This window comes from Pongo pygmaeus, chromosome 14 (genome assembly GCF_028885625.2).
Source record: "Pongo pygmaeus isolate AG05252 chromosome 14, NHGRI_mPonPyg2-v2.0_pri, whole genome shotgun sequence".
In the NCBI taxonomy this organism is placed as follows: Eukaryota; Metazoa; Chordata; class Mammalia; order Primates; family Hominidae; genus Pongo; species Pongo pygmaeus.
In genome coordinates this window covers 42,304,587-42,376,675 of record NC_072387.2, presented here as the reverse complement: position 1 = coordinate 42,376,675, position 72,089 = coordinate 42,304,587, and the positions used below count along the sequence as shown (strand labels likewise).

The following is a 72,089-nucleotide window of genomic DNA, read 5'->3' as shown; positions in this document are numbered from 1 at the left end:
CTTACTCTGTAGTCCAGGCTGGAGTGTGGTGGCACAATCTCGGCTCACTAAAACCTCTGCCTCCCAGTTCAAGTGATTCTCTTGCCTCAGCCTCCTGAGTAGCTGGGATGACAGACATGCACCACTACTCCCAGCTAATTTTTTGTATTTTTATTAGAAACAGGGCTTCACCACGGGTTGGCCAGGCTGGTCTCAAACTCCTTACCTCAACTGATTTGCCAGCCTCGGCCTCCTTTGGGATTACAGCCATGAGCCACTGAGCCTGGCCTACTCTAATACTCTTTATGGCATCCTTTCTCACTTAAAAAAAAAAAAATCACTGCAATTGTCCTACAAGGCTCTATATCAGTGATGGCCTGGAGAAGGGTTACACTAGCTCACAAGAGCTGTTATATTTTCCATTGCTAGCTTGAAATTGGCCATGCTGAGAGTGTTTACACCAGAAAAATTGCAAACACTACAGATCAGGACCTTTTATTATTGATTTTTTTCCCTAGAGAGCCAGCTGCTAAACATTTACCAGAATACCAGTACCCTACATGATCTATCCCACCTCACCTCCATGTTAGCTCAATGTTCTCACCTCATCTTTTGCCACTTTCCCATTTGCCCAACCTACTCCACTGGCATATTCCTTCCTGCTTCAGGTCTTGCATATACTGTTTAGTCTGCCTGGACTATGTAAATTACTGTGTAACAGTCTATGTAAAACAACAAACCAAAATTCTCCACCTCCACAGCACACATGACATAGAATATTTTATCAGTTTATCTGTCTCTCTGTCTATCTATCTATCTATCTATCTATCTTCCTGCATTCATCTCTTTGTGATAGGATGTAAACTCCACAAAGGAAACTGATGTCAATTTTGTCCTGCTGTATCTCCAGTACCTTAAAAAAGCCATGGCAAACAGCAGGTGCTCAATAAATATTTTTCTGAACAAATGAATGGATAGAAGTTGCCCTTAGTGGTCTAAATCTAAATATTTACATTTCTATCTCTTTTTAATAGAAATGACTTGCCATGTTGAGTATGAAGAATTATCCATTTTTAAATGCACAAATAGCTATATTTTGAATGAACCCATGCTTTTGGTTTAAATCTCTTATGCTCATCTGAGTACGCCTAACCATGAGTCCATCTAGTCTGCCTGTTATGGTTCATTTGATGACAAATACAGGGAGAGATGAAAGCAACATCCATCTACGAGGGATAAAGGCCAGAGTTTGACAAATGACTGTCAAAATGGAGAGAGGGGTCAACTTAAACACTAAAAGTTTACACCCGGTATCTAGAAGAAAAGTAGTACCCTGACACAAGCAATAAGCTAAGAGAAGTAGCTGGTTTAACAGATGCTGGTGAATTTGTTTTAGATAAACCAAAATTAAAATGGCTGATGGTTGTATTAGGAAAAGCACCTCATGTCTGGACATGGGAATCATCAACACATGTACTCTTTTTGAACTCAAAAGTGAGTTGTCTCATGAACAGAAGTAGAAAGGGGGAAGGAGCATAGGAAAAGACAGATATTAAGCTGGTCATTGAATAAAGAAAATTAGGTAGAACCCCAGATAATCCCCACTGCTATAGAACATGGAAAAGAATCAGAAAAGATGACATCAAGAAAGGAACAATGGGAAAGGTCTACTTTGGGCTGGAAGAGATCAAAAGCTCAGTGTGGAACATGTTCAGTTTGAGATGTCTCTGAAGTATCTGTGAACGAACGTCAGATAGGTGTTTAGATGTATAAGTGTGAAATTCAGATAAAGTTTGAGCTCATATAAATGGAGTTAACAGCTAATAGATGGTATATGAAGCCTTGGGCATGTATCAGGTCACCCAGGGAGAGAATCTTATGAGCAGCAGAGAGTCGAGAATAAAGCTATATTCCACATTTGATGGCTTGGTAAGAAAAAGCCTGTAAAGTGAGCAGCCAAAGACATAGGCGAAAAAATGCAAGAGAATATTTGTCTCAGGGAACCCATGGAAAAAGGAGATTCAAGAAAGGGCAACACATATTGCTGAGGTCAATTAAAAGTTCACTGGATACAGAGCAAGAATTCACTGGATGGAGATACACACATACACACATCCCTATCTTTTAGACTAAATTGTATTTTTGAAGTTATAAGAGGGAAAACCAGATTAAAATGGATTGCAAACTAAGAAAATGTAGGCACTATGAACAGAAAACACTTCAAAAATGTGTAAAGAGTAGAAAGAGAGGGTGCAAGATGACGATGTAAGGTATATGAATGATTTTTCTTTTAAAAAAGAGATACTTGACCATATTTATAAAACAATGAGATAGAATTTCTGCTTCTGGTATGGCTGACAATCTTACAGTAGATAACAACGATAAGCTTTGAACAAACTTATAAAAAGCAACTGCTGGAGGAGGAGGTGAAGCAAGATGGCCAGATAGAACCTTCTAGAGATTATCCCCCTCCCCCACCGCAGGAACACCAAATTACTACCCACACAAGAAAGCACCTTCGTAAGAACAAGAAATCAGATGAGTGATCACAGTACCTGATTTTAACATTGTATTAAAGAAAAAGGCACTGTAGAAGGTAGGAAAGACAGTATTGAATTGCCTACACACCCCTCTCTCATCCAACATCAGCTGCAGCATGGTACAGAGATAATCTGCATAGGCTAGGCATGGTGGCTCACGCCTGTAATCCCAGGGAGGCCGAGGCAGGTGGATCACCTGAGGTCAGGAGTTCAAGAGAAGCCTGGCCAACATGGTGAAACCCCGTCTCTACTAAAAATACACAAATTAGCCGGGCGTGGTGGCGGGTGTCTGTAATCCCAGCTACTCGGGAGAGGGAGGCAGGAGAATCGCTTGAACCTGGGAGGCAGAGGCTGCAGTGAGCCAAGATCGTGCTACTGCACTTCAGCGCCTGGGCAACAGGGTGAGACTCCATCAAAAAAAAAAAAGAGAGAGAGAATCTGTGTGCATTGGACAGTGCTTCCCTGTCACAGTGGAGAGCAACACATGGCAGAACCCACAGAGGGAGCATTTAGACCAGCCCTAGCCACAGGGGAATTGTCTATCCCAGTGGGCAGAAATTGAGTTCCAGCTAGCACCATCATCATGGGCTAAAGCACTCTGGAGTCCTAAATAAACTTGAATAGCAGTCTAGGCCACAAGACTGCAATTCCTGGGCAAGCTCTGGTGCTGTACTATGCTTGAGTCAGCCAACTTGGGATACACAAGACCCAGTGAGACACCAGCCAGGGCAGCCAAGGGAGTGCTTGCATCACCCCTCCTCCAATTCCAGGCGGTACAAATTGCAGCTGCAGGAGAGATTCCTTCCCTCCGCTTGAGGAGAGGGGAGGGAAGAGTAAAGAGGACTTTGTCTTGCAACTTGGAGACCTGCTCAGCCACAGTAGGATAGCACACTTGATAGAGTCCTGAGGGCCTCATTCCAGGACCTAGCTCCTGGATGACCTTTGTAGACACACCCTGGCCAGAAGGGAATCCGCTGCCTTGAAGGGAAGAACCCAGCTCTGGCAGAATTCATAATCTGCTGACTAAAGAGTCCTTGGGCCTTGAAAAACATCAGTTGTACCCAGGCAGTATTTGCTGTATGTCTTGGGTGAGACTCAGAGATGTTCTGGCTTCAGTTCTGACATAGCACAGTCCCAGTGGTAGTGGCCATAGGCATGCTTGTATCACCTCTCCCCTAGCTCCAGGCAACTCAGCATGGAGAGACAGAAACTCCATTTGTTTGGAGAAAAGGGAAGAGAACAAGAGTCTCTGCTTAGTAATCTAGGGAATTCTCTTGTATCTTACCCAAGACCACCAAGGCAGTATCTCAATGAGCCTGCAAGAGTCACAGCATTAGTGGGGTGCCCCCTAATGCATATAGGGCGACAGTAACCAGACTTAGATCACAACACTCAATTCTCTCTGAATACTTGGAATGCCTTCCCAAGAAGGACAGGTATAAACAAGCCCACACTACAATAAATACCTAACTCTTCAATGTCCATACATCTATGAACATCCACAAGCAGCAGGGTCATCCAGGAAACATGACCTCACCAAACAAACTACATAAGGTATCAGTGACCAATCCAGAAGTGAAAGAGATATGTGACCTTTCAGACAGAGAATTCCAAATAGCTGTTTTGAGGAAGAGCAATGAAATTCAAGATAACATAGAGAAGCAAGTCAGAGTCCTATTAGATAAATGTAACAAAGACATTGAAAAATTTTTAAAAATCAAGCAGAAATTCTGCAGCTGAAAAATTAAATTGGCCTATTAATAAATGCATCAGAGCCCTGTAATAACAGAATTGATCAAAAAGAAGAATTAATGAGCTTGAAGACAGGCTATTTGAAAATATACAGTCAGAGGAGACAAAAGAAAAAAGAATAAAAAAGAATGAAGCATGCCTACAAGATCTAGAAAATATCTTCAAGAGGGCATATCTAAGAGTTACTGGCCTTAAAGAAAAGGTAGAGAGATATAGAGGTAGAAAGCGTATTCAAATGGATAGTAACAGAACTTCCCAAGCCTAGAGAAAGATGTCAATATTCAAGTTCAAGAAAATTATAGAACACCAAGATTTAACCCAAATAAGACTATCTCAAGGCATCTAATAATCAAACTCCCAAAGGTCATGGATAAAGGATCCTAAAAGCAGCAACAGAAAAGAAACAAACAACATATAACGGGGCTCCAGTATGTCTGGCAGCAGATTTCGCTATGGAAATCTTACAGGCAGGAGACAGTGGCATGGCATATTTAAAGTGCTGAAGGAAAATATATCTTATCCTAGACTTATATCCTGTGAAAATATACTTCAAACATTTAAGGAGAAATATAGACTTTCCCAGATAAACAAAAGCTGAGGAATTTCATCAACACTAAGCCTATCATACAAGTAATGCCAAAGGGATTTCTTTGCTCTGAAAGAAAAGAATGTTAATGAGAAACAAGAAATCATCTGAAGGTACAAGACTCACTGGCAATAGTAAGTACACAGACAAACACAGAATATTATAACACTGTAATTGTGGTGTGTAAACTATCCATATCTTGAATAGAAAGACTAAAAGATGAACCTATCAAAAATTACAAAAACTTTTCAGAACATAGACAGTATAATAAGATATAAACAGAAATAACCAAAAGTTAAAAAGCAGAAGGGATGAAGTTAAATTGTAGAATTTTTATTAGTTTTCTCTGTTAGTTTTTGAAATTAGTGTTAAATTGTCATCAGTTTAAAATAATGAGTTATATTATTTGCAAACCTGATAGTAATCTCAAATAAAAAATCCTACAACAGATACACAAACAAGAAAAAGCAAGATATTGAAACACACCAGTGAGAAAATCACGTAAGCAGGCAAGCAAGGAGGGAAGGCCACAAAACAACCAGAAAACAAATAATAAAATGGTAGTAGAAAAAACAACTGTTGGAGAGAGAAGAACAGCAGAAACTGGAAGAGAGTCAACAATTGGAAGGTGGGCAGAGCACTAGAGTTTTTCATTTTTAGGGCATTTAGCCTGAGGGCAGGCCACAGTCATCACTAACATGGGCAGCTAAAACTCTTATGAAAACTTTACTGTCTCATTGGATTAAAGAACCAGAAGACTAGGGGGCAGTCACTGCTGCTAGATAATGATAGAGGCAATCCTTTAAAAGAGAGAACAAGAGAGCCTGAACCCTAATTCTGCAAATACATTCTTCTGTAATCTCTAAAGCCCAGATCATTCATAACCACTGGATACTATTCACAATTACTCAACAAAGAAGTAGAAGAACATGATTAATTATCAAAAGAAAGAGACAATCAACATAGAACAACCCCAACAAGATAGGAAGCTTAACAAGGAAGATGGGCAGCTTCTCTACTGTATTAGGAGAATATAGGTTGCATATAAATGTAGATATAGTCAACAGGATGCATACAAATGAGGATATGGTAACATAGGATGCATATGGATTTGGTTTTGGTAGCTAACAAGAAGGTAAAGTTATTTGCTCCAAATTAAGTTTTGAAAAAGGCATTGTGGAGACTTGATCAGAGAAACATATGTTGGTTGGGCAGTGTTGACAGCCCATTTCTTGGTTGGTGGCTGTGAATTTATTAGAGTGGCACCCATAATCAGCTGGATCCAGTTTCTCATCTGCAAAACAAGATCATAATGTCTAGTTCAAAGAGTGTTAGGAGAATTAAATGAGAGAATGCCTGTGAAGAATCTAGCATAGTGCCTCACATAAAAGTACTTAATGTTATTCTAGAGAAACTGTGTCAAGTTCTTTCCATGCCCACAGCTAGTAATTATTTTGCACAGCTGCTCTTCAGAAAGTTGCTAAGTTTCTGGTGCTGCTATATTAAAGAGAAGGTAACTTCAGTGGGCAATCAGCTAATTAAACAACTGCAAAAGGCGCATAAGCTACTAAGCCACAAAGGTACCATATAGTGTTTGTAAATTGGCATTAGGCTGCAATTTAGATAGGAGCTGAGGTTTGTGGAGACCACTATTTTTGCAAAGCTACAGAGAAGAAAGTAATTTACTGTAAGTCTTGTACACTATAATCAAACTGATAGAGAACATCTTGTGATAATGCTCCAAATTTCCATAGAAATTGTAAACAGGAAAAAAACAACAGGAGCAAATAGCTAGAGAAATCTGTTCATCAATTTGAAAAATATGAGACAACTATGTTTTACTTGGGAACAAGGTACAAAGAAAATTGCTGCCAAGAGTTGAGGTTTTTTTTGTTTTTTTGTTTTACTTTTTAAGGAATGTGTTTTGTGATTGAGTGCTATAATTTGGAAATAACATTTAATGTACTATTACTCAATTCTGATAAATCTCAGAGTGTAAAACAGCACTTAAAACCACAAGTTTCTGTTGTGATGTATACTGCACAACTACAAATCCCATGAACAAAATTTTAATTTATATAAAACATAAAATCGTAGATTTTTAAGGAATGGTATAAAACAGTAATTCACACATGGAAACCAGGGCCTTAGGTTAGAATCCTAGCTTCAAGATTTAAACTGCCACTAACTGTTAATGGGCTTGCCCTCCCACTGTACAACTAGAAAACTGGACAAAATATATAAAGCAACCAATAAGGTCAACTATACCATCACGCTGGCCTTCTGCCTGGAAGAAAGTGGCTGCGGGGTGGGAGAGAAAAACCTTCCTTCCCACCCTACATTTGGCTGCAGGGCAGAAAGGGAAAACCCAGGTAGAGAACTGTGATAACAGTGAGTCGAGGAAAAGGAGCAGAATTCAGAGAGGCTGAGGTGGCTGCCTATGTTGGGCAGAGATCTGGAAAGAAGGGAGTTACACAGAAAAGCACTCCTACGTAAGAGTTGCCTTGTTATCTTTGGTTGATTACTAACGCACAAGTACCAGATACACTCTGGATCCACTGGACAAAGAAAGAGGGTTCACATCTTAGGTGGGATGGAGTAGGATGGTGGAAGATTAGATTGTATTACATTACTCAGAATGGCATGCAATTTAAAACTTACCAATTATTTCTGGATTTTTTTTTTTTTTTCCTGAGACAGGCTCTTGCTCTGTGGCCCAAGCTGGGGTGCAGTGCACGATCATAGCCCATTGCAGCTTCAACTTCCTAGATTCAAGTAATCCTCCCACCTCAGCCCCGCTAGCAGCTGGGCCCACAAGCACATACCACTACACCCAGCTAATTTTCTATTTTGTTTATCATTTGCAGAGACAGGGTCTCAATATGTTGCCCAGATCATCTCGGGCTCCTGGGCTAAGCAACTCTCCCGCCTCAGCCTCCCAAAGTGCTGGAATTACAGGCATGGTCACCACACCTGGCCACATAATATTTTCAAATTGCAGTTGACCATGGGTAACTAAAACCATGGAGAAAATAAAAACTGCAAGCTGAATAATTTCCAGAGCTCCCACAAGGCTGGAAGATATTTGAGTTCTGGTGACCCAGAATGGTTATAACCCAATGATCTCCAGGACATGCAGTAGAGACCCCAGAAATATCATGCCCCTATTTTAAAGCTAAATTAGGACTCAAGACTACTCCAGGCCTACTCCAATAAAGTTTACAAACAAGCATGAAAAAGAACAAGCTGATAATCAAATACAGTTGACCCTTCAACAACCCAAGAGTTAAGGGCATAGACCCCTATGCAGTCAAAAACCCCTGTATAACTTTTGACTCCCCCAAAATGTAATTACCAATAGTCTGTTGTTGACTGAAAGCCTTACCAATAACGTAAAGTCAACTCATTTTGTATATGTCTTATATTACTGTATTATTACATAAGCTACAGAAAATATTGAGTGATATGGAAGAGAAATTACACCTACAGTACTGTACTGATACTTCAAAATGAATACACTGTCTGAAATGGAGGGCAACCACAGCTTTAGACCTCAATCTGTAAAGGTACTTTAAAGCAATTTAACTTTTTCTTACGTCATGACTTTTCTCTTGAGAGCACTTCCAGCAGCACCAGTAACCTCTGTATCGGTCTCATGGTGTTATTCAAGGCTTATGTTATTGCACTTACACATGGTGAAAGATACTTCAGAATGGCAAGAGATCACTTTTATTGCAATAAGCAATTTACTGGAGAGACTAACTGCTCGCTCAGAGATATTAGTACTACATGGCATTTTAAATGAATACAACACTTAAGCTCACTGCAATACCAACAGGAGGTGGCTACAGAAGTATTATGGCAGCATAGTATGTACTGTAATTTTATGCAGTTATGATTTAATACTGCACTCCCCAACCTTTTTAGCACCAGGGACCAGTTTTGTGGAAGACAATTTATCTGTGGACCCCAGAAGGCTGGAGGAAGGGGTGGAGGGGGATGAAACTGTTCCATCTCAGATCATCAGGCATTAGAGTCTCATAAGGAGTACACAACCTAGATCCCTCACATGTACAGTTCACAACAGAGTTCCCACTCCTATGAGAATCTAATGCTGCTGCTGATCTGACAGGAGGTGGAGCTCAGGTGGTAATAGTCTCTGGTGCTCACTGGTCGCTCACCTCCTGCTGTGTGGCCCCAGTTCCTAACAGGCCACAGGGGGCTGAGGACCCCTGAATTTTACATTTGTTTACATTTCTCTTGGCTGTGAATGGCACCATGTATGGTCTGAGTTTGTGACAGTTTTGATAAATTTTAACTTTTTATAATAGATTTGTATATATTTTATCACAGTAAATGATGAAACAGACTAGTAGCTACACATATTTTAGGCATTTATGATGTACCTTTTTAAAATTTTAAAAAATATTCCTAGGTTATACATTTTTCTAAGAGTATTTTCAAATTAAGTCTCAAAAAAATTTTCTGTTTATTGAAAAAAAACTACGTATAAATGTATACACACAGTTCAGACTTCCGTAGTTCAAGGATCAACTGTAATTGTCTGCCAAGACAAAGTCCAACAGTTAAAAAAAAAAAAACACACAAAAAAAGAATTCAGACACTTGATAATGTAACATGACAATGTAATCATGAAAGAGCCAGAATCCAATCCAAATTAATGCACATACAAAAAGGCAAGCAATCTGACCCACAACCAGGAAAAATATCAGTCAACAGAAACAGATCCAGAAATGACAGATCTAAGCAGACAGACTTCAAAAGAGCTATTATAAATATGTTCAAAAGATTTAAAGAGAAACATAAAAACAATGAGAAATATAAAAAAGCAGCAAATGAAACTGCCAGAGCTGAAAACTTGAAGGAAACTATTCAAACTGTAGGACAGTGAGAAAAAAGCTAGGAAAAAGAGAGACTCTGTGACTTATGCAACACTACCAAATAGAGATGTAATTAGTCTTAGAGGAGGGGGCGGAAAAATATTCAAAATCAGTTTTTCAAAATTTAATAAAATACATAAGCCCATAAATCAAGGACTGCAACAAACCCAAAGTAGTGTAAAGCAAGACAAACACACACACAAATCGCACCAAGACGCATCTTACTCAAACTGTTGGAAAACTAGTCATAAAGAGAAGTTGGAAATCTTAAAAGCAGCCATAGTAGCAAAATAAAATTAAAAATATGATGACTACATATCTCTCTTCAGAAACAATACGACCCAGAAGACAAAATACAGATGGGGAAGAAAAACTGTCAAACTACAGTATTTCATCATATTTTGTATTTTGAAACCATCTGTATTTTGTCCATTGAAAATGCTTTCCAAAAGGAATGCAAAACAAAGACATTTTTAAGCGAAAAAACTCTTAAGATAATTCACCAGCAGACCTGCTTCACAAGAAATGATAAACTTTTTCGGGCTTTAAAATAAATGATGCCAGATTGAAATTTGAATCTACAAAAGCAATGAAGAAATCAATCAGTGGATGGCTACTTCTACTAATGGAAACAGGAAAACATTGGGTGATTTCCCACTACAGTTAAGTAAAGAAGTGAACAAAATTGTCAAAAAAACAACCAACTCAGTATACTGAAGCTTGATTAAAGTCACACAACAAATTGAAGAATGTCTATTATTTCAAAACTGATCAGCTGCAGGTAAAAATGACAGCAACATTATGACCCTCTATGCCTGGTGATACAACCATATACCTGTCACTTGGCCAGTAAAAAATGTAGCTTTATAAGTTTAGGGCTGGATGCAGCCAGAGCAGTGGACTTGATTCAAGGTCGGGGCAAGGAAAACTCATCGCTTTGCTGGATAAAAATGGCAGACTTGGTTCAAAAAGGATGGGGAAAACCCATACAATAGCTTTGCTAGCCCTAAGTTGCAGGCCTAGTTCATGGCCATTGACAGACAAATCAGAAATTAAACTGAGAGATCCTAGGAGTGGAAGAACCATAGAGGGGTTAAGCTAAGCTCACACATATACCTGACAGACGGCTAAACTAGAAAATAAAAATCAAGGGGTACTGAGGACTAGTTGCAACCTTGAATGCATTCTTCATTCCATATGTAGTTCAGTTGCCTTGTAGTCTCATGATGTCTAAGTATAAACTCTGTTCACATCATTGGTTGGTCACTAAACTACACAGACAGAAGGATAAAGCCAGGCTAAAATAAAAGTGACTGAGCAGAAACATCAGTGACTGCACAATGCGGTGGAGACAAATTACACAGCTGATATCTAAGCAATCCATGAAATAAAAAAAAGAAAAACCATCAGGAGGGAAAAACGTCAGAAAAACAAACGAGAATCCTAAGTTGCTAAAATATCTTATCTAAAACGTCAAGTTTTCAGCCAAAAATTACCAGACAGGGAAAAAAGGGAAAAGTGTAACAGTACACAGGAGAAAAAGCAGCCAAAAGAAACTGACTCTGAGTGGAGCCAGATGTTTAACAAATACTTCAAAGCAACTAATACAACTCATAATAATCTGATTCAAGAAACTCAACAAAGCCCAAGTAGGAGAAATACAAAGAAAACTACCTGTAGACATATCATACACTACTAAAAGCCAAAGAAAAAAGAAATACTGAAAACTGCAAAAGAAAATTGGCTCATTATGTAAAAGGAAACAACCTCAAGACTACTGGCTAACTTGTCATCAGAAACAACAGAAACCTGAAGGCAGCAGAATGACACATTCAAAGTGGTGGGGGTTTAAAACACCCAAATCAACCAAGAATCCTATAAATGGTAAACTACATTCCAGAGAAACAAAAACTGAGAAAATTGTTAGCAGACGTACGCTATAAGAAATACTCCTAGCATGCAAACACTAATCAAAAGAAAGCTGGAGTGTCTACATCAATATTTTAAAAAGTAGATTTTCACAGCAAGGATATTACTAGAAATAAAAAAGGGCATTTCATACACATGATCTTAGCCAAAAGACAGAGAAGCAACTGGGCACTTCATAATAATAAAGGAGTCAATATATCAAGATATTATTCAAGTACCTAAGAACGATCTTCAAAATGCTTGAAGTCCAAAAGAACTGAATTAGACAGATGCATAATTATGGAGAGAGATTTCAATATTTCTCTCAGTAAAAGACTAAAAACTAAGAAAGACAGAGGAGGTGTAAAAATATATTTGGAAAATCCCTAAGGACTTGGAAATTGAACAACACAATAATCCATTGGGTTAAAAAAAAAAATCACGAGTGAAATCAGAAAAGTTTGAACTAAGTAGAAATGAAAACCTAAAATATCAACATTTGTAGGAGAATGTTAAAAAGCTTAATCAGTACTCAGGGTGAAATTTATAACTTTAAATTATATTAGAAAAGAATAGTCTAAAGTTAATTATCTAAATTTCCAAGTTCATAACTTAGAAAAATAAGTAGAGGGAAAAAGTAGAAGATAAAAAAGGTAATAAAATATAAATGGACAACAACATAGAAAGTCAATAAAACCAATACTATAGGAACAACAGGAATTCTCTTATATTGCTGGTAGAAGTGTAAAGTAATACAACTTTAGGAAAGTTTAGCAACTTTTTAAAAGTTAATGTTTACAATATTGTATGCCCAGTCATTGCACTCTTATGTAGTTACTCAAGACAAATAAAAACCTGTCCACAAAAAGACTTACACGTAAGTATTCACAGCAACTTTATTCATAATAACCAAACCTGGAAACAAACCAAAGATCCATCAACAAGTGAATAGGCTTTAAAAGTATATACAAAAATACTGAACAATAAACATTAACTAGAGAAACATTCAACAATATGGATGAATCTCAATAATGAGAGAGAATGAAGTATTACACAAGAATGCTTACAATATGTGATTCCACTAAATTCTTGAACTGGCAAAACTCATCTATAATGACAAGATCAGTGATCATCTGGGCCAGGGTAGGGATGAACTGACTGCAAAGGGATATGGAGGGAACTTTTTGGGGTGACAGCATCTATACCTTGATTGGGATCATAGTTTCACTGGTCAGAAATCAAACTGTACCCTTAAAATGGGTATATTTTATTTTATAAATTATACTTCATAGTAAAGGAATTGTTCTGAGTCTGTCACACGAATTTGTCAAGTAAACCCTTTGGTCCATGAACTGAAATATTTAATTAAAAAGGGCAGACCTAATGACAACACACAAAACCTGTTCAAAGAGTAATTACTACAGTAACATACCTTTCTCCAGAACTTCATTCTGAATTTTCTTCAAGAGTCTCAAGTACTTAAATTGGTGAAAACATGCATTATTTCTTAGTACCAACCTAATACTAATCTGAACCACTGAAATAAAAGTTGGAAATCTGCAGCCTCAACAGAAATGGTATCTGCAATTTTGTCCATACCAAGAATTATGCTTCAGAATGAATTCTTACATTTCCTATAAAAATACAATTATTCATTGAGAGAAACTAGAATTAAAAACAATGATGTGTCAAACAATCATGTTACCTGTGGCAGAAAATGGTCATCTGGATAAATGAAAATAATCTTTGCTTTCTAATGTGTAAATCTCCTTTAGCAGGTGAGAGATTAGATGGAAGAGAATAGGAGGATCAACAATGAATACTTGAATAACAAATGTTTAAAGTAAATTAAGATCATTTTCTTACACTCTAAAGTCTCTAAGTTATGTACAAAACTACATACTTCAACAGTATAGGAGCAATTATTTAACTTAGAGGATGATTAATAGTTCACAGAGAAGTTATTACCAAAAAAACACAAATATGACATGATTAAGTTCAGTTAATTTACCCACAGCTCTTTTAATATAAGCTGTATGTAAATACTGATACTGAGAAATCTTTGCAAGAATAACTGATAGAAGTCAGAACATCATGCCTTCCAATCCATCCTCCATGAACTTCTTATAAAGTGCCATGAATTTGGCCACAAACGCTTCCAAGTGATAAATGGCTTTGCTACCCAGCTGTAGACGATGTTCATAATAAGCTGCCATTTGAGCCACCTCCCCTTTCAGTTGTCCATCACAATTATGTAACAGTTCTGAGAGAAGGCCCTAAACAAAAATAATCAGTAATTTAAAAATCATTAATAGAAACAGCTAAGCATGCCTTATTTCTCCCATTCACAAAAAGACTAAAGTTAAACATACTCTCTTTATATATGTGAGATCTTTAATTTTTTATGTGAATCAACGACCTTCATCCAAAAGCAAAAACTTTGGGTACTTTTTCCGTGACGTAAAAATGTGGTGGGTATCAACCACATTCTAAATTCCAAATATTTAACTGCACAAAGTGCAAGGATATAAGTGTAAGGATGCTTTCTACAGCACTATTTATAATAATAATAATAATTTGTAGACAACCTAAAGTTCCACCAATGGAGGTCATGTTTGGAAAAACTATGATACAGTCACACAACAGAAAACCATTCATCCATTAACAGAACAAAGTAAATCTATACATATGGTCATGATACAACATCCATACTAAAGTGTAGAAAACTGAGAAGTTTTGTGAAACCACATATATACACGTACTTGTTTCTACGTGAATAGAAAAGAGGTCTGTTAAAAGTGGTTACTTTTGTGAAAACGGAAGGGTGGACCTTCACTTTTTTCTTTGTAGCCCCACCCTCCATTATCATCCCTGCACCTTGGTATTTCCTTTACAGCACTTACAACACTCTGAAATTCTCTTACTTCTTTATTTGTTCTCCTTTTCACACCACTAGAATATAACTTCACTTTAGGCAGGCCCTCCCTTCTTTTCTTCAGCATTCCTCTAACAGCGCGTGGCACACAATAAAGGTTCAGTAAATATGTGCAATTAATGAGCTGGAGAGAAAGAGGTGATATCTAGATACTGCAGAAAGCCCTATGATCACACACCCAGCATCCAAATTTTATAGCTGTAAAAAGTTCAAGATCTGAAATTGGGTTACCTTCATTATTATCTCAGGAGGAATACAATGAGTTAGAAGCTCATACAGCCTTCCACGAACTTCAAGGAGCCTACATAAAACAAAATAATTGATATTTTGCGAAAAAAATAAGGGGTAATTTTTCCAAATTCCCACTGTATGGTTTTACTTTATGAATTAACAAACAATCCAATACAGAATTAACAACTTTATGAACTAACTTTATGAATTAACAAACAATCCAGTAAGAAATAGTAACTGTTTCTTAAATAGTTTCTCATACTTAGGATAAACATATGGAGGCTTCTCCTAACTTCAGTTCATTTTTGAAACAGAACATTTTCAGAACTCTTTTAAAATGAGACATGGCACATGTATACATATGTAACTAACCTGCACATGGTGCACATGTACCCTAAAACTTAAAGTATAATAATAACAATAATAAATAAATAAATATGAGACGTCTATATTCAGGGTCCCTAATTATATCAAAACACCATGAAAATACCAGATAGAAATTGAGACCTCATGAATAGCGAGGGTTGAGCTTATTCACACCATGGAATTTAACAAACTTTAATGACATGTCAAGTAATATGTTTTTCTTTTCTCCAGATAGATACCTGAAACATCCAGGAAACAGTCATGAAAAGATTAAAAAGTCAATTACACAGGTGACAAAAGATAATATACGCATGAAATATAATGCCACTGCCTAGATTGCACAGTAAAAAAGCAATGTGGCAGGGATACAGAGCTGTCCCTGTCATAAAAGGGGCGGCACAAAGGTTTACAGGTAAGCACGCAACCAGGCTAAGTGAATAGGAACATTCAAACCTCTGAGTCCTTCATTCTAGGCCCTTCTCATATTCTAGGGAGGGAAAGGGGAAGAGGAGGGAAATGTACATATGACGTTTTAAAACAGAAAAAAAAAGAGAGAGAGAGAGAAAGTTCCAAATACACATTCTCAAAGGGAAAAACTTCTGAATTTTTACAGTACAGATATATATAGATATATATAGATAGATAGATATATATATATAAACAGTACAGATGTTCCATACTTCAGATAAATCCAGGTAGTGATTTATAAGAATTCTTAAAAAGCAGAAGTCAATCCTAAGACGTCCAGAATATGAAGCCCTGGCACATTAAATGTTAAAAAACGTGGGGGGGGGGGGGAAAGAACTAGCATTTCTGGGGCATCTGCTATGTGTAAGAATTGAAACAAATAATTTAACTCAGTACTTACACTAGCTCATTTATTTCAGATGAAAAAACTAAGGCCCAGATGGTTTAAGTAACTGACAGAACTGACCACAGCAAAGCATGACTTAACACAGACCTAACTTTCTTACTCCAAAGTCCACACCCTTTCCAATGTCTGTGAAAGTATTTACCACCTTAATTCTGTACTAGGTTCACTGCAATACACTATTAATTCCCCACAACAATGATGCTCTTTTAATGAAACAAACCTGAAGTTCAAACCTGAAGACAGGTCAGGCTTCCATCAAGACTCGTGTATTTGAGCCAGCATTTGAATTCAGGCCTGACTCAAAAGCCTGTGATTTCTCTGGCACCCCAAGAATAAAACTTGATTATTAAAGCATGAATAATAAAAATAATTTCATATGGTATGAAATTATTTTAATATATGTATATAGCTTACTTCTGAAAAGTTGATTCAGGATGTAGTTACCTATACAATTTAAGTAACTATACTGCGTGTACTGCATACATGTTAACATGCATCTTGTGTTAGTCTTGAGTTAACTTCTAATATTACTGTTTTACAAAATTAACATATTCTACATTTACCATGTCTGTGTCATTATTTCCTAATAGCTTACAAGTGATTAAGAGTACAAACTCTTCTGTCAGAGAAACATGGCTATCCTAGAACTGTCTCTATTATAACAATGGAATGTACCTGAACAAGTTACTTAATCTCCATAAACGTCAGGGTTGTTTTTTTTTAATCTAAAAAGTTAATATTTTTCTCTCATAGGTGTGTTATATCAATTAAATAACATGGTGTAAGAGCTGACATAATCATTCATGAAATATTAGCTGCTATTCAAATTAGAAAATTATGACTGTTCTAAGACAGATCAAATGAAAAATCGAGACCACAAATATTCCAGCAAGACAAAGGAGCCAGAAATCAGAAGTAATCATTTGGAATTGTGTAACCCAGTGATCAGAAAGATACCAGACTTCCAGGATTTCTGGCCAGCCCCAAGGCTTTCTGGAATTGAGCAAAATTTCTTTTTATGTAGCACAATGGAATCAATTCCTACAATTGTTAGTTTAAACAGGAAACAGGAGCACCGCTTCCTGCACAAGTTCATTTATAAGCCGTCAAAATGTGTTAGGAAAACCAGAAGACATTTGTAACAGCAGCTAGAAGAATTAAGCAAAGGAATAATCAAGTAGTTTTAAAAATGCATGTGATAATTATCAAACATTACAACATCAAGTACCTAAATCCCTTAAAAGTAGGTAAGTTATATTACTATCAATTTTTCTTCTTTAATATCAGAACAAAAACAAGAAAGTCATCTTCAGTGTAGAAATATTTTATGAAAGTAAAAGGCAGCTAAGACATGCTTTATTTGAATTTTATCTCTTTAAAGGGTGAGGTCTCTTTATTGATAATCAACATTTTACAAAATAAAATGAACATATTTTTCCTAAAGATGAAGTTTCTTTTCTAATGAGACTACTTATAACATTTGGTACTTCTTGGAGAAAACTATCGATTTCTTCAACTAAGATAATTGAATTCTGAGAATTCAAAGCAAACCTTAAATGAAATACTAAGTACCCACTATGTATGATTCACTATCCACCTCCACCAATCTATATGGTAACCAGGGAATACATGTTACAATACCTTTGAAGAATTTCTTAAAAAATCAGAATTCATCAGATGTATTATCAAAAGGAGAAACATGGCATATTCCTCTATTATTTTCATTAGACCAAGGAAGAGTAAGCTCTATTGGCTGCAGTCTATTCAGTCTATAGACTGAACTCAGTCTATTCTGAACCCTAAAATGATCAACTACCCTCTGTAAGGTCCAAAGATCATTTCTCAGTTCAGAAAGCCAACAAGGATATGAGACTGTGCTTTAGCCAAGTCTGAGGAACCTTCTTCATACTCTCCAAAGTTAGTGGGCCTTAACATTGTCATTTTTTATTTGCAGGAAAGCAAACTGTGTTTCTCAATCAAAGCTGCCATAAGTCAAACAACTAGCAGCTGAGGTATTTTCAGAACGGTCAACCTACTAATAATAGACCTACAGAAGTAATGGAAACAATTTTGCAGCAAATGTGTCAAAAAATACTTCCTGAGTAAAAATGGTATATACACAATGCTATCCTTAGTAGAACGCATGGTCATCTATAAGCACAGGGATTTTTAGTTTTCAAACCATTAATAACTCTTGTTGCTCTTCACAACAAAGGCAAAAGTACCCTTCATGAGGCAATAATAATATCTTCAATATACAAATGAAGATAAAACTCTAAAATGAAGTTACCTGATCAAGAACACTTAGCTAGGAGTTCAGGACAAGAACTAGAAGTCTGACTTATAGTCTGGTGTCTTTCTAGCACATGATGCATCATCAATTACAAAGTTTTACATTGTCCTTTACTAGAAAGCTACGCACATTATCTCTAGCTTTGTGTTGTATGTTAATATTAAGTAATCTGAGATCCTAAAAGGAAAATTAAAATATAAATTCCACTTTTACATGATCACACGTAAGCCATGATATTACAGCTTAATAAAAGCCATAATATCACACACCAACTATTCTGAACCACTACATTTCTGAAGTTAAATGCTACATTTTCCTTAAAAGATTAATCATAGATTCAGGATTTAATTATAATTCAAAATGACATGGTATTAGCATAAAATAGTTAATATGTCTCCTATGATATCCTGATAATGAAACATTTACTGTCATCATTTTATACTGGTACCTTTGTGGAGTTTGCTGACTGACAATAGCATTTGCAGTCTCCCTCAGATACACCTCCCAATCTGTCTCAGGGATTTCTTGATCTGCAGTAAAAGGATATCTACATGACAAAAAGAGAACACAAGAAGTTAAACAGAAGTGTGCTTATGTCCTAAAACAGGAGTCCCCAACCACTGGTCCGTGCAGTTAGGAACCGGGCTGCACAGCAGGAGGTGAGCAGCGGATAGGCCAGCATTATGGCCTGAGTTCCGCCTCCTGTCGGACCAGTGATGGTATTAGCTTCTGATAGGAGCGTGAACCGTATTGTGAACTGCTTATGCAAGGGATCTAGGATGCACGCTCCATATGAAAATCTAATGCTTAATAATCTGAGGTGGAACAATTTCATCCTGAAACCATCCCCCACCCCTGCCCAGTCCATGGAAAAATTGTCTTCCACAAAACTGGTCCCTGGTGCCAAAAAGGTTGAGGGCCAAAGTCCTAGAATGTAACTACCCCTTCCACTCACTGTTGCACTCTGCAGGCTTCACACATAAGCAGGGCTTTTCTGAGATTTCTACAAGACTTCTCTGCAAGTCTATGAGCCAGTTGTGAAGGAAGATTCAGACCTTCCTTCTTGCACACAGTAGATAACACATGGCAAATCTACAAATAAAATTAACAAAAATGGGCAATCCATTAAAAAGCAGATTAAGATTCATTTCTGTTGATATCTTCCTAGACCCTTATAACTGTATTACTCTCAAAATTCTTATAAGTGAAACTTATACTAAAAGTAACTTACCACTCTACATCTAACACAATGTTGCATATTATCCCTACTTTGCATGAAATCTCCCAAAATCTATTAAAAGCAGGAAAGATATTTAATGTGAGGAATCATAATTTTTGCTGATGGCTGTTAAGAATGATAGAGAAAAAATATATCTATGTATACGTATTCATATTAATGTTATTTCATACTAACTTTAATTCCCTTCCTAGGGACTAGGTATTCCCACATCATCTCTTTGTAAAATCTATTTCCTCAATATTCCAGCCTCCTCTTATAGCCAACTAAATCAGCTTGAGAAAGAAGACAGTAAATAACTAGCCCTTACCTAGTTTAGTAGAATTCGTAATACCTACTTGTTCACGGTAAAGATGGTTTAAAGGGAAAAACACTTTCTATATATTGGCATCTGGTATTTACAACTATACGCTTTGGTTTGTTCATATATTAATGCTTTGCATCCAGGTCTGTAGATGTTCTTGAATTACTGATACAATTCCCTTCTTTTACAACAAGCATACAGTATTCAGAGAATCTGAACTGATTTATTTTTCAGAAAAGTGTAACTCGACCTACATCTTCAATGCTGGGAGCAGGCACACGAACCGCCAAGCACCTACTACGAATAGGCGGGATCACTTTAGATGTAGAATTGCAGCACAAGATCAATCTGCAGGTAGACATATATTTTTCCATGGTTCTTCGCAAGGCATGCTGAGCATCTTTGGTGAGTTTGTCAACTTCTGTCAATAATACCACTGAGTCAAAGAGAAACAAAACAAACTTTAACTTGAGTTCACTCAAACTTTAACTTGTCTCTGTCTTCCTTCTCATTATCCAGGGTGAAATCCTAAATAATAAGCCTGATATACTACTCTTCCCATTGGCAGATAAAGTTATAAGTACGGTAAAATTACTTTATTTTTTATTTTAAAATGCTACAATCATACTCCAGTTTCTCTTCAGATCATATAAATCTTTCGCCTTTTACTAAAGACTTCTATAGAGAGGAACAGCTCTGAGTTTTTAATATTGTGAGACCTTGCGTTGGCAGGGCTAGTAAAAAAAAAAGAATCTATAATCAAACAAGACCAAGAAACACTAGGCTAAATGAAGTTAAAGGTCACTTTGTAGTAGAAATCATTGCAAACTTTATTATTTATATGCGCCAAAATTTACCAAGGCAAGGAAGTACTGTGCTGCATTTCCCCAAAATAACTTTACTCAGCAGCACATTTATGTGGTACACCTTAATCTAAAATATTAAATTCCAAGGAATAGACTTTGGAAAACAGTGGTGCAAGAGATGTAGGCAACAAGGCATAAAGATATCTGGCCACCATAAAGTAAGATTCCATCTGGCCACAATCACAGATCAGCCTTAACATAGTTCAGGAATAATGTATAGACAGAAACTGAATCCAGTATTGTATTTTTCATTATATTAACAAATTATTTCTAGAAGATGAACCGGCAGCATGTAGCATTTAGATCTGCCCCATAAAAATGAACAAAACAACTAAAGATTCCAAAACAAAGAACCCATGAACATTATACAGAAACCAGGCAACAAGCTTTACCCAAGAACCCCAAACATGAGCAAGTGAGAATAAGCAACTAAAACTGGAAAGGCCCACATAGTATCAGCAACGGTGTGGGAGGAAGATTTTGACAGACTTTATGACAGGAAAAGCTCAAAATCACCCATGGGAACATACTAGAAACCATGGTGGGGCCAATTTGAAAGCAGCAGTTGGCCGGGCACAGTGGCTCGTGCCTGTAATCTGCCTGTAATCCCAATATTTTGGGAGGCTGAGAAAGGCAGATCCCTTGAGCCCAAGAATCAACACTAGCCTGGGCAACATAGCAAAACCCCATGTCCACAAAAATACAAAACATTGCCGGGCATGGTGGTGTGTGCCTGTAGTCTCAGGAGACTGAAGTGGGAGGATTACTTGAGCCCAGGAGGTCAAGGCTGCAGTAAGCTCTGATGGCACCGCTGCACTCCAGCCTATTGCAACACAGTGAGACGCTGTCTCAAAGAAAGCAGCAGTCTTACTGAGGTGGGAGATTCGACAGAGCCCAATTTATGGGTGAGAGCAAGGGAACCCTGATGCAGTAAGGTTTGACAGAACAGCAGACTCTGAGAATACCAAAATGAAGCTCCCTTCTAAGACAGTGTTCCAGGTGGCTGTGGCTGGTGCAGTGGCTTGTGCCTGTAATCCCAGCACTGTGGGTAGCCGAGCTAGGAAGATGGCTTGAGGACAGGAGTTCGAGACTAAGACAATGCTCCACAATGAGAAGAAATCCCAGACCAAATTGAGAACAGGTAAAAGAGAGACAAAGAAAAGAATCCCAATAAAGGTGACAGAAAATAAGACAGGGAATAGAGCTCAGAACACAAGGTCATTTATTTACTTTATTTTTTTATTTTATTTTTTTAGAGACAGGGTCTCACTCTGTCACCCAGGAGGGAGTGCAGTAGCTTGATCATGGCTCACTGCAATCCCAAACTCCTGGGTTCAAGCAATCTTCCCACCTCAGCTCCCAAGTAGCTAAGACTAGAGGCATGAGCCTAATTTTTTTTTTCTTCCTTTGGCAAGATCGGGTCTTGTTGGTCTCAAACTCCTGGCCTCAAGTAAAGTGTCATATATTTTTTATCACTTTGTAAAAATAATACAAGAGGTAGCTATAGAGCCCCAGACCTAGAAAAAACTCTTTGGCCTTCCTCTCCTTCCCTAAACACAGGAAAACTCACTTTACTTTTAACAAAATGACCAACACAAAAGGATCATGGCCAAATTTAAACAGTTATGCAAGAAAGACAAGCAGAGGAGTAGAATAACATCTTTATGGATATGAAAAAGTCAAATTATTTCCTAAACTGTTACTTAATTAATAGTTATTGTTTTTTTAAGTAACAGTAAGCTTCATGTAAGAACAGGTTAATTCAACTGTAATTGGGTGGTAAAATATTGTTCGCATTTTTAATGACCCTACAACATTTCACTTTTAAAGGTTTGTAATTGTAATTAGGTATTATTAATTTTGATTAAAATTTTAAATTTCAACTAAATTTCTTATAATAACCGATGTTTAACATTTCTCTTATAATATTAATAACAGATTGAGGATAATGGCACAATATTTCCTATATTTACATACACATATCATTATTTTGTATAGTGATGTTTGAAACAGTGACTAAGCAGTACTTGGTAGGCAGAAAACAGCAAATTCAACATGACAAGTGATGTTTACTCTAGAAATGCAGAACAGTTTTGTTTTGCCTTTTTTTGGAGATACAGTCTCGCTCTGTCACCTGGGCTGGAGTACAGTAGTGCAATCACAGCTCACTGCAACCTTGAATTCCTGGGCTCAAGCAATCCTCCTGCTTCAGCCTCCCAAAGCACTGGGAATACTAGCATAAGCCACTGTGCCTAGCAAAAGTTTTAATATTAGAAAATCCAGTAATATAATCTATGATATTAATGAACTGAAGAAAAATCATAAAAGCACATTCATGGATGAAAAAGAAGCATCAGACAATATTTAACACACATTTATGTTAAAGACACTCAATAAAATAGGAACTTGAGAATATTTTCTTACCATGATCAAATATATACACCTCAGACCAAAATCCAGCAATTAATTATGGGGAAACACTAAGGCTTTCCTTCCAGAGTCATGACATGGACATCTGCTATCTCTATTACTATTAAGCACACTATTGGAGGGTTGGCCAACATAATTAGAGAAGAAAAAGTATTTAGAGCCATAAAAATTGGAAAAAGGAAAAACAATTTACAGATTACATGAATATATATCTAAAAAAACTCAAACTATCAAAAGATAATTACAAACAGTAAGAGAATTTAATAACATAGCAAGACATAAAAGTAGGATATGTTAGTAACTCACATATATAAAACATTGAGAAAATATAAGAGTCCATGTATAGTAGCAAAAAATAAATTCATAAATGTAAATTTATTTTGAAATATGGAGACTGAGGAAAGAAATCAGCTGAGAATATGTACAGCGAATTCACAAAACAATAAAAATGAGCAATAAAGGAAAAATTTATCACACTCACTAAAGAACAAAACACTATATTCTCCACTCAAACTGACAAAGATTAAAACGAATTATCCTCAGTGTTGGTAAATGTCACGGAGAAATGAGCACTCCCAAACACTGCTATTGGTAGTATAAATCTATACCCTCTTTCAGATAGAGAATTTGGCAAAATATATCAAAAGCATTAAATGATGGCATATTTATTATCACAAAATCTCACCAGTAAGAATGTATCCATATATATAGAAAAAATGCTTGGAAGGTAAAGTCTAAACCGTTATTAGTAGCTGTCTCTGGATGGTGGGAATATAGCTGATATTATTTTCTTTTTTATCTAAATATTTGATAATGAACATATGACTCGGGTCATAAGAACAGTTATTTTAAAATCGTGTAATTTCTGATTTTAAATCACGTATTTTTATTCATCTTGTTCTAAAATATCAAATGGATGGCACAAATAATAATCCTCTTTCACATAAAATTCAATTCCATTAGACTATAAACTCCCATGAACCCAGAGATCATGCTTCTCTCCTGTTCACTTTCATAACTCAAAAAAAAAAAAAAAAAAGAGAGAGCACTAATGCTTGGCAGCTTCATAAAAAGAAGTCTTTTGATCACCTACCTTTAAAATCCCTTTGAGAGTTTGTTTCAAGTTGTTGTGATTGTGCCACTGTTTTCAACATCTCCTGAACGACTACTCGGTCACTATTTCCAGCATCACTACACAAAACAAAAATAATGGTATATAGTATGCCCTTAATATTGTTATTATAAGAAAAATGTTGAAGTTCTTAAGTGGTCAAAATTTTAATCAAAATTAATGTCACCTAACTATAATTATAAGCCCTTCAAAAGTAAAAAGTTTTATGGTCATTAAAAATACTAACAATATTCCAATTGGATTAACAACATCACTGAAAACACTAAATATGTTCTTACATTAAGTTTACTGTTAACATAAAAAGAGCAACTACTAATAATTAGGTAACAGTTTAGCAAATACTTTGACACTTCTCTACCGACTATAGAAAATTAATACCTAATTATAGCTAATTTCTCAACTATGTATAATTGTTGAAAATACAAAAAATAACTCTTTGAAACAGAAATTCAATCCCTATTCCTCTTCCACATCCCCAAAATAGCAAAGATCTAAGAGAGAACAAACAAAGAGAAGTCTGCTCCCAGCACTAGAATGAAACTGATTCAGAGACTCAGTAAAGCGATGAGATAAGCAAATTGAGTTTAAGACACAAAGTCAAAACTCCGTAAACTGATGACTTATTACAGGTATTGATCTGCCATTTACACCAATATTATTGCTTTGGCACTTCAGTCAAGGACCTCTCAAACCAAGAGAAGTCAATTTAGGCTGAATCAATGTTAATTTCAATCACCCCGAAAGCAATCGGCTTACCCTCCAATTGGTTATCTATGCTTCAGAAGAACTCACAATGAGAAAAACAGGTCAAAGCAGTTAACTTTATTTTCTCAAACAGCCACTAAGTTTTCCCAAGTCACTATTATTATTATAGATCAATATACCTACAGTGTTGCTCTTACGATCATTTTCCTAGCCAAGAATCCAAAACATTCTCCATTTGTCTCTGGAATTAACACTCCCTTTGTTTCTATGATCAAACCCATTCCCAACAACCTTATTTCTCTTAGTTTTCTTTGAGATGCCTAGAGAAAATAATAATACCTATCTGTTAGGGTTGTTTTAAGGATTAAATGTAATAATACAGGTAAAGCTTCTCACAAAGTGCCTGCTACTGAAAACAACATACACATTAGCTTGTAATGCTATTCCTCCTGCTCCATTCGGTCTCCTCCCTCTCCCTGAAATGGATGTTCACTCTTGCCTCTGTGCCACTGCTCATGTTGAGTATGCCTGACAATATCCTCAATTCTGTTCTCCTTTAAGAACTCATACAGCCGCAAAGATCATAGCAGCTTACCCAATTTAGCTCCAAGAATCATTTCTACACCACTTAATACTTAACAGCTATTGCATGAGTTTTCAACGCCTCTCCAACAAGTTCCTAATCTTATTATTGCATGATATAGAGAATAAAGATATTGGTTGGTGAACTATTATAATACCTCTAATAAAGAAATTTAAACAAAGAGAGTGACAAAGAAAGATTTGGCAACCCAAAGTCAATTTCTGAAATATTTACTCCAAACACTGTAAACTTTTTAGACACACTGCTCATCAGTAATGAATGAGCCAACATAATTAACAAAAATTTACTGACAATACAATGTACTGTGTGTATATCAATGAGCTCCCTAGAGCTAGAAAAGGTAAATACATTGTTGAAATTATTTGACACAGAAGGCAAAACAGGAAGGGCTCCAGGATTCCCATTTCAAGCAGGGCAGCTCCACTTTAGTCTGTTTTATAAACTGTGCTTCCACACGTAACAATTTATTTCAAAAAAGGGTTTCAATCTTTTAAAAAAAGAAAGCCCAAAACCAATTTCTCTAAAAATGCTTAATTTCTATATAGTAGTAACTTACCTAGGATTAACTTCAAGGTGGTAGTTACTTGCAATGGTGCTAATTTCAATTTTTTTTTTAGATGGAGTCTGTGGACAAAGAAAAAGATATTTTTAACATTTATTTATTGCCTATTTCCCCACTCTTTTGTATTTTCATTGGTTTTCCTTTTATTATACAAAGTAAAACTCGAGATAACCACCATTCATGTTTTAACTTTGTTAATCCCACTCTTTTCTCAATGTGCAGATAAACATGTTTTTATATAAATTGGATCAATCACACATCCTGTTTCATTGTGACTACTTTTTTCTTTTCCTTATCTCCAGAAATCCCCAAACCAAATCTGTATACCATCTGAAATACAGATCATTGCAAACGATCTGTTCCTTTCAGTCTTTTCTATGTTAACACAAAAATAAACATACACAAATGTATTTTCATGGAGTGTCAATGTTTCTTGTAAAAAATAAAAATTAAAAACAAGAAAATCATACACATGTCTCTGTGTTTTGCTTTTCCTACTTAATATATCTTGGCAATCCCTCTCAGACAACTGGCACAGTGTTATAGTCACACACCAACCTATGGCATGGATGTTGCAAAGCTGGTCATACTGATGGACATTTTGTTTTCTGAACTCAAACAATTCCACAATTAATATCTTTGTATATATGTTGCATATACTGCTTTCATTTCTACGTAAGAGATTCCCAGTTTTCTGGATTGAAGGGAATGTGTTTTCTAACTTTAATACATATGTGTGTATGTGTGTATGTATTGACCAGTCTGCTTTATAAAACAGTTTAACAATTCACTTTTCCACTGGCAACACTCTTCCCCAACATTCCCCATCTACAGTAGGTTTTTATCATGCCTTTCAATTTTTCAGTTTGGTGAGTATATAAGAGACTCACACTGCTTGACTATCACAAAGGTCAAACATCCTTACATGTGTTTAATGCCTCTTATATTTTTCTCCTGTGACTATTTGTTACAGAAGAATCTATTTTTCAGTTTTCTACCAGATCGTCTTTCTGTTGCCAATTTGTAAAAATCTCTTATTTACACATTCCTTTCAAATATTTTGTCACAATCTTTTTCTATTGATTTTATGTATAATTTCTGTCATAGCAATTTTTCAAATTCATATATCCAGGTATCTACTTTTCTTCTATAGTTTCCATGTTTTCCTACAAAAGGTTTTATTGACCCAGGAGCAATTCATATAGTCTAAAAAATTTTACTCTAAGATATTTAGTGTTTCATTTTAACATTTAAGTCTTTAATTCATCTGGAATTTATCTCTATAAATTGTATGTCATAGGGACTCAACTTTGTTTTCTCTGGATAGATAATTAGCTATGATGACACACTCTGCTGGCTTATCCTCTTCTACTGATTTGAAATAGCACCTCTATCACATTTCTAAGCTCTCCTTCCAGTTTCACTTGTTCTAATTCTCTATTTTCATGCCAATATAATACTGTTTTATTTACAATAGACATACAATATGATTTACTATATGGTAACACAAGCCCTACTTCACTAATCGTTTTTCATAATTACTTTAGCTGGTCTCAGAAATGTACTGTTCCATATGGATGGACTTTAAGATCATTTCATATAATTATAACAACCACTTGAATTTTAATTAGAATTTCATAGAAATTTATAGTGTCACCTGGGGCAAACAGATAATTTAAAATATTAAGCCACCCATCTGGGAAGATGCTGCAACATTCCATTTGATTGGCTGTTTATTGTCCCTCTATAAGATATTAGTTTCTTCCGACACATCCACACAATTTTTGTTAAATTTGTCCCTATATATTTTATACGAATTTCCACAACATACAACCAGCATCTCAAACTCAATGTATCTAAATATATGCTAATCAACACTAGCCTAAAATCCAGTTACCTTCCTGAAGATTCTGTTTATAGCACTACCATCCACACTCAGCATATGATTTTTTCAATGCCTAATATGTAAAGATATTTTACCAGAAGATATGAAGGATATGAAAATGAATATATGTTCTCGACATACAGTCAAAACAAATACAATCTTTTCAAAGTAAAAGATGTACAAACTACTACAACCAAAGCAAAACAAAATAAGTACTATTAAAAGTACAAACTACAGGTTGTAGAAGAAAAGTTAATTATAATGGGGTATGAAAAGGAAGGATACATTTCAGCCAGATCTTAAACATCATCCATAATGGAAGAGCATAAAAATGTGCTACATGGTATGAAGCTGGACATCTTGGCAAGGGCAAGACCACAGGAAGCCTCTCAACTTCCCAGAGTTGCAGGCCTCCTTTCCCAGTCAGTCAGTTGCCCACTCTTTACCAAGTCACTTGATACCATGTTTAACATTTTTCTCAAAATCATTCTCTTTCTTTCCATCCCCACTACTGCTCTCAGAAAAATGAAGTCTGGAAACCTGAGTTCTAATTTCAGCTAAGACATTGTCTTATTAGGTAATATGAAATTAATCTCACCCTCTACATTTTACCCCAAACCCTCTGTTGCTCTTATTTCCTATCTAACATAAATGGCTTTGCTCTGGTTATAATAGATCCATAATCAGTAGCTCTCAAATCCTGTGCCCCAAGACTACCTGTGGAATTCTTATTTAAATCATACATTAGGAAGCAACTGAGTTGGGGGGACATATATGACCAAGACTGAAAGTCCCCGCTATAAATTACTTTCAGGGCCTCAAAGTGAAATGCTTACTGTGATCGTCTGATGTTCAATTCTCAATTTTTCCACTCCAACACCATAAAGTTCACGTAGAATACACATAATTCTTGTCTTTTTTCCAGCACCTGATGGTCCATACACTAACAGATGAGGAAAGTCACCACACTGCACCTGAAAAAAAAGAACGAGGCATTTTTCCCTAGTCAAACTGAACTGCTCTAGGTAGAACCAAACTACTTTTTAAGTATCAAATATTTTATGTGTCTACCCATGAAACTCCCAGTTCATGAGTAGATACACCCAAGTTTTTATATATGTGTAAAACTTGGAGTTTCATGGGTAGATACACAATATTTTGTGTATCGTTTATATATACTGAAATGTTTACTATTCGCCTCACACTAATTTTGTATAACTTATATACGTGACAGCACATGCAAGATACAAAACTAAATGCTAGAAAGCAGGAACTCCCAAACCTGACTATCAGAATCTCCTAAAAAACTTTTTAAAATAAAGGACTGACTGATGAATAGACCCTATCATCCATGAGATTAGGATTCTGTAACTCTAAGATTCAGGCCTTTCTTACTTCGGACTATTAGAAACAGTCCCTGTGACAACAATTCAGTGCATTTGGTTTCCTTGGGAGGTTACTTGTGAGATAAAGGAAAACTTCATAGGAGAGTGGGGATGCGAAACAGGGAAAGGAAGGCAGCCAGTAAGAGTGTGTTGTCAAGTTGAATGCCTCTAGGTATCTGTGTTTGATCCTGCTAGGGAAACTCTTAAAGCCAACATAAACACCCACCAGAGTGTAACCCACCCAAAGGGTGGGGAAGCTGCCTTATGATTATCTCTGATGAGTTCTTTCTTGAAGCCTGCTTAGGAAAGTGGATGGGGGAAAAGAAAGAGCATTAATTCCAGGCATTTCAAATCTGCTATGGGTGTCACAGAGAGAAAAGCCCTCAGGCAAAGTACAGACGTACAAAGTTAGAAGTCGGAAGTCAGTCTGTGTGCACTTAAAAGCAAGAGGACTGGGTAGGGCACTAACAGTATCTGCTGATGACGAGTGTTGCAAAAGCTTTTCAGGTGTTTCTGATGATCAGTCTGGTTTGGGAACCAGTGCTATGAAGGCTATAAAGATGAGTGGGTGACAGACCTTAGCCTCAGGAGCATAAAATCTTCTAAGGCGAAGTTCTGTAAATAACCATTATTGAAAAAAATGGAATACGTATCTTAAGAGAAGTGCTTATTGCAATGAATTTTAATACTTTGTAAACTCATCCATCTCTGTCACTGAAAAGTCTCAAGGAAAAGAACTATTCAATCTAATATACTGCCTGGAAAATGGCAGGTGTCCCACAGACACTTACTGCCTTGTTTTTTAAACTTCAATCTAGTCAAAAATAAGGGTTATGCTTTAAATGTTTCATAGTTTGATTAAGCTGCAAATAAAAGAGTAAACAGGTGAACATTTCTTAAAAGCAAATTTAACACATACGACCATTATATTAAATTGATGTCCAAAATATACATTCCAAATTCTGTACAACAAAATGTGGCCACAGAAAATAAAATGTATTCTATCACTAGGAAAACTGAAGACAAAGCTATTGATGGAAAATGTAATTTGTCTATAAATGATGGATACTGCAGTAATCAATTTATTCTACATTAGTATACATGCAGTATCAATAAAGAGACCAAAAAAACCTTCAATCTCACAACACTATCAACTAGTCTAATGACTTTCACATGTACAATCTTTTCTTATTATTTCTTATTTTTAAGAAGCACTTAATTCAATAGTATCTGTAAATCTAAGAAAGGTCGGTAAGGGAAAACCAGGGTATTGGGCAAAAAAGTTTCCATCAGCATCATATATTAATTTGAGGTCCTTAAAAGGAGTGGATAAATGTTTTCCACAGACACTAAATAACTTATTCTCCTAAAGATCCTTCTTTACTCTCTACTCCCTGGAAGATTCAGTTCGTTCTCACAAAATATTGCCATTAGACACTTTTATCAACTACAACAAAGAGGCATCAGGATAGAGGGGAGAGGATCTTTCATAAAGCTCTAATCTCAGCCACGCACAGTGGCTCACGCCTGTAATCCCAGCACTTTGGGAAGCCGAGGCAGGTGGATCACCTGAGGTCGGGAGTTCGAGACCAGCCTGGCCAACGTGGTGAAACCCCGTCTCTACTAAAAAATACAAAAATTAGCCGTGCGTGGTGGCGGGCGCCTGTAATCCCAGCTACTCGGGAGGCTGAGGCAGCAGAATCGCTTGAACCCGCGAGGCGGAGGTTGCAGTGAGCCGAGACCGCGCCATTGCATTCTAGCCTGGGCGACAACAGCGAAACTCCGCCTCAAAAAAAAAAACTAATCTCAGGAACGTCCTAATACAATTTATTTGAGAATTAGAAATGATCTTTGGAGTAAATACATATTTACAACACTTTACTTGTAAATGACGACACTGACATCGAGAAATCTTAAGCCAGCTATAAAGTAAATCACATGGTGTCATCTCCGCTCAAAATGCTCCAACGGCTTCTCGTCTTATTCTGAGACTGACTGGGTCTGCACCCCCAACTCCATCCCAACACATACACCCATCTCCGATTACCCTTCCCGCTGGTTCACCACTACCGGCTACACCAGCCTCCTGAGGTTCTTAGAATATGCTGTGTACATCTCTGCCCGGGAATTTTGCACTTGCTGTCTGTCCCCTCTTACCTGTTCCACTCTTTGCTCGGATTTCTGTATTTATGACTTTTCAATTTCCTTCAAGTCTCGGCTCAGATGCCACTTCTCAGCGGAGCTTTTCTTGTTTAAAAATAGAAGCCCGCCTCCCACATCTTTTCCCCCTTCCCTGTGTTATTTTTCTCCATAGCACTTATCACCTTCCAATGCGGGCGGGAGAAGCACTGCTCCCCAGGGGCGCGCGAAACTCCGAGCCGGGGGCCTCCCCTCTCCCACGCTCCCGGCCCTCGCGGACTCACCAGGTTCCGCAGCTGGGCCGCCTGCTCCTTGTGATAATCCAGCCGTCCCAAGGAGCAGGGCCGATACTTGTCCACCCAGAGGCTCATGGCAGCGCGAGTTCCTGAGGGCCTACGCTTGAAACTCCCGCGCGAGCGCGCGTCCTCCCCACAACACAGAGATTTCCCGCGAGCTCCAAATCTCGTGACGTCACTACCGGTCGCGGCCGCGTAAATGATTTTGGACGCAAAGGCTACGGGGGCCGTGTGCAGACAAAATCAGCTGCCGCGTCGATGCGATCTAGTTCTGAAGTTCACTGCTTTATTTATTTTCTCTTTGTTCGCACCGTCTATTATATTCTAGAAATTATCAAGCGGAATTGAAAATGTGGTTCTGACCCTCTTGGCGTCACATCCGGATACCTCAGAGAAGACACTTCCTTTCATTTATTCATTCTTTCATTCACTTAATTCATTAAACAAAAATTTACTAAATATCTGCTAGGTGTGGAACCCTGTCCTCGGCACTAGAGTATATACATCTCAGGGTTTCACTCACTTGGCAGGTACTCAGTAAAGCTTCATTGGATAAATCCTTTGAAAATGTCTAATCTTAACTATCCTTTGTTACCTCTATTCCTCAATATTCTTATTGGATTCGAAACAAAAGAATCAAGAGCATGGAAAAACTACCGAGATGTGGCCTGTAGGGGAGAAGACATGAGGTTAATATGCATTCTAAGTCTAGAATATTTGAAAGCCGTCCAATTAAAATGTGTAGAAGCATCTGAACACCTCAGAAAAATATTCTGCATATGAAGCTGATATGCAACTTTTGAAGTTCTCTTCAAATAGTGCCTCTCAAAATGCACTTTACTCATTGTACATAATATGAATTCCTTATTTAATTTATGCTTTTATTTTATGTATTATTAAGAACCCTAAGTCCTGCCATTTGATTGCAAGGTCTTACAGGCAGGAAATGATTTCCAAATACACTTAATAACCTTTCACCAAGGTGCCTCTTACTCATTTATTAATCAATAATTTATCATGCTCTTCTATGAATCGTCATATTACCATGAATTACTCCTGCAGGTAAGGTATTATCCACACCACCAAGTATAAGATTTAATCCCTGTTCTCGAGAAACTTTCTATAATAAGCCTGGAAGCCTTCTGCCTCAGGGCCTTTGCAATTACTGTTTCCTCTTCCTGGACTATGTTTCTCCAGTCAGCAGAGTTGGGTCCCTCATTTCCTTCAGAATGTTGGCTCAAGTATTATCTCCTCACTGAGGCTTCCCTGACCACCCTATTTAATATTGCAAAAAAGCTTCATCTTCTTTATGTTTCTCTCCTTTTGAATTGAAATGGAGGAAGTGTTTGAAATGGGAAGGTAAAGGAAATCAGAAGCAGGGATATTGAATTGTGGTCTATGTGGATATCATAATCATAGAGAATGATAATGGAAATAAGTACTGAGAGGAAGAAAGAGAAGAACCAAGTGCTAGAATGATCAATGATTTGGCAAGAGTGACCATAAGCACGACAGACAACTTCAGTAAGGAGGAGTGGTTGATGGTCTCTACCATGAAGACATGTCTCTACCACTGAAGCACATGAAGACATGTGCTTCAGTGTGGTTGGGGGTTCTGAGGAAGGAGAAATAGTGTGGTGGCCCGGGAAGTCCAGTTAAATTTGAATTTCAGATAGCTTTTTCATATGTCTGTGGCAAAATTTATTACAAATGATTTTTTTCTCGTATAAGTATGTCCCTGGCAATATTTGAAATTGTAATAAATATTGCCAGGGACATACTTATATGAGAAAAAAAAAAATCAGCGTTTATCTGAAATTCAAATGTAACCAGTGCCCTGTATTTTATCTAGCAATTTTACTCCAGACTCTTGAATATATGGGATATGAGAAATTGCTACAGAGGAAGTAAAGTCCTTGGGGTTGGTAAACTACAGCTGCAATCACTTTAATGTTTAATGACGCTGGCCCTCAGGTATCTTAGCTCTTTTTTTTTTTTCTTGAGATGGAATCCCACTCTGTCACCCAGGCTGGAGTGCAGTGATGTGATCTCGGCTCACTGCAACCTCCACCTCCTGGGTTCAAGCAATCCTCCCACCTCAGCCTCCGAAGTAGCTAGGGTTACAGTTGTGCACCACCACGCCCAGCTAATTTTTTGTATTTTTAGTAGAGACAGGGTTTTACCATGTTGACCAGGCTGGTCTTGAACTCCTGAGCTCAGGCAAGCCAGCTGCCTCGGCCTCCCAAAGTGCTGGGATTACAGTAGCGAGCCACCATGCCTGGCAATCATATGGTAATTGTAAGTTTAATTTTTTGAGTAACTGCCATACCGTTTTCCACAGTGGCTGCACCACTTTACATTCCCATGAGCAATGCAAAAAGATTCCAGTTTCTCCACATCTTCACCAACCAACAACCTTTTTAAATTTTAGTCATTCTGGCAGGTTTATAGAGAAATCTCATTATGATTTTAATTTCCCTAATGATTAATGATGTTGAGCATCTTATTAATGATTAGAATATTCTTTTTAAAGTGACTATTCAAATATTTTTGCCTATTTTTATTAGATTGTTTATCTTTTTCTTATTAATTTCTTTCCTTTTTATGCATGTATTTTAAATATCTTTTTCCTACATGTGGCTTGGCTTTAATCTCTGTTAATGGTGTCTTTTGATAAATAGGAGTTCTTAAGTTAAATATAGTTCAGCTTATACTGTTTTACAAAATCTTTACCTATTCCAAAGTCTTAAAGATGTTCTTCTGTGAGTTTTTCTTTAAGTTTTATGGTTTTTCTCTCACATTTAGATTTTAAATCCACTGGAATTTATTTTTTTGTATGCCACCATACAAAAAAAAGTCTAAAAGATCAAGATACATTTTTTTCCCATGTGGATATCCAGTTACACCAGCAGTGTTTATTAAAAAGACTTTTATCCACTGTACTGTAGGGTCATCTTGTCATAAATCATGTGACCTTATATGTGTGGATTTGTTGCTGAACTCCCTGTTTTGTTCCATCAATCTATTTGTCTATCTATGCACAGGTACCACACTGTCTTGATTACTATAGCCTTATAATAGGTCTTGGTTTCTGGTAGTTTGACTTTTATTCTTATTCAAGGTTACCTTTGCCAGTTTTTGTCCTCTGCATTTTCATATAAATGTTAGAATCAGCTTGTTAATATTGCAGAAATCTTGGCTGAGATTCTGTTTGGTATGGCTAGTTACAGGGAGTTAAGTCCATGTCTGAACTTTGTGGATTTCACCTTGTTGATCTTCAAAATCATAAAATATAAATTGTTCCACTTGAGCATATTACAAACCACCTATTTTACTTACGCTTTTATATATGCAACTACAATTCTAAAACCAAAAAAAAAAAAACACTCTACTTTCTGTATGATTTAACTGTGATATATATTTAACACATCTTCAATTACCCTTGCTACCTTCTTAAAAGGTAATATGTTAAAACTGAAAATACTCATTCATAGGCATTTAAAAGGAAATTTTATTTTAAGTGAAATGGCATGAAAAAACAATTAAAACTTTAAAAACACAAAATGTGATTAAATATGCTAGGAGTAAAAAGACAGGGCCTTTATTCCTTTGGGGCTTTGTTTCTCTCATCGCTGATGTTATTATCATCTTGATGTTTGAAATATGACTAATCCATGGCCTGTGAGAGACAAACCTTGAACATGGAAGATCCCACAGTGGAGCAAAGCAAGAGGATGACCCAGGCGACAAAGACAGAACAAGCTTGGAAAACCACCAGTCCAGGCAGAAGCAGGAGGATTACTGTCTTCAAGAAGATAAAATTAATACCTGATATGCTTGCATATACTGAGATGAGATTTACTGATATAGAAAAGAGTTTAGTAATAAATTAGCAAGATGTGTGTTAAACACTAAGTCAAAGACAAAACAAGACAATTACTAACAGCAGAGTACATAAAAGGTACAAAGAGTTGTACCTCCGTGTTCACGAGGAATTGATTCCAGAACCTCTGCAGATCACCAAAGCCATGGATGCTCAAATTCCTTATGTAAAATGATGTAGTATCTGCATATAGTCTACAGACATCATCTTGGATACTTTAAATTATCTCTAAATTACTTACAATAAGTAATGCAAAGAAAATGCTATGTAAATAGTTATTGTTTTTTATTTGTATTATTTATTGTTGGTTTGTTATTTTTTGTTGTTGTTTTCTGAATATTTTCAATCTATGTTTGGTTGAATCTGTGGATGTGGAACTGGGATATATGGAGGGCTAACTACATAAGGAATATATAATACATGAGAAAGGAAATTTTATAGCATTATATGATATGGCTCAACTGTGAATAATATTTACATAATCCAAATAATGTAAACCTTATGGGCTGGGCATGATGGCTCACATCTGTAATCCTAGCACTTTGGGAGGCCAGGAGTTTGAGACCGGCCTGACCAACATGGTGAAACCCCATCTCTACTAAAAACACAAAAATTAGCCAGGCAAGGTGGCATGGGCCTGTAATCCCAGCTACTCAGGAGACAGAGGCAGGAGTATCACTTGAACCCGGAAGGTGGAGGTAGCAGTGAGCCGAGATTGTGCCACTGCACTCCAGCCTGAGTGACAGAGCAAGACTCCATTTCAAAAAAAAAATTATGTATTTCCCTAAGAAGAAATTATAATATAAAAATAGGGGGAAATGAGAGGAAAGGAAGTGTGTACAGTGTGAGAATGGAATTGTATGAGAGGTGAGACCTCATCTCCATAGAAGGAAATTGACAGCTAAACAAGCAAAGTTGAGAAGTAGTAGTATTAGCATGTTATTAAGAAACGTGGAATTGACACCAGAATACACACGTGTGCATGCACGCACACACATACACACGCACACAAAAAGAGTTGAAACTGTTTTTTTGGCCGGGTGCGGTGGCTCACGCCTGTAATTCCAGCACTTTGTGAGGCCGAGGCGGGTGGATCACCTCAGGTTAGGAGTTCAAGACCAGCCTGGCCAACATGGTGAAACCCTGTCTCTACTAAGAATAAAAAATTAGCCAGACGTGGTGACGGGCGCCTGTAATCCCAGCTACTCAGGAGGCTGTGGCAGGAGAATCGCTTAAATCCAGGACGCAGAGGTTGCAGTGAGCCAAGATCGTGCCACTGCGCTCCAGCCTGGGCGACAGAGTGAGACTTTGTCTCAAAAATAAATAAATAAATAAATAAGAACGTGTTTTCTCTGGGAAGCAGACATGAAGTGTCAGGGCAGAGACCGGGGCAGAGGATGTCATTTTTTACAACAAGACTTGTGGTAACTTTTGACTCTTTTACTTTGATAAAAGTGAAAGGTAAGTAAAAAATTTTTAAAAAGATTAATTCAATGTGAATCTGACGAAAATACTAGTCTTTACTACCACACATATTAAAGTTATTTATTTCAATGTTCATAACAAGATCTCTGGAGGACCCACCTACCTATTCAAGGAAGTCAGGAAAGATTTTTTTGAGGAAGTAACACTTAGAATGAGGCTGGAGCAGTAGAATAGGCCAGAGAGATGGAGAGTGTATCTTAGGATAAAGGACCAAAAACAGCATAATCCTGAGTGGGGAAGTGGCTGGACTACTACTGAAAGACTTGCAGGACCTGAGAGCAGTGCCCATGGAGGAGGAAGGAGGAGATGGGCTGACAGGCCAGTGAAGAGACACGTTGGGCACTCTTCTAGGTTTTAGTAAGGATTTTCTGGTCTTCCTTTGGAGTTTCCTCATGTTGTCTCACAGGTAATGTAACAGGATTCAGCCGTTTTTTCCCAGCTTCAACATTCTACAATTCTAAAACTCTGAGCAGTTTTCCCAGGGATTTTGCATGGGATTTTGTAATAAAAATCTCTCTGCCTGGACTCAGGAGACGGTTCCACCCTGGCCCAGGCTTTGTCCATGCCTCTTTGATTAACTTTAGGCCAGTCCCTTTTTCCGCTAGGTCTGAAAGGTCTCATCTGCAGAATGCAAGGTGGCTCTAGATAACCTTTACGTGCCCTTCAAGCTCTCACACTATCACTTTGCTATTATTCTCTGTGCCTTTGCCAAAAAGAATACCCAGTTCTTTAAAATATTCACACTTTAATGTGAAACTCTTACCTTGCCCAGGATCTTTAACAATTGCTTAACATTCCAATTTTTTAGATATTTCTATAAAATGGAATAGCTATACCAATAAATGCTAGTTTTAGCAAATGGGACGTGTAGACAATTGGTCTAAGATGAAGGACCATCAAATATTACTTCAATCACTTTTTTACAAATATATAATTTGATTTCTTTCTCTTAGAAATTAATAATTACAATGTTAATTTTATTGTAAACTTGATAATTTTAGAAGCATAATGCTTTTATTATAATCAGCAGCTCATTAACTAGTCAATTATTTGATGATTTTTCTGATTCCCATATATCTTCTGCATCCTTTTTTAACAAAATGTTTCTCATAATTATTATTATTACCACCAACCTATATTCTGAAATACTGCAGGCTTTCAGTTTTATGGAACAATCTGGCTTGATTTAGATGCATCTTTGTTTATTCCGTGGGTAAACTGGACAGGAAAAAGCCATTCACTCACCTCCCGATTACTAGACACCTGATGCCTACTAATGTGCTTAATACTGAAAATAGAAATTAGAGTAAGTTTCATGTACCAATAACAAAAGAACTTTAACTTATATCTCTATTAATAATTAAATGATATAAATTTTTACTGTAGGCATTCAAACTGAAATCTAGTAGGATTAGAACACAGATATGTAGAAATGGAGTCATTTGGGATTTGACAGAATCACAGCAATATGAGCATAATAGGACCATTACCACCTGACTTTTTAGTCCGCTGTCTCACCACTGAGCCACTGTGCAAGTCCCTGACTGACAAATATTTAACTATTGCTTGTGTTAATGGCTAATGCCAGACAGTGAGTAACCACCTCCAAGTTACATTTGCTGCTTTTTCTACAATACTCGAGTTGGAAATTGTTCTACTTTTTTTCTGGTTATAAGGCAACAGATGTTCATTACAGAAAAATTGAAGGAGAAGAAAGAGACAGGTATATATTTATCTATATTTGTATTTTTAAATTTATTTTCTATTTTTTGAGACAAAGTCTCCCTGTGTTGCCCAGGCTGGAGTGCAGTGGCACGATCTCAGCTCACTGCAACCTCTGTCTCCCGGATTCAAGTGATTCTCTTGCCTCAGCCTCCAGAGTAGTGAGATTACAGGCATGCACCACCACGCCCAGCTAATTTTTTATTTTTAGTAGAGATGGGATTTTGCCATGCTGGCCAGGTTGGTCTTGAACTCTTGACCTCAGGTGATCCACCTGCCTCGGCCTCCCAAAATGTTGGGATTACAAGCATGAGCCACTGTGCCCGGCACTTTATATTTATATTTTAGCCTGCAGAATCTAATGCAGTCAAGTTAGCTTGAGTCCCATATTTGCTTATATATATGATAAAGAAATATGGGATTCCAGTATCATTGCTATTGGATTTTCAGAGTAAGAAATCACTGAATCTATAATGAATGATTGAATAATGAATATATGTCTATAATGAATATATGATCATTTATATAATTATATATAAAAATGATGAATATATAATTCTATAATGAATCTATGATCATTTTCAACAATATTTCTGTCCAGAAATCTAGGCACTATACCAAAACAACTTTTATCTGCTTAAATGGCTGCTACACACTCTATGTTACTTTTTCATTTTGTTGGAATTTGAGTAACTATATTGCTGTCTCTGGGATTAAAAGAAAAATTTACTTTTAGATTATCTAAAATCATATTCCTTCAGTTTTACACATTGTTCTCTGTCAGTTGTAATATGCCCTTTGTATCAAACTCCCTGCAAAAAGTCAGAACCTGAAGCTTTTAAATCCCTTGGTTTCTATAATTACCTCTTGTTCAGAGTTGCTTTCATAATTTTGCTTGCTTTCATATTTTGTTGCTATTACTGTTTGTAACTGCCTCCTACCACATACATAATAGTAACGATTCTCTCTCAATCACCTTTCTTCTGTAAAAATTCAAAATAATACATATTTAATTAGGAGATCTCTAAATAGTATCTTTTCTCTGAAAACTATAAAGATTTTGTTTTAAAATATATTGCAATAATGAGTAAGAGAAGACAGTAAGGATCAGAGAAAAGAGTGAAATACAGCAAAGAATTCCAGTCAGCTGCAGAAAACTTCAGAATTTAATTATAACGTTCCTCTACAAAAGGGCCACCCTTGAGTACTATCAATGAGTAAATCAGTTTATGCATACCGTGAAGGGGGTGCAAGATGAATTAGACACAGGCTGTGTTCTCAAGGAGCTTATGGAATGATAAGCATATATGCAAATAACTTTCATGAAAGCAGTAAGTGATAAATGCCTTAATGGAGCTTCAAACATTTTTATGGAGGTTCAAGTTCAATTACAGTTTGACTGACTTGGGAAGGCTTCATGGAGGATCTAGCATTTGAGCTGGGTTTTGAAGGACACATAGGTAGAGTTACAAAAGCCATCCCAAGGGAGGATATTACTGGAGTAGGAGATTGTAATGAGCAACGACCCAAAGGTGTCAAAACACAGAGCAGGATTTTCTTACGGTAAAAAATATAAATAAAGGAGAGATGGGAGAGAAGATTGGGAAGAACTTTTAGGGCAAATGTTAGGAGATGTTTAAATGGCAATTTTTAATGAGTTTGCCTTTATGCATACACAAGAAGCCATGGGGGGAATCATATGTCTTCTTGCCTATAGGAAGAGCTTAGTAAATACTTGTTGAATTCAATGGTGATATCTGGATATAGGAAGATGAAGTGTGTGAATAGACAGAAATAAGATATGGGGAGTGAGATATTAAAAATAAAGAGAACCGCCCAAAGATTCACAATTAATAAGAGTTGACGGAGATTCCACCCACAGACTAACTCCAGAGTCCACCTGCTCTAGCACTATGTACACACTGCCTGCCCCTGGCTGTAGTCATACCTCATGATATTGAATACCATGTTCTAAGCACTTCACCTGTGTTATTTTAGCCTCCCAATAATTCTATGAGGTATGTACATCTCTTACAGCTCAAGAAACTGAGGAATAGAGATTTAAAATTGTCTAACAAGTGATGGAGCAAGGATTTTCAACCAAGTCAGTCTCAATTCCAGCACCACTGGGCTGACCTAACCACTGCATACATTCTCTCCGGCTGTGCCCCACACTTTGACACACCATGGTTCCTGACTCTTACCCACCAGTAATACTGAATGACTTTTGGTTTCCAGGTAACTCCAGCTTGCTTATATTTCCATCCCTTAGTATATGATGTTCCCTCTTTCTTCACTTCCTTTCTGCTCTCCACCCATCCCATACTGTAGTTCCTCTATGACACCTGCCTTGATGTCCCCAAGCAGGCTCAGATGGTTTTTCTTTATGGTTTTTGCATCTTCTACAAACACCTAATATTGCTGTTTCTACATTGATTTGTAACCAATTATTTTTTCCGTTTAGCTTCTTTAGAATATATGTGGCTCTATGCCTTGCTTAACATCAAGAGCTTTTTAGAGACACAGATTCCCAGGCCTTACTCCTGAGGATTTTAATTCAGTATGTCTAGAATGAAGTGTAGGTATCTGTCTTTTTTAAAACACCACATTTTTAAAACACCACAGCCTTTCTGACCTGTCACACAGTTGAAGAATCACTGCATTATGTTGTCAAGTTCCTTGAGGATCATCTTTACAACCCTAACATCTATTACAGTGCCTAGAACTGTCAGGGCTTAATTCATATTGAACAAACAGATGAATAAATGTGGGGTTTGATTGAAATAATAATAATGGAGATAATAGAATAATAGAAATAATAATTTTTGATTAACAGGAATAGGGCAAACCAGAAGAGGAATTTATTGGGGCATGGAGAAAGTAATGAATCTGGTGTTAGACTTGTTGCATGGAAATATTCAGCAGGAAGCTGAGAATGTGGAAATATTATTTGGGAGATATAGAAACATTATTTGGGAGAGGTCATAAGTGAGCCTGGGAAGTTGAATACATTTCCCAGTCACTGTAGACAGAAAACAGAAATGGACTAATAGTTGAACCTGGGGAACCCCCACATTTACAGAACATGAAGGATAGAAGAAAATAATACAGCAACTAATACTACCACACTGACTGACAGCAACAATCGTGGTAGTAATAGTAAGCATGAAAGTCACAATTTTAATGGAGTACCTAGTCTATGGAAGTCTTGTCAGGAGGGGCTCCATACACATCCACATTAAATCTTCATAGCAAGCCTAGGAGCTAGGTCATTTTTAGTCTCACTTCACAGATGAGAAAACTGAGCTTCAGAGAAATGGATCAACATGCCCTAAGTCATACACCTCACCATAGTGGAAAGGCTGAGAAGAAGATGCTAGATTTAATGAACTTCAAGGGACCAATTTCAAAGATATGACAGAGCAGAAACCAGACAACGATGTGTCTTGGTTGAGTGGACTCTAGAATCTCTGGCACCCCTGCCCCATGTATTCATTCAAAGCCATTATATGTGTTTTGCATAGAAAAAGGGGTCCTCCCAAGACTTGAACAGAGAAATAAAAGCATATAGATAAACTGCAGAGAGGAGCATCAAGAGATAACTCTCCTCAAAGAAAGCAAGACCCTAGCATTACAAGTCACAGCCAGGGGGCTGAGAAGGCATTTTCCGAACAGCAGCAAAACATGGTGGAGGTCATATAACTGCGGAGCCCAAATCCCGACCCCAAACCTATGTGTGATCTTTCAGGTCCAATCATGGCAATGGCAAACACCTTGATGGATAGGTGCCAACAGCGGAGGTGAGGGTGGAGGAGGGAAGCTGGCCTCTCCACACCAAGCTTGGCACACAGGCAGTACATCACAGCCTCTGAAAGGAGCTGAGGTCAAGGCCTCAGGCTTTGGCTGTCCTTTCTCTTATGTATAGCTGCCTTGGTAGCCCAGGTGCCTCTATTCAGAGGCATCTTTTGATGGAGAGAGCCTCCAGCCAAGGCCCTCCTTGGGTGCCTCCACTGAAACTTCCTTAATAGGGGTGAGGGGGAGAACCTCGAGGAAACTTTTCTCCACTCTGGCTCAGTACCCCTTCTCCCTTCCCCCGGTTCCTGGGTCTGCTGAGCAGCAGCAGCCTTTGTTGGGGCACCTTTGACAGTGAGACAGTCTGCTTATCTGTGCTGGTCCACCTGAGTCCTGCCTAGCAGCATTCCACAGGGAGAAAAGGGACATTTTGGGGAGGGGAAGGCAGAACATACTTCTGTTTAGCTTCTTGCTGAAATTATGGCAGTAAAGGATTGACTGGGACTTTCCTGTTGGCTTCTTGTCTTCCTCCACGACTGTGACTCTTGGCAGCTCTGCCCTCTCCAGTCAGCTTAGTCTTGACAATAACTTGCTCCCCAAATTTGGAGCATGTATTGCACATTACATGCTCCAAAACACCTAGGAAGCAGCAAGGGGAGCAAAGTTCCAGCTCATGAGGGTGTGGAAAAGAGGTTCCATGAAACACTGGGCTTCTTATAGCCTATCCAGTGGCATTTGAGTATTATGAGTATAATGTCATTAATGTATCAATGTGAAAGCATGAAATCTTGAGTCCCACTGTCACATTAGGCTGGAAGACTACCTAGGGCCATGCAGCTTGGTCCTAGAAAGGAAACTTACTGGGTCTTCTGGAGCCTCCCTGAATGAAACACAAGGCTATAGCTTTATTCAGGTTAAAAAAGACGCTGTCCTAGACTCTCAAACTGCTAGGTTGAGCAAAATTGGTTTGCCTTTTAAATGTAAACATCCCAGGGCTTGCTGCTCCAGCTGTTCATCATCATTTGACAGCTCCAGGGGAGTTAAGGTAGTGCTTACTTTCAGTTATCCATGGCTTCTGCAAGGCAGAGCTAGCATGAACAATTGAAAGGTAGAAAAGGGAACCCTTCTCAATCATTTCTCTCAGCCTCCTCCTTAAAAGGAGCAACATTTAAATCATTAGCATTTTGCTTCCTTTCCTGCCTCCCACCACACGTCTGGTTGTAGCAATAAGCAGTGACCAGGTGAGTTCTGCAGCCATGTCCATCCCTTTCTTAGGGTAGGTGGCCAAGATCTCCACTCTCACATTCCTGCCTTTGTTACTTCCTATTTCAACCATTTTACAATTTATTGTGCTAAATGTGAAGTGTCTAACAACCTTAACTCTTTGTATTTGGCAGGATATGTATAAATAAATTCACAGATAATCAATAAATTGCCAATTAAGAAACAAAACAGCAAATAACTGGAAGGAAAACATGCAAAGGACAAGGCTGTGGGTAATTTACCACCTTGGTAATGATCCCTTTCAGAAACAGGAAAAACATCACCACTTTTGACAGGAGGGGCTCTTCTTCTGATGTGGAATGCTTTTTGTATTTGTTTTTGTTTTTGTTTTTGAGATAGAGTACTGCTCTGTTGCCCAGGCTGGAGTGCAGTGGCTCTATCTCAGCTCACTGCCTCCCAGGTTTAGGCTATTCTCCTGCCTCAGCCTCCCAAGTAGCTGGGATTACAAGCACATGCCACCATGCCCAGCTAATTTTTGTGTTTTTAGTAGAGACAGGGGTTTCACCATGTTGGCCAGGCTGGTCTCAAACTCCTGACCTCAAGTGATCCGCCTGCCTCAGCCTCCCAAAGTGCTGGAATTACAGGCTGATGTGGAGTTATTTTTTATTACTTTTTTTTTGAGACGGAGTCTTGCTCTGTCACCAGGTTGGAGTGCAGTGGCACAATCTTGGCTCACTGCAACCTCTGCCTCCCGGGTTCAAGCAATTCCCCTGCCTCAGCCTCCTGAGTAGCTGGGACTACATGTGAACGCCATGATGTGGAGTTTTTAAGACCACAATAGTCTGAAATTTCCCCAAATCAAACTAGCCCTCCTCAGAAATGAGCAGTTTGTGACTGGAAATTCAAGAATCTGTGTCTAGAAAGAACACACTAGAGAAAGCCACTGTTGTTACTATCATTTAGTTTTGGTTTGGTTTTCTTTTGAAATATATAAAGAATAAGAGCAATGAGAAGGGAAAGTTAAGTAAAGAGAAGCAAAGAAATTTATAAAAGATGGATTCATCCTTCTTATGTCTAACAGTGTAACTTAAGAAGCTAATCACATTTGTCCTCGTCTATAAAAATGCCATTTAAAAAATGTATAATTTTTCCCAATTCTCATACGGTTGTAGTTAAGAAAAGACCATGAAATGTGCAATGCATCTGTATCCAGTAGGCATATCTTAGCTTTCATTTGAACGACTTTATTTTTTTCTTCTGCTTAGAGCTGCCACAAGTAGGGGTAGAGCCTTTGATTAATGATTATTAATTTAACTAATAAATTAGATTCATTATTAGGTTAAATAAACAGGTAGATATAGCCTGAGGCTCTCCTGTTACTTTGTGTTTCTACATAATGAATTGCAACCTAACAGTACATAAACAAACCAAAACCTAATGTGGAAGTATATTTTTTTGAACAGATCATAGGGTCTCAGCCAATCACAAGCAGTCAAGCTTTAGCCAGTCACAGGCAGCCAATTGATCAGACCATGTTCAAATGACAAGCACCTAGCTGTAACCAATCAAACTATTTCTGTATTTTACTTTCTAGTTCAGGCTATACAAACTCTGCCTGCGTTGCCCAGAAGAGCCCTCTGCGCCTCTTCAGGTTTGAGTACAGTCTGATGCATGAATGGTTTAATGCTCAATGTCTATTAAATTTATCTTGTCTAAAGTTTTCTTTTAACAAGCCATTAATGGAAACAGAAATAAGAAGAGGATGTTTAAATGGTTTGAAAGGTACACAATGTCAACATAAATGAAGCTATTGAGACATTAAGAATTACAAAGAATTTAGAGAGATTGTAAATCTTTTGACTTATTTTCTACTTAAGATTTCTACATTCTGATTTGCAATTTAGAGATTCATTGTGAAAATTACGAAGTCACGAATTTAAAGATGAAGGTGTACTTTTCTCAGTTCGTATCTTATTAACTAAACAAGACAGAAGATCCTGACCAGTAGGGTAGATGAAAAGATAAACAGATTGGTGCTAAATTAAGTTGTTACATCTTTGTCTCAGCCTTCCTTATCCATCTCATTGAAGGAAAACTCAACAAAGACTTAAGTTATTTTAGGGTTTCTTAGTAAACAAAAGAGTATTTTTTATTGTTTTTGACTTTTAACTTACCTGCTCTGGGTGATCGAATCTTGTATAAGAAAAGATACATTTGTTTGAAGTAGTATTAGTGCCATCAATTCTCATTTTTCCTCTAGAGTGAACATCCAAAGAGTGGATTTTTAAATTTTTTCTGTTTGTTTTATTGTCACTATCACCTGCCCTCTGCCCTACACCTCCACCTGTCCCTACACAGCAATTACAACCTGAAATGCCATCAGGGGCTGGGCAGGCAAGGGCATGATCTAAATTTTGAGAGAATAAACAGGAAGAGAGCACAGGAGGTTTCTCTTCACCAAAAGCAGGTGGCCCCCCAAGCAGGATGCTGGCGCACTGGTAATAGATCTTCAAGTGTTTTGAGAAAAGCCCCAGTCTGGATTTTTATATCTAATTCCCTGAGAAAATCAATGACACCATGCAGGTCAACAGGACATTTCCACGGTCCAGATTCAGCCTGTACTCCTCGGCTGACTGACTCTGCTTAAACCTTGTAACATTTCATTCAAACCTTCTCAGAAAGAGAAGAAACGGTTTTGACTCAAAATTCAAATCATGTAGTATTACGGCTTATTACTTGCTTGATGCTTGAAGGAAATCTTTGGTGCAGGTAAAAGCTGAAACATTTGACTAACAGGACGCTGAGGAGGTCATTTCGACTGTCACTAATGCAAATGTCCCCTTTCAGTACCCTGGAGCCTCTGACAGCTGATAAATGATTATCTGAAAGCCTGTCACTCTGGATAACAGGTTAATGGGGTTTTGCTTGTTTTAGTTTTACAAAAATGTGTGATATAAGGAAATACATTTATTCATATTTTTCACATTTGAAGATTAACCAAGTTTTTCTATAAATAATACCTTGCCCACAAATGATACTCAGAGATAAAAAGTAAAGCACATCTGACCATTTAATAATTTATTTCCACAATAATCTGTTATATGGAAATCAATTCTCTGTTCCATTCCTGGAATGAAAGGGCTCAAAAATCCCTTTAGTTTCATCTATTTTAAGAGATGCACAATATGTTTTACAGCCAGTAGTTATAATCCTGTGAAATATGAAAGGCTTTTACACAAACAATGTGATTATACAAGTGAAAGTACAAGAATTAGTGGTGACTTCTAACAGAATCTATTGCTTTTCTTTCTATTCCTTGTACTCTTTTCTTATGTCTTTACAAATGTTCTAATAGTTCTACATCCCTCTTACTTTCCAATTTAGGAATGATTACATCTTGTAGGAACCACTTACCTATAGAGGGAATTTTGAATTGTCATGTCATTTCTTATGATGCTTTTGAATGTTAATCATTAGAAATGTAGTTTCAAAAGGCAGTCTATTCATCAGCTTGAGGGCACCTCTATTTTTAGGTAGTTTAAAGAGCAATTAGTATCATGAAATTTACTCATAATATTGCTGTTAAGTTTTACAAAAAACAAAGTTCTTGCGATTTCTGTGTAGCATTTCATTGGTAAAACTAGATGCATTCTAAACAGTGTTTCTTATTCTGAACAAAACAGCAACTATTCAAATTAGAATATGAATTATTTTATGGCCTACAATTAGCCTGGTTCATCTAATAAAAGAAAGCTAATTTAACAGTAATTTACATTTACAAGCACACGTTTTTATAAAATGTTTTATTTAAGAAAATTGAAAACCATAGCCATTAGAGCAAGAATAAAGCAATATTGGCATGCACTGATATTATGATACCCTTCTAGGGTAGGAATTCTGCTATGAAAACTTATCATAAGCTGGGTGTGTTGGCTTATGCCTGTAATCCCAGCACTTTTTGAGGCTGAGGTGGGCGGATCACCAGAGGTCAGGAGTCCTAGACCAACCTGGCAAACATGGTGAAAACCCATCTCTACTAAAAATACAAAAAAATTAGCCAGGGGTAGTGGTGCACACCTGTAATTCCAGCTGCTCGGGAGGCTGAGGCGGGAGAATCTCTTGAACCCAGGAGGTGGAGGTTGCAGTGGACTGAGATCGCGCCACTGTATTCCAGCCCGGGCAACAAGAGCGAAACACTGTCTCAAAAAAAAAAAAGAAAGAAAGAAAGGAAAAGAAAACATATCTTAAAGGGTATAATGGCTCATTAATTACAGAATTTTATATTTCACTTACATAAGGTAAAAATGAGTGATCCCGAATAGCAGGTGACTCTCCAACGTGCAATCACACAGAATCACAAGCTCCTTTCAGTCTGCGTCTCTGTCATTTTAACACGTGGTTTCCAGGTGTTGCTCATCTGGAATGGGGTTCAGAGCATCCTACCCCAAGATATGGCACCTTGGCATATTGAATATTTTAGGCTGAAGGAATCTGAGAAGTGGTATATGCAGGAAAAATTCCCTGACCTTCCCCTGGAGCAGATAATAAGACCCCCATGTGAGAGATGCCCTCTCCATACCCAGAGAAAAGGAGCAACGTTATCTCTGAAAAAGGAGGGATGCTGAGAGGAATCTGAGTGAACAGGCCTTTGTGAGGTATCTCCAGATTACTACTTTTAGTTCATTCCCCTTTTGTCCTATCCTATTTTTCACAACACTCCACTCTTCATCACACCTTGTATAAAAATGCTTAGGCTTAACCTTTTCTTTGGGTCTTCCTTTCCTTGTGAAGGCTGCCATGTCACAGATAATGTATATGAAATAAATATGCATGCTTTTGTCCTATTAATCTGTCTTTGCTTTAGTCACAGTCAGTGAACCTAAAGTGGGCAGAGAGAGAAGTTGTGTTTTCCCCTTTTTACATCTGTATCAAGTCAATGGAAAGGGAAAAAGCATGGGGGATCGCATATGGAAAGTTTGTTTGGGCCAGGACTGTAGCATATATTACACCCCATTGGCTAGACTTAGTGATGTGGCCACACCTAACTCAAATAGAAGTTGGAGAAAACAGTGGGACTATATGTTTTAGAATAAGAGAAAAAGAGCTTAGAGAGCAGGCAGCCAACCTCTGCCACATCAAATATTTGTGATTGTTCATGGAAAGCATGATCTCTGCAAAGATTTGTTAAGTGCTCCATGAGAAATAAAACACCTAATACAATACCAGATTTATCATCAGAAAATTTAAAAATGTGCTTGTTTTTTGTTTGTTTGTTTGTTTTGAGACAAAGTCTCACTCTGTCACCCAGGCTGGAGTGCAGTGGCACGATCTCGGCTGACCACAACTTCTGCCTCCTGGGTTTAAGCAATTCTCCTGCCTCAGCCTCCCAAGTAGCTGGGATTACAGGTGCCCACCACCACGTCCGGCTAATTTTTGTATTTTTATTAGAGACGGGGTTTCACCATGTTGACCAGGCTTGTCTTTAACTCCTTACCTCAAATGATCTGCCTGCCTCAGCCTCCCAAAGTGCTAGGATTACAGGCATAAGCCACTGTGCCCTGCTGAATGTGCTCATTTTAATATATAAGCACTGAATTTTAGTTAACATTAGAATGAACTTAATAGATCATTAGTAAGTAGCCCATATTCATATATAAAAGTATGTCTGTATGCCCAGTGACCATTTTCTAGAAGAAAGGATTGAATTTTAGACCAAACCTAGCTTTTCTTGAGAACCCTTGCAATCCAAAAATGAACTAGCAGACAACCATACATGAGAGACTCTGAGAGTCTGTGCATGAGAGAAAAAAGCTTTATCATTAATTGCATTTTTATTGTGCCCGGCACTATGGAAACATTTTGCCTCCATTGTGGGTAGGTATACATTGTACAGATTAAAAAAACTGAGGTTTGGAGATGTCAATTAAGGTCACATAAACTAATAGTGGGCAGAACTTGATTGCAAACTGAGGTCCATCTGTCTGTAGAACTCAGGTGCTTAATCACTATACTATATTATCTTGGGCATTCAACTCAAGCATATGTTCACTTCCAAGCATAAATATTCTAGTCATATATCCTATTTTTTAGGGGCTCCAGAAACACTCCATTGCTTCATTGTCTTGATAATTCTTATCTTCATATAGGTAAATCCTTTTTTTTTTTTTTTGTCATCATTAGCCTTCAGGTTTAGGATAAGCTGGGTGGAAACAGTCCTGTTGAGGTGTCAGTAGGGTTGAAAAAGCCATGGTCAGGTAGAACTGAGAAGCCCATTATGCAGGAAATAAACATAGCTTACAGAAGAAAAATTACATGGGAAGCCTATAATTGTATCAAGTACAAAACTATGATCTTTTTCCAAGTGGTTTCCTTGGGTGTCCCTCTCTGGCCAAATAACACTAGGTGACGGCCACACCAAAAGTTGCCTGACACACACTCTCCAGTGTCCGGCCAAGACACAAACTGCTCTCCTGGTCTTGCTACTCATTTTCCCTTCTTGTCTCACCTTCATGGGTTTGAAGACAGAATTTAGTCCTCTGTCTTTTCTTGCAGATTAATAAGCCCAATTTCTTTGAAGCAAGATGGAATAATGAAACATGTTTAAAATCTAATTTCTTGAAGGGTCTAAACCTTTTTTGAGGTTACTCCATTCTAAATCCTACTGGATGTTCAACCCAGTAAGAAAGACAGGAAGGGAGATCTACAAGGCTTCATAGGAGACTATATTCCCACAAATAATCCTACTTCCTTTGAGCAGACTTCCTCAGCTTTTCTACCTACCAATGCTGGCCTGATGTACATGATTTTTGTTTTCTTACATCTACTGCCTCCTTTCCTTTTCCACTCTAGTTCAAATCTTTTTCTTATGTACATAAATTATGTCAGTGCTTTTAATTGCTCATCCTATCTCAATTCTTACTGCTCTCTGACCATGTTTTGAATTTTCTGTTCATATAATTCTTCTGACTTCAATGACAGCTTCCCAATGTCTGCTGTTCAAAATCCCATCTATCCATTAGGGAACAGTGCAAAGACATCCTCTTTCATAAAACTTGCCCCCTTTGGCAAGCTCCTGTCTCCTTGGCTTCTTAGGACAATGTCTGTGTAGCCCATGTGGTACTTAACTCATGTAACTTTTTATCATAGTGAACAGTGTGAGGAATGACTACTAAGTGCCAGGCATTGCACTAGATGCTGCGTGGTAGGTCCAGTGATGGAGAAAATGTGGTCCTTTTCTTCTAAGAGTTCACTCTCGAAGGTAGATTCTCAGTGGAGAAGATAGCAGAGGACCAAAAATGAGATAGCAGAGGACCCACACCTGTATTGAGATACAAACATTTATCTTAGATTTGATTAGCTTAAAGCTTCACTATATCCTTGCTACTCAAAGTGTGGTATCTGGCAACATCTGGGAACTTGTTAGAAATTCAGAATCTCACGCCCCACCCCAGCTTCCTGGTCTGCGTTTTAACAATCCCCAGGTGATTTTTACAAACATTAAAGTTTGAGAGACATTATCCTAGGTTAAGAGAGATTCATGTTAGTTCAGGATTATTGTTCTATCTATATAGAATTTACACTTTGTGTGCATGTTTATATCTTTCATATATGTACATAAACTACACAGGCTGTATGTACAGATATGTGTAAATACATATGCATATATATATTTTATAATTATATATATTATTCATTTTTTGATATAAAAGCAATTCTTTTAAATATTATTTTCTTTCTTTGACATCATAGATTATGAGTTAAATTTTTTCATACTTTTCTAAGGGGAGAGTACCTAAATCAGGTGGACCCACGGACAATTTCAGGTAAGGTTTAGATTCCAGACAGTCCTATGAATGAAGCAGCATTTTTCACAGAACGAAGCCTGAATTATAAATATTCATTTTAGGTTATACCCCCTACTGGTAGAAGCACCAGGAGAGAAGTTGTGAAATGTATCTATAAAGTAGTACCATTTGAGGTGGGTCCTAAGTGATAGACATATATGTAAAACCCTCACAGTAAGGCCATAAACATAGTGATAGTAATGATGATGTCCCGAAGTAAATTGGAGTTCTAAGAATAAGAAAAAAGGAAAGACGAGATGTTCAGTAGGCCACCATGCACACCTGCCCAAACAGGCACAGCATGAGGGTTGGGGGAGTTGTTAGAAATGACTGGAAAACTAGGCAGGGGCCAGGACAAAAGATCTTTTTACCATAATATTCAGATGATGTGATTTGTTTTAGAAAAAATATAACCTAGGAGTTGTGTGGATGGAGGATGCATTGGAACAAATAGGTGATAAAGCTGGGAGAGCAGTTAGAATGTCTTGTCATGAGATGGCACGAGCCTTTTCTAAGACAGTGGAACTAAGGGGAGATATTTAAATGAGAGTTGCAGAATTGTTACATATGGGGGTGAAGAGAAGTAACTGTCAGGAATATTTCTAGAATTTCTTGTTTAAATGACTGAGTAATAGTAAAGTTATGTACTGAACTCTAAAAGATCAAATGCATTTTAAATAGAATAGCTTTTAAATGTTTACTTTGTGTATCATAAATTTAATATATAGCCTAAGCCCTTAGTGGATGTTGTAAACACTGAAGAAAATGAACTATCAACCTCCCTTCTCTTCTAATTTCACTTTTTTTTTTTTAAGAGACATTTTCACTCTGTGGTACAGGCTGGTCTTGAACTCCTGGGCTCAAGCAATCTCCCCATGCAGTTGGGAACTACAGGTACATGCCACTCTGCCTGGCCCTACTTCCTCTTATTATATGGGTCATTCAAAGTTTAATTTTCATATGGCACATTAAAATCAAAATATTACAGCACCACTGAACAAAGAACAGCTATGCCAAGCAATCATTTCAAAGAAAATTTACTTTTACTTCCAAAGGCAGTGGTTACTAAATGATAACATTTTTTTCCCTAAGAATATTATGTGTTATTAAATGGGAAACTAGATTTTCCCTGGGCCCCAAAGGTAGCTCAGATTTTTTTTCCTGAGTCTTGAGTTGTCACTGTTGTTCCCTGAAATAAAAACTCTACTGCGGCAAAGCCTACAGAACCTTTTATTAAGATCATTCAAAGACTGCTTCCCAAAGATACAGATTATAGTGCCCCACAGTGGTCTGCAAAGTAACAAGATGTCTTTTTCTGCAAACTTTTCCATACCACGAAAGAAAGCCTATTTATAACAATATACAACTGTATTTGGACTGGCATAACGAATGACCACAAACTTGGTGGTGTAAAACAACAGAAAGGTATTCTTTCACGGTTTTTCTGGAGGCCAGAAGTCTGAAATCAAGGTGTCTGCCGGGCTGCTTTTTCTGGAGGCTCGGAGGAAGAATCTATTCAATGCCTCTCTCCTAGCTTCCCATGCTTGCTGGCAATGCAGCATTCTCTGGTGTGCAGAGGCATCACTCCCATCTCTGCCTCTGTCTTCACACAGTCTCCCTCTCAGTCTTCTCCTCTGTGTCTCTGTATCAAATCTCCCACCCATTTTTCTTACAAGGACACTAGTCATTGGATTTAGGCCCTACTCAAAATCCAGGATCGTCTCGTCTTGGGATCCTTAATTTGATTATATCAGCAAAGACCCTGTTTCCAAATGTCACATTCACAAGTACCGGGGTTGGGACATGGACATAATTTGGGGGACCGGGGAGACACAACGTAACCCTTCACAACAAGCTTTACTTGTTATTACTTCCAAAGGAAGTAGTTACTAAAACCAAGCTTTTGTGCTGCCCAGAAGGCCAGGGACAATGAGACTGGAACTTGAATTCATTGATCTAACTGTGAACCTAAGGGGAGTAGCAGAGCTCTATTCAGATGAGTGCTTTTGGGGTATTCCACACAGAGTTTTTTCTTAAGTGTCTCTGATGGAGAGACCCCTTTTTATATTTTTTCTACATGCTACATTCTTCTACTTAAAAATATTTTTTCATTAAATAGTTTAAAATGGATGAAGTTTTTTAGAATTGTGGAATCATCATTACACTTTTCTTTCTCTTACAGCAAAAAATCAAAGAAAGACAAAACGTTGCCTATTTTGCTTGCCCACTTTTCCTCTCTTCATTACAACTTTATTCACTAGGTGACTTCATCCTGAAAATTTCCACATTTTCAGTTAACTTTTATTTACAGTTTTGAAAGAAGAATCTCTAAACCATAAAAAAGGGCAAAAAATTATCTGAAGTTCATTGATGTATCCATAAAGCAAATGTGTGGATCTGCTTGATAGCTAAATAATGTTAAATATATCACTAAGACTAAACTTTGATCTTGCATTAAGAATTTTAAAATTCTTTTGAAAGAAATTAAAGTTTAAAGAAAGCAATTTGCGTGTTAGTAACTTTTGTCTATAGCACTCTCATTAGTAGCTTACAATAATATGAAACACAATTTTATATTGTAAGCAAATATTGCCAGGCGCAGTGGCTCATGCCTGTAATCCCAACACTTTGGGAGGATGAGGTGGAAAGATTGCCTCAAACTCACTTAGGAGTTTGAGACCAGCCTAAGCAACACAGTGAGACCTTGTCTCTACAAAAAATACAAAAATTAGCCAGCCATGGTGGTATGTGCCTGTGGTCCCAGCTACTTGGGAAGCTGAGGTGAGAGGATGGCTTGAGCCTGGGAGGCAGAGGTTGCAGTGAACCAAGATTATGCCACTGAATTCTAGCCTGAGTGAAAGAGCCAGACCCTTTCTCAGAAAAATAAATAAATAAATAAATAATTACTGGTTAAGAATGTGAATAGAGGCCAGGCGCCGTGACTCACACCTGTAATCCTAGCACTTTGGGAGGCCAAGGTGAGCAGATCACCTGAGATGGGGAGTTCTAGACCCGCCTGACCACCATGGAGAAACCTCATCTCTAATAAAAATACAAAAAATTAGCCGGGCATGGTGGCACATGCCTGTAATCCCAGCTACTCAGGAGGCTGAGGCAGGAGAATTGCTTGAACCTGGGAGGCGGAGATTTCAGTGAGCCAAGATTGCGCCATTGCTCTCCAGCCTGGGCAACAAGAAAAAAACTCCATCTCAAAAAAAAAAAAAAAACAAAAAAGAATGTGAATAGGTATGTTTGAAACATTTGAAAGAATTTAAATGTAGATTCGACCTAACTTTTATTTAAACAATTTATTCTTATATTGTATAGTTAAATTCACTCCAAAATAGTCCTTGAGCTATTACCCACTTGAGCTAAGTACTGTTTCAGTATACTATGAACAGACAGACAAGTTCCCTTTTTCATGGAGATGTCATTCCAGTAGGACAATACAGACAATAAATATGCAGCAGGATAATTTCAGATACTGATGAGTGCAATGAAGATGAGAATATAAGATACTGTGATTCAGTGTGACATGAGTGTAGGGTGAGAGATAACTGCTTTAGCTAAAGTAGATACAGGAGCCCACCCTGAGAGGATGATGTTTGAACTACAATTGAAGGCTGAAAAGGTACTTTCAATACTGCTAAAATGGCTCACATTATTAGGGAAGAAAAATTCATCTACTGTTGCATGAAGCATAAGCAGTCTAAAGAAAGAAGGAACTATGTCAAGTGGCTTCAGGACAAGATTTGAAGCCAGAAAATTTATTTCTGAGCTGATGATTCATCAGTGACCTGACTTCAACTTATTTCTATGGCCAGAAACCAAATGGTATTATTCCAGACTCAGGTCCGTGTTCCTCTACCCAGAAGCAATTTTCTCCCATCAATTCTGGCTGCAAGAGAAACATCTCAGCAGCAAATAGCTGGAAGTAAAGGCTGAAACTGAAACTCTACAGAACGCTTTCTCCAACACACCATTGCTCCCTTTTTCTCGCCCACAACCTATACACAGTTTCACATGTGACCAAGTATTTTGTGGTTCCTGAGGCTTGGAGGGGTGGATCTAGAAAAGCCTGACAATAATGAGAAGATTGGGAACAGAGCCGGATTTTTAGTAGAGAAGCAGGGAGAGGCATTCCAGTTAATTACCTAGTCTCTCCATGCTGTACAAAGGTTGCCTGGATAAATCAATTCAGCAGAATACCTACCTTGAAGTTATGGTCAAGTTTTTATTTTGTGTTGGAGATCAAGTTTCTCTTGGAGTCCAAACTAACGGTCATCATTACTAGTATTTATTAGTTCCCTTTCTTCTTTCTGTTTTTTTGTTTTGTTTTGTTGTTGCTTTTGTTGCTTTTGATCTCGCTCTGTCACCCAGGCTGGAGGGCAGTGGCGTGATCTCGGCTCACTGCAACTTCTGCCTCCCGGGTTCAAGTGATTCTCCAGCCTCAGCCTCCCGGTTAGCTGGCACTACAGCTGCGTGCCACCACATCCAGCTAATTTTTTTGTATTTTTAGTAGAGATGGGTTTCACCATGTTGGCCAGGCTGGTCTTGAACTCCTGACCTCAGGTGATCTGCCTGCCTTGGCCTCCCACAGTGCTGGGATTACAAGTGTGAGCCACCGCACCCAGCCCCCTTTCTTCTTTCTTTTGTAAAATCAAAAACTGAGCTATAATTTACATGCTATAAAATGTGTACAGATTACTCAGTGTTGACAAATGTATACATCTATATAAATGCCACACAATGAAGATATCAACTATTGCCATCACCTTAACGGTTTTCTTCTGCTTCTTTCCATTCCATTTCTATTCCTCTATCCTCCATTCCAAGAATACTGATCTACTTTCTATTACTATAAATTTTTCATTCCTAGAGATTCATATAAATTGAATAATATAGTATGTGGTCCTTTTTTCCTCTTAGCATGATACATGGAGATTTATCAGTGTTGCCTTTGTTCACTGAGAAATTTACCATTGTATAGATGTACCACAATTTATCCGCTTGCTTCTTGATGGACACTTGGATTGCTTCCAATTATTTGCTAATATGAATAAATATGTTATTAATATTCCAGTACAGGCCATTTGTTTTCACTTTTCTGGAGTAAATACCTGAGAAATTGCTGGGTTGTAAGGTTAAGGGTATATTAAACTTTGTAAAAGACTTCCAAATAGTTTTCCAAAGTAGTCAAACCATTCTGCATTCTCACCAACAATGTATGAGTGTTCCAGATGCTCTTATCTTTACCAACATTTGGCATTATATACATATATATATTTACATACATGTATACACACGTGTAGCCATTTGATTGGGTGTGTTGTGGTATTACACTGTGATTTACATTTTCATTTCCCTGATGACTAAGCATTTTTTCATGCTTATTGACCATTCATATATCTTCCTTTGTGAAGAGTCTAGTCATATGTTTTGTGCATTTGAACTGGGTTGATTCTTTTTATTGAATTGTGAGAATTCTTTACATATTGTAGATACAGTTCTTTGTGAGATAAATGTATTGTGCCCATTGTCTCCCAATATGCAGTTTGCCCTTTCATTTTATTAATGTTAATTTTCAAAAAGCAGAAGAGTTCCCTTTCCTATTATGTTGCTGATTTCTTACTTGTTTTTTCTACCTGTCGTCTCCCTAATTTGTGAATATTAGAAAACTAAATATACAATTTGCAGTGATATATATTGCTAAATATTCAATGGTAAAAAAAAATTGTCCTGTAGCATTGAAGGAATGTTCAATATTTGTCATTGCCTGTATTCATTTTATTAGTTTTCTATAGCTGCTATCACAAATTACCACAAATAGAGCATCTTAAGATGACATATTTATTATTTCATAGATGTGTACATAAGAAGTCTTATTATAGCATGGTTCAGGTGGTTCTTTGCTCCCAATAGCTTAAGGCCAAAATCAAGGCATTAGCAGGGCTGCATTCCTTTCAAGTTCATACAGGTTACTGGCAGAATCCAGCCCATTACAGTTGTAGAACTCAGGTCCTTGGTGCCTTGCTGGCTGTCGACTAGGGGTCATTCTCAATTTCTAGGGGCTGTCCACATTTCCTGGCACATGACCTCCTTCCAAGCTTACAGTGGTGGGCTGGGGTGGCGGGGGGGTCTTCCTCAAGGTCTCTAAGTCCCTAAAGAGAACATAGAATTCTACCTACCATGCTGCCAAACCAATATCTATACTACCAGTGAAGGGAAACAGATCCAGCAACAGTTTAGAACTAGAAATCCTAAGAGGATGTTTACATTAGAAATTGGGACACCAGTCCTATCATAAATAATTACACCAATGTTAAACATTAGCTTATAACTTAAGAGATTGTGGGTGAGGTAAAAGTTATAGACATTCCTGAGTAATCGCCACACTGACTTCCACAAGGGTTGAACTAGTTTACAGTCCCACCAACAGTGTAAAAGTGTTCCTATTTCTCCACATCCTCTCCAGCACCTGTTGTTTCCTGACTTTTTAATGATTGCCATTCTAACTGGTGTGAGATGGTATCTCATTGTGGTTTTGATTTGCATTTCTCTGATGGCCAGTGATGGTGAGCATTTTTTCATGTGTTTTTTGGCTGCATAAATGTCTTCTTTTGAGAAGTGTCTGTTCATGTCCTTCGCCCACTTTTTGATGGGGTTGTTTGTTTTTTTCTTGTAAATTTGTTGGAGTTCATTGTAGATTCTGGATATTAGCCCTTTGTCAGATGAGTAAGTTGCAAAAATTTTCTCCCATTTTGTAGGTTGCCTGTTCACTCTGATGGTAGTTTCTTTTGCTGTGCAGAAGCTCTTTAGTTTAATTAGATCCCATTTGTCAATTTTGGCTTTTGTTGCCATTGCTTTTGGTGTTTTAGACATGAAGTCCTTGCCCATGCCTATGTCCTGAATGGTAATGCCCAGGTTTTCCTCTAGGGTTTTTATGGTTTTAGGTCTAACGTTTAAGTCTTTAATCCATCTTGAATTGATTTTTGTATAAGGTGTAAGGAAGGGATCCAGTTTCAGCTTTCTACATATGGCTAGCCAGTTTTCCCAGCACCATTTATTAAATAGGGAATCCTTTCCCCATTGCTTGTTTTTCTCAGGTTTGTCAAAGATCAGATAGTTACTAGAACTAGAATAGTCTAGAACTAGAAATTCCATTTGACCCAGCCATCCCATTACTAGGTATATACCCAAAGGACTATAAATCATGCTGCTATAAAGACACATGCACACGTATGTTTATTGCGGCATTATTCACAATAGCAAACACTTGGAACCAACTCAAATGTCCAACAATGATAGACTGGATTAAGAAAATGTGGCACATATACACTATGGAATACTATGCAGCCATAAAAAATGATGAGTTCATGTCCTTTGTAGGGACATGGATGAAATTGGAAATCATCATTCTCAGTAAACTATCGCAAGAACAAAAAACCAAACACTGCATATTCTCACTCATAGGTGGGAATTGAACAATGAGAACACTTGGACACAGGAAGGGGAACATCACACTCTGGGGACTGTTGAGGGGTGGGGGGAGAGGGGAGGGATAGCATTGGGAGGTATACCTAATGTTAGATGACGAGTTAGTGGGTGCAGTGCACCAGCAGGGCACACGTATACATATGTAACTAACCTGCACATTGCACACATGTACCCTAAAACCTAAAGTATAATAATAATAAATAAATAAAATAAAATAAAATAAAAAGAAAAAAGTTATAGACATTCTGCATTGGTAACTTATCAAATTGTCACTTTTTACCTTTTTTTAATTACTGTCACATTGGGTATAAGAAAGAAAATTTTTTTCTTTTGCTATTTTTTCTTTATTTAGCAATTAATTTGAAGGATACTCTAAACAATTATTTATTAATAACTTGTATCTGGAAATCTACAGCCCTAATGAATCTGAAATATTTATTGAGAATTTACTAACACTGGTAATGTAAAGAAATCATAACAGCCACAGGTACTGAAAGACTGCAAATGATTCTTCCTCTTTTACCCTTTCATCCTATTCTATATCCTTTCACCTATTTGAAGACTGATATAGGATATGTGAAAGGTACAAGAAAATATATATGGTGTTTTAGTTGTTAAGTTGTTGTATTATTTGGCTAAAGCTGCCAAAACAAAATACCACAGACTGCGTAGCTTAAACCACAGACACGTAAACCAAGATCACGGTGCCAGTGGCATTGTTTTCTTCTGAGGCCTTGCTTCCTGGCTTGCAGATGGGGCCTTGTCACTGTGTCCTCATGTGGCCTTTTCTCTCTGCATGTGTGGAGAGAGAGGGCTCTCTTGTATCTCTTCCTCTTCTTATAGGTACACCAGTTCTATTGTATTAAGGACTCAACCTATGACCTCACTTAACCATTATTACCTGCTTAAAAGCCCTATCTCCAAATATAGTCACATTGGGCATTTGTACTTGAACCTATGAATTTAGGAGGAGACACAATTCAGTCCATAACAACTGCTTTAATTACATTTTTATAATGAACAAATGACAAATTGAGGTTATGGTTAGATCGTGGCCCCTACTCAAATAAAAAGATATGTTGAAGTCCTAACCCTTGTAACTTGAAATGAAATCTTGTTTGGAAACAGATTTTGTAAATTATTTTTCAAGTTGGTTCATGGCCTTTACTTTAATGATTTAACATAAGGTGGATCTTTAATAATCTATAAGAGTAAATCGTTACTAAAAAACTAATTCATATTAGTTTTTTATTGTGGTTAAAAAAACACAAAACACGAGATCTGCCCTCTCAACAAATTGTTAAATGTGCAAGACATTAGTTAATTATAAACACAATGATGTAGAATAGATCTTTAGACCTTTTTCATCTTGTATAATTTATACGCATTACATAATTCCCTGTTTCCCCAAAGCCCCGGCAATCACATTCAACTTTCTGCTTCGATGATGTGTTAGGCTGTTCTTGCATTGTTATAAATACCTAAGACTGTGTAATTTATAAAGAAAAGAGGTTTAATTGGCTCACTGTTCTGCAGACTGTACAAGCATGATACCAGCATCTGCTTGGCTTCTGAGGAGGCCTCAAGGGAGCTTTTACTCACGGTGAAAGGCAAATGTGGAGCAAGCACGTCACAAGGCAACAGCAGGAGCAAGAGGAAAGGGCAGGTCCCAGACTTTTAAACATTTAGATCTTGTGTGAACTGAACAAGAACTCACTTATCACGAAGGAGAGCTAAATTGGAGGGATCTGCTCCAATGATCCAATCACCTTCTACCAGGCCCCACCTCCAACATTGGGAATCATATTTCTACATGAGATTTGGAGGGAACAAACATCCAAACTACATGAGATGAGTTTGACTACTTTGGATATATCATCTAAGTGGAATCATGCAATATTTGTCCTTCTGTGACTGGCTTATGTCACTTGACATAGTGTCATCAAGGTTCATCCACGTTGTAGCATATGACAGATGTAATGGTTAATTTGACTGGGCCATGGGGTACCTAGACATTTGTCTAAGCATTATTCTGGGTGTGCCTGTGACAGTGTTTCTGAATGAGATTAACATGCAAATCTATAGCCTGGGTAAAAGAGACCACCCTTCCCAATGTGGGTTGGCCTTATCCAATCAATTGAAGACTTGACTAAAACAAAAAGGCTGTTTCTCTTTCTCTCAAGATAGTTTTTAAATTTTCCTTTTGGTTTCTTCTTTGACTCATTTAAGAATAAATTTCCACATACTTGTGAATTTTCCAGTTTTATTTCTGCAGCTGATTTCTCACTTCATTTTATTGTGTCCAGACAAGATACTTGTTATTATGTCAAACTTCTTAAAAGTGTTTACTGGTTTCATGACCTTACACGGGACATAACCTGGAGAATATTCCATGTGCTTGTAGTAATGTGTATTCCACTACCATTGAGTGAAATGTCTGTTAGGTTAATTTGGTCTATAGCGTTATTCAAGACTTCTGTTTCCATATTGATCTTTGTCCTCAATGTAATATTCATGATTAAAAATGGTGTATTAAAATCTCCCACTATTGTGATGCTGTCTTTTTCTCCCTTCAGTTCTGTCAACATTTTCTTTGTATATTAAAGTTCTGTGATATTGCATACATATATATTTAATATTTTTATATCCTCCTGCTAAATTGGCCCTGTTATCCTTATGTAATGATCTTCTTTTCTCTTGTAACAGTTTACAACTTAAAGTCTATTTTGTCTGATATAAATACTGCCATATCTGCTCTCTTTGGTTACTATTTGCATGGAATTTCTCTTTGCATCCTTTCACTTTTAGCCTACGTGTGTCCTTCACTCTAAAGTGGGTCTCTTGTAGACAGCATATAGTTGGACCTTGATGCTAGTCATTCAGCTACTATATGTCTTTTAGTTGAAAGTTTAATTTACATTTAAAGTAATTATTGATCCAAAAAACTTATTAAAACCATTTAAATTTTTTTGTGTCTGCCTTGTCATTTTTGTCCCTCTTTTTCTCTTGGCTGTCTTCTTTTGCTTTTTATTGATTTTTTTAAGTGCTATAATTGGATTTCTTTCTTATTTCCTTTTGTGCATCTTCTACAGGTATTTTCTTTGTGGTTACCATGGCACTTTCATAAAACATCATATAATTGTAACAAACTATTTTAAGTTGATAAAAACTTCCATAGCATACAGAAACTACAATTTTACTTCCTTCTACACACACTTACATTATTGATGTCACAAATAACATGTTTTTGTATTGTGTATCCATTAGCATACTTTTATAGTTTTATATGCTTTGTCTTTTAACTTCTGTACAAGAATTTAAAGTGATTTAGGCACCACTGTTACAGTATTACAGTGCTCAGTATTTGTCTATGTATTTACCTTTATGAATAAGCTTTATACTTTCATATGTTTTTGCATTGCTATTTAGCATCTTTTCATTTTAGCTTGACGATCTCCCTTTAGCATTTCTTGTAAGACTGCTCTAGAAATGATGAACTCCCTCAGCTTTTGTTTATCTGAGGAAGTATTTGTCTCTTTTTACTTTTGAAAGACAGTTTTGGCAGATGTATTCTTGATTGGTAGTATTTTTTCTTTTAGCACTTTGAATGTATTATTCCACTCCTTTCTGGGTTGCATGGTTTCTGCTGAGAAACCCACTGACAGCCTTACGGGATTCACTTTATGAAATGAGTTGCTTTTCTCTTGCTGCTTTCAAATTCTCTCTTTGTCTTGACTTTTGACAATTTTATTATAATGTGTCTAAGTGTGGATTCCTTTGGATTTAGGGATTTAGGTGATCCTATTTTAGGTTGTTTGGGTTTTATAAACCTAAATGTAAATTTTCTTCGTCAGATTTGCTGAGTTTTTAGCCATTATTTCTTTAAATAAGCTTTCTGTACTTTTCTCTCTCTCTTTTCTCCTTCTAGGACCCTCATAATGAGTGTGTTAGAAACCCTACAAGTGCTTAGGCTTTCTTAACTCTTTCATTCCTTTTTTCTTTTTCCTCCTCTGACTGGTTAATTTCTAATGACTAGTCTTCAAGTTCACTGATTCTTTCTACTGCTTGATCAGATCTGCTTTTGAACTCATCTAGTGATTTTTTTTTTGAGACCAGTTATTGCATTCTTCAGCTCCAAAATTCTGTTTGGTTATTTTTCACATTTTCTATTTCTGTGTTGAAATTCTCATTTTGTTTATGCATCATTTTTCCAGGCTTATTGAGCATCTTTATAATGGTTGTTTTGAATTCTTTGTCATATGATTAATATACCTCCATTTCTTTAGGATCAGTTTTTGGAGATCTATTTTGTTTTTTTGATGGGTTATATTCTCTTATTTCTTCATATTTATTGTAACTCTGTGTAGGTATTTATGTATTTGAAAAAAAAATGGCCACCTCTGCCAGTCGTTATGGACTGGCTTTGTACAGAGGAAAACCCGTACCAGTCAGTTATGCTAGAAATTATGGGGGCCTCTTAAACTGTTTTTGTGTATGTGACTTTTCAGAATGTGTGCTTGTAGATTCCTAACTAGGTAGATTTGCCAGTTTCTTTTTTCATCAGTTTTCAATCTCTTGCTCTCTCCATTGACTGTCACTCAGGTATTATTAGCACTGGGTTTTTTAATAATTAATTTTTATTTTTATTTCACTAGTTTTGGGGGTACATGTGGTTTTTTTTTATAAAGAACTTACATGGTTAAGTTCTTTAGTGATTTCTGAGATTTTGATGCACCCATCACCCAAGCAGTGTAAACTGTACCCAATGTGTAGCCTTTTATCCCTCACCTTCCTCTCGACCTTCCCCTCAGGGTTCCCAAAGTCCATTATATTATTCTTATGTATTTGCATCCTCATAGCTTAGCTCCCACTTATAAGTGAGAACATACACTATTTGGTTTTTTATTCCTGAGTTACTTCACTTAGAATAATGGCCTCCAGCTCTATCAAAGTTGCTGTAAAAAGCATTATTTTGTTCCTTTTTATGACTGAGTAGTATTTCATGGTGTATATATACCACATTTTCTTCGTCCACTCTTTGGTCAATGGGCATTTAGGTTGATTCCATATCTTTGCAATTGCAAATTGGGCTGCTATAACCGTGCATGCACATATGTCTTTTTCATATAATGACTTCTTTTCCTTTGGGTAGATAGCTAATAGTGAGATTGCTGGATTGAATGGTAGTTCTACATTTAGTTCTTTAAGGAATCCATAGTGGTTGTACTAATTTACATTCCCACCAGCAGTGTAAAAGTGTTCCCTTTTTATCACATCCACACCAGCAGCTATCGTTTTTTGACTTTTTACTCCTTCTTGTGGGAGTGAGTTGGTATCTCATTGTAGTTTTAATTTGCATTTCCCTGATAATTCCACTGTTTATACAAAACATAAATTCTAAATACATCTTCCTCACTTTGTTTTTACATGCATTATCAGGACTAGTAGTTGGCTTTCTTTCAGTCTCTTTTTTCACAAAGGAATAAAATTGTATCATTTCAAAAGAGCAGAGAACAAGAAACCACAGATGTAGCCGTGCTCAGGAGCCAAGCGATCCACTCCCATACCCTAGCCTCAGCCTGTGTGGTATAAATGTATGCAAATTTCCAACATGTCATCAACCTCTGAGGTCAAAACTACCATAGCAAATGGTTAATCCATAAAGGCCCTGGGTGGGGGTTATAGTAATTAAAGCTAAGCCCTAAATGCCAGTAAACATAGATGATGGGACCACATTCAAATCATACCAAGAAAGCGATATTGTAGCAATTTGTGGGATAGCTTTCTAAATTACTTTCATCAAATGATATTGGATTCCTACAAGATAAATCTACCCTGAACATTATTTGGAAGATACCAACAATCAATATCATGTATTAATACTAATTACAAATAAAAAATTAAAGAAGGGAAAGTAAGCACATTTTAGAAGAAAATATGTATTATTTAGGAAGTATTTGAATTTATGGAGCAGTTGAAAACATAATACTTCAAGTGCATTAGAACATAAAAGCAATGATTTCTGCTCCAGTCAGATGTCATCACAGAAGTCTCCTTTTGGTGTATGTTCTTTATTAGGAACATTCATCTTCATGCCAATCAATGCCACCAGTTGATTTTAAATTCCATGGTAACAGTATTAACTATTAGGAATATGAAGAGTAGCAATAAAAATAATAATTATAGTAAATGTCTGCTTAGGGAAAATTTTCAGCTCCTTCAGGAGTTTGATTTCCTCTTTGTCTCATGGAGGCAAATTATAATGATTGGTTTGTCAGTTGCTACTGGAGATCTTTTAGCTTCATACCACATCAGCTCAGAGATCCCAAGTCTGTCACTCACATAATGTTAATTAAACATTTGGGGCCCTGCAGGGAGCTGCTGTTTTCTGATTCCTTCCATTGAATTATATAGAATAAAATTCAGTGTTCCCTTGACACAGTACTCCTTTAATCCCACAATGCTCTGGGGTAATTTTAAATCAGATACATTGAAAAGATATTAACTTTTACAATAATATTGTACAATTAAAACTATATATGTAAATCCAAGAGATTAGAGGAGTCTACATATACTGAGTTTCTTAGTTAACAATAACTGATGATTTTTATATAAGTGAGAATAAATCTTTATCAGATGATGAGACTCATAGAGGATAATAGGTCAATTATTATGGTAATTTTTTAAATCTCTTCTATCATATCTTGTAAGCCAGTGAATAGCTGTATAGAAACAAGAAGAAGTAATATAGGTCAAATGACAACAAAGAAAAAATTCTAGAAATTCTTCTCTCATTGGGAGCTCTGTAAAAACAGTGTCTCTCATGTTTGTCACTACTGTATCTCGGGGCACAGTGTGTGACGTGTGGTCATGCAATAAATAACTGTTGAATGAAGGAAAGGCATGATGACTATCACAGAAGATCTTTCTACAATCACGTTGACATCATCTTACCTTGGTGCTTTTATTTCCATCTGCACATTTTTATTATAGTACAAAATGTTTTTAATGGGTGAAAAAGGATGAGTATAACTTTTTTCTCCATTAATTGCACATGGTATTTTGGAACAACATTGTGCTAGGGGTCAGAAACCTTCTGGTGGGATGGGCCCATTCCTGTCTTGATGTGACCTTGAACTACTCAATATCTGCCATCCAGTTGCCCCATTGACAAAAATGCAGAGAATCACATCTGGCAAGATTTTATTACAGATGAAATTATTTTAATAGCAAAATACAATCATGAAATATGCACGCTGGGATTAGTAAGAGAAATATTAAACTATGTTGTGTCTATACAGTACTCTAACATTTTTAAAAATCCTCCATTTTTAATCACCTGATTTGCTGATAACAATACTACCAAAAATATTTAACTTTTCCATCAAATACAAGTATATTAGCCTTGGTCATCTAAAACAAAACATGGCATTTTCTAAGCTTTAAGTATAATTTACAAATCATACAGTTCACCCATTTGAAGTGCAAAATTCAATTTTTTTGGTAAATTTTCAGTTACAAAATCACCACAATCCAAATTTAGAATATTTTCATTGCCCCCAAAAGATCCCTTGTGCCCTCCCCCTTTCTACCTCCAGCTCTCAAAACAGAAAAACAACAAATACTATTTTAGTATAAGTATGTTCTATATGTTGAAAGGGACATACTTACAGTAAAACATTTTTTATTATTTGAAATTCAGATTTAACCAGACATCCTGTATCTTATCTGGCCATCCTACCAAAACATAGACTCTAAAATCATATTTTAAGAATTGTTTTTGGAAACATGCTTATTCACAATCTCTTTATTGGTAACCCAAAGTATAGTTTTATATGATGGCTGACCAATGACTTCTGTTTTTACAATTTTTGCTACATAAATTACCATTGACACAACCAAGGAGATCTACGAAAAAAATGTTTCTAAAGAAATTAACCCTCACATCCTTTTCAGATGTGAATGCAGTTACCAGAGGGCTTCAGGCAGGCAGCCAGGCTTGGTGCTGTGCTGTGATGCTGCAAATGTTTATGATTTTCTCTGCTGTACCCTGAGGCAGTACATTTTCACTTTTGGCATTGTCTAGGCATTTGTGCATTTTAGAATTAGCTGCAGTGCACTGTATATTTGCCCCATCTAGTGAAGGTGTGACCCTCACTCAATGGGGGCTAGTACGTGTCAAGCCACATGGAAATCACAAAGAAGAGAGCTCACTCTGCTTTATTCATACCATGGTATTGGAGACCTGAGCTCTCAGGCTGCAACTGTTTAGTAGCCAGAGACCCATTTTTTACATCAAATAGAAGGTCAGTTGAAACATAAATTTTGGGTTTGGAAGACTACTCTAGATAAATATGAGGTGAAGAAGAATATTCTATCGTGGGTTCTCTTTCGGTTTCAGTTTCTATCACGTGGTTCTTCTTTTTTGGACGGGTCTTACTCTGTCGCCCAGGCTGGAGTGCAGTGGTGCGATCTCCACTCACTGCAACCTCTGCCTCCCGGGTTCAAGCGATTCTCCTGCCTCAGCCTCCGGCGTAGCTGGGACTACAGGCGCCCGCCACCACACTCGGCTAATTTTTGTATTTTTAGTAAAGACGGGGTTTCACCATGTTGGCCAAGTTTGTCTCGAACTCCTGTCCTCAGGTGATCAACCCACCTCGACCTCACAAAGTGCTGGGATTACAGGTGTGAGCTACCACACCCGGCTACGTGGTTCTCATTTGTTTCTCTGATTCTACAACCTCAGCCTAGTCATTCAGTCGATCTGTCCACAAATACTTCTTGAGGGTAGGATTTGAGGGTCTCCTCTCTGCTAGCTGGTAGGGTAGGGATACAGAGTTTCAAAGATTGTGTGTGTCTAGGTAGCTCAGTGCCTGGCAGCATGGGCACTCAATTCACATGGCAAACTCATGTAACAATGAATGAGACAGAAACTGCTCTTGCCTCGATGAGCTTACAACCCATTCTATTGACCATTCTCAGAAAAGTTTTGAAGCTCAGTGGAGAAAACCAGGCTACAATAATCTCACCAGTCCTAGCTTTTCCTCTACTATAGTCTCTTGCTTTCATTGTGAGTGCTAAAATCTCTTAATTTCCTATTATGGATCCCTGGCTTGAATGAGAAGCCAAAATACGAAATGCTTCTTCCTAAGCTTAGAAGTAAAAGATACTACTTCAGGCTGGAAGAGTCAATGATGGTTTCTCTGAAGAGAGGAGAAATGTACAGTTTGTGGAGATGGCACTGCAAACAAAAACCCAGAGGCAAAAGAGGCTGAAATCAATAAAAATATTATTTTGTGATAATATGAGGCATAAAGTGCTTTTTAAAATCAGTTGAGCATATGTGTGTGGTTTATTTCTAGGTTCTCTGTTCTGTCCCATTGATCTATGCATTTATCCCTCCGCCAGTACCATACCGTCTTGATAACTACTATATAGTAAATCTTAAAATCAGATACAGTGATTCCTCCAACTTGATTCTTCTTTTTCAAAATCTTCTTACCTATTCTAGGACTTGTGCCTTTCCATAGACATTTTAAAATAAGTTTGTTTTTGTCTATAGAAACCTTGCTGAATTTTGATAGGAATTGAATTAAATTTATAGATTAATCAAAGGCTAAAATGCTTTTATATGTACAAAATCAATTTCCCACCTTGAAACCCATGATAAAGTTCCCATATTGACAACACACACACACACACACACACACACACACACACACACACACCACACACACAAATTCAATGACAGTTGGGCATTGTTTTTTCATATAAAGCAAGGAAGACTGCAGAACCCTTTGCAACAGGAGTGACCCTTTAACACTGGTTCAGATAGGAACTAGAACAAGAAGTAAAGTTATACAGTGAGATGGAATGCCAATCCTAGGTTGAATGTCAACATAAGGAGCCTCTTATCTCAGCAGGAGGTTACAGCTGATAGGGTGGCCTGACTCACTTTGTGGGGCATTATCAGTCAACCTGAACCATAGAAGCTCACTTCTAATTTTCCTCAGACTGAGGAAATAATTTAGAAATGGCAATTTTCTTCCTAGGCTTATAATTTCCTTTGTATTACATGAAAATTTCATTTCAATTGGCTTATGATAGAGCAGCGTTTTGACACTTCAAATTCATGAATTAAAACAAAACGAAGCAAAACTTGGACAGTGGCAAAGCAGCACATTACTAAATTTACTGTTACAAACTAATGCAAGCTACTGGCAGCTCAGCTCTATGGCTGTCTAACAATCTTATATGATTAGTATTTTATTTTAAAATAATTACTGGTATTATTCAATATTTAGCTAATATAATGTCATAAAAATGGCATTAGATTTGTGGGAGTGTAAAATGGTGCTGCTGCTATGGAAAACACTATAGAGTTTCCTCTAAAGGTAAAATATAGTATTACTATATGATCCAGCAATCTCATTTCTGGGTATATACCCAAGGGAATTGAAAGCAGGATCCCAAAGAGATATCTGTATACCTGCGTTCACAGCAGCATTATTCACAACAGCCCAGAGGTAAAAGCAACCCAAATGTCCATCCACAGATGAATATCCATACAACAGAATATTATGTTATATGGATATAATGTGGTATATCCATACAACAGAATATTATGCAGCCTTCACAAAGGACATCCTGTCACACATTACAACATAAATGAACCTTAAGGATATGATCCTAGATGAAATAAGCCACTCGCAAAAAGACAAGTACTGTATGATTCCATTTACATGAGGTATCTAAGATCCCCAAACTCGTCAGAACATAACGTAGAATGATGGTTGCCAGGAGCTGAGGGTAGAGAGAAATGGAGAGTTGTTATTCAACGGGTACAAAGTTTCCCGTTTGCAAGATAAGAAAGTTCTGGATATCTGTTACATGACAATGGGAATATAGTTATCACAACTTTACTAAAATTTTATGTTATGTGTTTTTTAACATTTTTTTTAAAAAAGGACAAGAGTAGTCATGCTGAGACCAAATACTTCCTTACTTATAAGAAAAAGAATTGAAGGTTTAGCTTTTAAAGCTTGTTATCTCCATATAAAATGAGTTTTGTTGTAGACTGGACATGGACTATTTCCAAATTTGCATTGGAGATTGATGCTAAATATGCATCACTCTGTGCAAAGCTTAAAAGGGAGAATTATTTAAAATAGATTAAATGATGTGGAATAAAACTTCCAAAAGCTGTAATTGAAAGTGTCAGAAACATTAGCTTTGCAACAAGTAACATTTAATCACATAGATTATACAGAAGCATGAATTTTTGTAGGTTGTTTTCTTCAATCAAATTTACATTTTAATCTGCCAAGACTGTTCATCACTTTTGACTGTCTGGTACCAAGCAGCTTGTCAGAACTTATAAATGCAAACTGCCTGCATTAGGAATAGGACTTCTCCTTTAAGCACTAAGATAATGAAAGTTTAATTAGAATACTTCAAGATCGCAAGTGTCTGAGTGTAGTGAGATTAATATAAAGGGCATTTTGTCTATCTGCATTTCTTTAGTTACTGAAATTATAATCATTTAAAAATTATGATCATTTATGCTCATAAAATGGTTTAATTAAGGTTCACTAAAATGTAAAACTTTTCAAAGTTGGACACTTGCAAAATGAGAGTATGACAGGCAATATGCTGTTGCTGTCAGAGGAAGCTGTGAGATGCACATGACTTCTCTTCAAAGGCTGGATTGGGAGAGGATACTTATGGCCACTTTGGTGGATCTGCTAAAAAGAGAGGGTTCCGAAGAGAAGGAACCCCCATATGTCTGCAGGCCTCAGCAGCTCCCTCAGTGTGTGTATTAAATCCCAACTCCTGGTTGGGCACGCTGGCTCACATCTGTAATTCCAGCACTTTGGGAAGCCGAGGGAGGCAGATTGCCTGAACTCAGGAGTTCGGGACCAGCCTGGGCAACATGGTGAAACCCTGTCTCTTCTAAAATACAAAAAATTAGCCAGGCATGGCGGCATGCGCCTGTAGTCCCAGCTACTCAGGAGGCTGAGGTAGGAGAACTGCTTGAACCCAGGAGGCAAAAGTTGCAGTGAGCCCACTGCACTCCAGCCTGGGTGACAGAGCGAGATTCTGTCTCAAAACAATAAATAAATAAATAAATAAATAAATAAATCCCAACTCCTCTTCATAGTCGTCCAGGGAATGTATTTTCCCTATGAGCAGACTCTGAAGCAACCCTTCATCTTGATTTTCCCACTATCAAAGAGAGCTGCTATCTCAATAAAGTACAACTGTGTGTGCTTGTTAATATCACTGTAACGAACTGTAGTTTGTAGTGTATGTATTTATTTATATTCTGTTTTTGATACAAATGCCATCAGGTACAGTACAAATGTCACAAGGAAGATTAGTTAAGAAATGAGGGTGAATCCATGCAAGCACAGAATCTTCCTAGAATATGCGTTTTTGGCCAGCAATGACAGTGACCCAGATAAAAATATTATAATTATTAAACATTTACCAAACCATGAGGATTATACACTTCCCCCAAAACACCTCAAAGGGTTTGCATTTGTTTACATGGAGTGACGTAACAGAAGATGTGGCCTAAATTGCTCCTGTTGTTATTTGGTGCCTTAGAAAGCAATGCCTTGGGAGTAGTCAGTGAGGAGACCATCACACCACCACTGTAGTGTGACAGGTCCCCCATCAGGTTGCTTAAGGGTGTACATCCACTGCTTGAATCACGAAGTCCAGGCGGTG

The 72,089-nt window shown here is 37.3% G+C and overlaps 1 protein-coding gene and 1 non-coding gene across 3 annotated transcripts; one reads left to right on the top strand and one right to left on the bottom strand.

Moving 5' to 3' along the window:
* Positions 1-12,544: 12,544 nt before the first annotated feature.
* On the bottom strand, positions 12,545-32,185 carry RFC3 (replication factor C subunit 3). 2 transcript variants are annotated; one of them, XM_054445997.2, is made up of 9 exons: positions 31,899-32,185; positions 28,927-29,064; positions 26,200-26,267; positions 24,296-24,393; positions 20,161-20,342; positions 19,321-19,457; positions 18,814-18,912; positions 14,833-14,902; positions 12,545-13,942 (listed from the first exon to the last, which is right to left on the bottom strand). In XM_054445997.2, the coding sequence occupies exons 1-9, from the start codon at positions 31,983-31,985 to the stop codon at positions 13,751-13,753; spliced, it is 1,071 nt and encodes a 356-aa protein (XP_054301972.1). In that variant the 5' UTR covers positions 31,986-32,185; the 3' UTR covers positions 12,545-13,750. The 2 variants fall into 2 exon arrangements, with proteins under 2 accessions (XP_054301972.1, XP_054301971.1); XM_054445996.2 differs by lacking the exon at positions 12,545-13,942 and adding an exon at positions 13,984-14,725 and having other exon boundaries at positions 31,899-32,099.
* LOC129012049 (U5 spliceosomal RNA) lies at positions 20,531-20,641 on the top strand. The gene has a single exon (XR_008493544.1). It is a non-coding gene; the product is annotated as a U5 spliceosomal RNA (small nuclear RNA).
* Positions 32,186-72,089: the final 39,904 nt, after the last annotated feature.

Bases quoted from the DNA above. Each gene is read 5' to 3' on its own strand.
- RFC3 (XM_054445996.2), bottom strand. From the start codon at position 31,985: ATGAGCCTCTGGGTGGACAAGTATCGGCCCTGCTCCTTGGGACGGCTG. The intron at 24,394-26,199 runs GTAAGTTACTAC...TGTTTTGTGTAG, and splicing joins CACCTTGAAGTTAATCCTAG to TGATGCTGGAAATAGTGACC. The intron at 14,726-14,832 runs GTAACCCAATTT...CTTTCTCTCCAG, and splicing joins CTCCTGAGATAATAATGAAG to CTCATTAATTGCACATATTT.